Genomic DNA, 61,763 nt, shown 5'->3' with positions numbered 1-61,763 from the left:
AGGATGCTACTTATGCAGCAACTTTTGTAATATGGTCAGTTTGTTTCTTGTGGGAAAATATGGGTTGGAGCTATTTTACTTTTTTTTATTTTTATGAATAACATTGCCTTAAAATACCATCGCATACACTTACATACACTTAATTCAACTGTCAAACAACTATTTAAAGTGTCCATAATGTAATTATTGAAATCACTGAATGTGGATGGTATCAGCGGTAAATTTAAGAGTGTAGCGGTTGGTTAGCTGATAATATTTTTATTCTTATTTTTATTTTTATAAACATGAGGTATGCAAAAATACTAATAAATAAAATTAAAAGAGTAATAAATACAATTTTTATTTTTATTTTTTATAAACATGAGGTATGCAGAAACTACTATAAATAAAATTAAAATACTAATAAATAAAATAAAAAAATAATGAATAAAATAAAACAAAGTAATTTTATATATTAGTATTTTTTGCATATCTCATGTTTATGGTAATGGCAGAATATGTCATTCATTTTAGGATGACAACAGAGTTTTATGGCACAGACGGATCGAGCTGTGACTACACAAGGAATACTTGAATCAATTCAAGTATGAATTAATAAGTGGTTGTATGGGATTTACTGGTTACAATAAATGGATGGATAACACCAGTGCTACTTTGCAAATCCCCTGAGAACATATGGAAATAGGTTCTTGTCTATCAGTATCTTTGTCTTCCACTGAGCCATGAAAGAGACACTCATGATTTCCCTTTAATCTAAAGGACAAAAGACCCAGCCCTACCCCCTCTACTCCCCTGGCTGAAAATCTCATAATAAACCCCTTCGCACCACCAACCAAACAGCTGTTTCCCCGTCTTGAATCACCACCGCCTGATCATTTCATTGCTGCTTCTGTCTCCTTTCAGACCGACACAGAATACCAAAAGACAACTCAGGCTTTCTCGGGCTAGGGGGAAAAAAAGCTTCTTGTCTCAACACATTTTCACTACAAATACATCTTGAGAGCTGGAGGCTTCACAGGCTCCTTTGCAAATTAGTGAGGGGTTACAATATTTGAAAATTTTTTTTCCTATAATTATAATCCAATAACAAGGTGGAGAGAAAATGCTGCGTGGAATCTTCTTTGTAATGAGTTTTCAGAGGGTCATCGCAGCGAAACACGCAGCAGTTTGTGACAGGGGTGTCACTGACAGCTTTGTTAGCTCAGGGATGGAAAACATCGGCAAATTAAAGGAAAAAAGATCACATCGTCCATTAGAGGAGGTGGGAAATATGTTACTTCCATTCTGAGTTTAGACCCATAGACCATATAAAGATGGACGGCGGAACAGCTCCTCAAAAGTGAAGCCAAGGCAAGTAGAGCTCCCCCTGGTGACAGGCTGCAGTATAGGTCATAGGCTCCACCCCATCCATGTTAATGGATGGGACTTGGGCCAACACTAAAACACTAAGAAACACATCAAATATTTTTTAGGTAGTTAATATAATGTTCATACATGTTCAAGTTCAATTTTTTGGATGAGTTTTGTTTTATGTATATGTATCCCCGGGAAAATAGCGTCAGTTTGGCCAATGCAAAGAAGCAGTGACGCTTTGTCCATATTTATATACAGTCTATGGTTTAGACCTATATTTTGGGGAAAAACAAGGCCACTTTTAGCCATTTTTTTTTATTATTATTATAACATAGCTTATATCTTATTACAATGATCCTTATAAAAAGCAAAGTATGTGGATTAATTGGGGGACACCTCTAAATCCCAGGATTTATTTACCCTTGTACAGGGCGAAGTTAGCTGTAATCTACCCAGCTGCTAGCTCAACCCATAGTTGAAGTTAAAGTATAAGGGCAGCATCAATCAGCATGAAACAGCATGAAAGTCTATTTCCCAGAATGCTTAACTATTTTGTAAAGGTTAGAAAATGCATTATGTCAATGTCAGTAAGTTATTCTGTCGGTAAAGGTCCTCACATGTACAGTAGATATGGCTAAATATGTCTAAAAATCCATTTCATTTGTCATTTGTCATTTCAGCCTGTTTTTAGTACACGTCCTAGAGAGAGAACCCTAAACGGCTACGATGCTACAAAACACTGATTTAGCTTTGTTTTGATTTACCTAAAGGCCATTGTCATGGCGATGAAGATGGAAGCTGAAGGTTATTCCGGGCTCTCTGAGGACAGGAGGAAGAAGAAGACATTTAAGGCCGTAATTGTGTGTGTGTGTGTGTGTGTTTGTGTGTGGAAGGAGGTGTCTATTCTCCATCTATCTCAGCAACAATAGGGGTTAACAACGGGCCGTTTAACCTGATCTCCTGTTCCGCCCACTGCCATGCTGTCAGGATTTCACTACAGAGGACTAAGGACAAGCAGTCACATCTCAGAGTGTAATGTTGTTTTGACATCACATTCATAATTCATAATGTCGAGTGTTGACCACATACTAGGTTTGCTATGTATAAATAATAATTTGGTCTGCATCACAAATGAGATGTAACTGTTACTTTGCAACATACACCAATCAGCCATAACACTGAAACCACTGACAGGAGAAGTAAATAACATTGACCATCTTGTGACAATACAATGTTCTTCTGGGAAACTTTTGGACCTGGCATTCATTGGTGTGGATGTTACTTAGACATGTAGCACCCACCTAGACCAGACCAGGCACCCCCACCCCGTAGCAATGACACTCCTTGATGGCTGCAACCATCCCCAGCAGGATGCAGCCTGACACAGGCACACACACACAAAAATGCTTCAGTAAGTTTTAAGAGAAATCAAACAAATATCTTTTACAGAGTACTTGAAGGCTTAGAAATTCAGATAGCAGACCCCTAACTTTTTAATTCAGCGTTCAATTTAGGTATTTTGCTGCCCATCATCATTTCAACATTTACATTATAGAAGGAAAGGGAAATTCATAGCATGGTCATAGTTCATGTTGTTTCAGACAGTCATATTGAGAACTGAAAATGTGACATCTGACTCAATGAAGCTCACTGGTACAGTAAAATCTATTTTATTGATTACTGGTAAAAAATCAAATGTGATTTTATGTATGTTACACACGGACTGTTCAAAATGTCACCACGGACAGAGAAAAATCAAAGCTGTTTAGTCAGTCTGCTCACAAATTAGTTCATTTCTGTGTTTATGTTGTTCTCAGAAACGCTCGTCCGCAATCAATCTGCCGTCCCCGGGTAAACGGCACAGACACCATTACACCGCGATGGAAGTGTTGTTGGAGGAGGGGATGATGAGGAAGATTAAGATGTCCATCTGTTGCGCGGCTCAGATCAGCACGTGGACCGACTGATTGTTATGACGCTGAAATAACTGGAAAATAACTGGAGCTACATGTGGCTTGAATAACAAGTAATAATAAAAAAAGATGACTGATTAAAATACAGATATACAGTGTATGTATCAGAGCACAGGGTGATAGATGTGAAGCGGTCAACGGCAGCAGAGCATCCTGCAGAGAGGAGGAGATGGGTCACTGTGGCGCTTCCCCTGACTGAATTAATAAGTGAAATGACTAGCGTTTGAAGCAATGAATGAATCAGTGTACAAAAGGGTCACGCCAAAGAACATCCAGGTCCTTTGCATCTAAAAAGACTTTAAGAAACGGAATGATTCCCACTGTTTTGATAACACGGGCCTGACATCGAACCTGCAGGTTTATTTTATTTTAATGCATTTGACACATGTGATCCTATGAACTAATGAATGAACGGATTTTGCATCAGAGGTGGGAATAACCAGAGGCCCCTTGATACGATATTATTACAATTTTAAGTCCATATTACACAATGGCAGCTCATAAAGAGGGACAAGCACATAACGGCACCCATGGGATTGCTGAAGAGCCGGCAGTCGCATCTTGGCAGCACATTACTCAACACTAAATGCCTAGGTAGACAGCTGGCAACCTGTGGAGGCATCCACCTGTCATTCAGCGCAACCATTCCCTTAATCATGCATACGTTTTATGCATGATTTCTCACCTCTTGATATTGTGATATATTCTCATTTAGATTATTTTTTTTTTTAAAATTGCAAATTATATCTCCAAAGTAAATCTTTGTCAACATCTGTGGGGAGTTAGCCTCATGTTCGTAGTATCCCTACAGTATTTTATTTCCATGCCACAGTCCTTTTAAAAGTCCTTTTAAAATCCCTACATTCTGTTACGATATCCAAGACAGTTAATTTAAGATGCCCTGTCACATATGAGCACGATTGTTGCTTTATATTGTATTTGAGGCTTACAGTAAGATCTTAAAAACTTGTCTCTAACAAGCAAAGTTGTTGTTGCGTGTGACCAAAGTTTGATTTTAGTGAGAACGTTTTCTACATCTATACTGGAGATTATCTGATACATGGGCTCACAAAAGTATTAAAGGTCCAGCATGCAAGATTTAATGACACCTAGTGGTGAGACAGCAGATTGCAACTAACTGAATACACCGTTGCTCCTCCTCCTTCCAGTTATCAACCAAATAGGACTACTATTATTATATGATCAGACACTAATTAAAACAGAATTTTGAATATTAAATACCCCAGAAAATCCTACACACCGGACCAAAAAGTGTTATATAGTGAGCGACTACGGGTCACCTGTCTTCGTACTTCACTTGAGTTTGCGAAGGGATTGAGTACAGTAAATTATTTGCATATTCACCTGAATCTGATTATTTTATCACACCCTTGGTTTTATTCATTCTTTACATAACTACTTGTAAAGTCTCTTATCCACGTTTAGCTGTTGGACGAGTATCTGTGATTACTGCACACTTGCAGCAGCACTGACCTCTTCAGAGGCTTCAAACCCTTCATGTCTGAATCTCATCCCTTAATCCTGCTCCTTCAGTTCTTTTCATATCCATCTCCGTGTCCTTTTAAGATCCAAATTCTTCTTCCCTCTACTGTTCTGAGCTTTATCCTTACTTTTTGTCTTCCTTCTCAATCTCTCCAAGCAAATCCTTCATTTTATACCCGCGCTCTTTCAGCCAGTCCCCTTCATACATTTCACATTATTGCAGACCAGTTTCATCGGAAACTCACAGACGTTAAGAAATTGATAATATAACAGGATCTGGTAGTAACAACCAAATCTGGTCAGCTTTCTTTATAAAATGATTCTTTTGGAAAGAAAATGTAGAGACATCCGGTCAAGATGTTCTGCAGAGCTGCATCCACTGTAAAGTCGTGGTGTTTCTAAACAAACAAGACTTTTGTGGATCACAGAAAAAAAAATGAGGTTAGGCAAACTATTAAGAACAGGGGGATAATTCCAGTCTAAATTTAGCCGTCATAATCTGAAACCGAACAAAACGCCTGACAGGCACTCATGATAGGGGTAATAACATAATCTCACTGGATGGTTTAACTTCCAAGGAAAATGACAGATGACCTAAATAGTTTTTATCTGAGAGTTAATACTTCTATTATACTCATTTTCCCTATGAGGTTAATAACTTGTGTGATCTTTTCAGGAATGCTGCAATAATTGCCATAAAATGTAAAGAACTACAAGGCTCAAGAGACAGAAAACGTAGCAGACTATATTACTGACTGGTTGCCCACTGCATAATCTTTACAAGTAATGCATTTAATGGATATAACTTTAACTAAGTTTCTTAATAATTTCAATTTTGTGTACTCACTGTTAGTTTCAACCCTTGCATGCTTGTTGGGTTATTTTTATTTTTGTTGAAACCCTGTTTTTCTGATGCATTTAAAGGTTTTGGTTGCACGGGTGACAACCAAGTGCTGATTTCATCCTTAAAACACAACCTTCCAGCAACAAAGAGTCAACCTTCTTCTTCAGATCTTGTCATTTTTAGATGCATTTTGAAGCTAGTAAGCTCTGTTACATGCAGAGAAGTCAGGAGTACACAGGAGAGATTTCAGATGGAGGCTAGAGCTATTCTGGTTATTATAATTAGTGCTTCGTGCATTGATTGGAATTGGTAGATTTCTAATTAACCGGCTGCGTTTACATGAACACTAGTATTCCACTACGCTGTAAAACATTTCAGGTCAGTAAAACTGCCTTGAGTTCTAACTAATAATCATTTCCATTGAAGAAAACTCATTTTATCTTGTCAAATGAACTCACAGTTCCTCACTATTTCAGCTCAAGATCAATTTGACTAAATTCATATCAGCTGCCATTTTAAGTTGAGAGCACTGTTTTTGTTTCTACTTAGATTTCTCATCTTGACGACTAATGGCAAGTCCACCAATCCATTACGCTTATGGTGGCGTTTGTAATGCTCTTTTGTAGAGCCTTGTTTCAAAGGTATCACCATTTTATAGCAATAGTTCTGTCTAATTAAAATCACGGCAACCTCTATATTTCCCAGTATTCAAATCATATCAACCTTTCTCCTCCCCCATCAATTTATTCAACTTAAAACTTAAATACATTAAATGAACACTGATGTCACAGACAAAACTCACAAGAAGTTGAGACAGTGGATTACTTTACGTTTAAGTTTAGAAAACTTATTAAAGTTCAATATCAAAAAAAAGAAATGCAATCACATAACTTAATGGTGCTGTAATGTTTTACAGTGTAGTAATCTGAATAAAAGCCCAATCAGAACATAAACGCCACATGTAACATACCTCAGCTGGAACAGATGGGATTTTTTCCTGTCAAGAGGAATTTTAATCAGACTGAGAGGGCTGGTATGAACCTTTGATCAGTTGAATAGTAAAATATTAGCACCTAACAATAACAGCTGATTTGATAGCTCCTACAGCATCATTTTCTGCAAGTGTTCACCCCTGGTGGGATAAACAACAGGCAACGTGACGAGCTTCCAGGAGGGACGGAAACATGGAGGGGGAAAAACGACAAGCTGTTCGAACAAGTGTTTTGAAAAGTTGAGCAAAGCCGGAAATCTTGAAATGGGTGGACGGGGCATTTCTTTTGTTTGATTTCCAGTAGATCTGACACTTCATGTATGAAAAAGTTTATATCTTATTGGATCATTTAAATAATATAAGGAAAATGCCAACGTGAACATGGCCCAGTCAGTTTTTTTTTTTAAAGGGAAATCTTCTTTCACGTCACCAGTAGGTGGCGTCAAAGTAAGACGTTATCAAGTCTTTCCTATTATTTTACATTCAGTGACTTCTACCTGACATCAAGTAAATGTTGACACAGTGTATTAGCAGAAGTCTTCATGCAGCGCATATTTTCTACAGATGACAACCAAACCACATTTTTTTTTTAAATAATTAATGTTTTTATTCAGTTTTTAAATCGTAGATTCGTGGGCCTCTATTTTTAAGGCTTCTGTTTGCTGTAGCATAAATCATGGTGAATGGTAAATGACTTCCAGGTCAGTACTCTAACAGCGGCCACAGGCTGAAGTGACTCTACCTTACCTCCTCATTAAAGTCTCTAAAATGCCTTTCGTGTACGTGGTCGTAAATAGGACTAAAAAATAAGGAAAACAGCTGAAATAAATATACCATTTACATTTTCATAAAGCTGAAAACAAATGTGAGGCATGCCAGGGGCTCACCCAACAGACTAAAGGTTTTATAGAGAGCTGGCTCCTTTTGTGTTTTTATAGAGCCACTTTTTTTTTACAGTGTGTACTTTTAAAGCTTCAGCGGTTCAGTTCGATGTCAGAGTTGATCTGTTAGCAGTGGCGCCTTTATTTTGACCTTGATCTGCGATTTATTTATGCATGCTACCATTTTATTTTTTCTTGTCCTATTTTTAAGACGTTTTTAATATACTTTGTTTTATGTGTTTTTACAAGTATTTCAAGGCCTGACAGCTATTTCCTTTGGGACAGTAACGCTAAAGTTTAAGTTGGGGGCTCCACACAGATCAGGAAGACAAAAATGATTGTAGACTATTTTAAAAACCGACACGGGAAAGCGGAACGAAAGAAGGGCAAGTCCAACTGGGAGATGAGATCAGACTTCCCCCAGCATTTACCCAAATCTCACGGACAGGGAGAGCCATTTTCCCGTTCCTCTTATCAGCTCATCCTATTAGCTATAGTTTCCCCACATTAGTGAGACAAAGCAGCGCTTAGCAGCACTTAACCTGCCTGTGTGGAGCTGGATTAGATTTAATGGGAGGGGAAGATGGAGACATTTAGTCATTTAGTGCCAAACGTCCAGACAGTCTTACATCACAACAGCCAACCTAGTGGATTCAAACACTCAAAAAAGGAGGGCGAGCTGGGGGTGCCCCTGTTGCTCACGGCAGTGGCGCAGGTACTTCCTGTCTCTCTCCACTATCGACTATCCAATAAAGGCACCGAAGGCCAGAAAAAAAAAAAAAAAAAAAGACAATAGTAAAGACGGTAACAGATCTCGAAGGATAAATTCCAAAGACTTCTATGTTTTTGCATCATGGTTTCCAGTGAAATGTCTCAATAAATATATAATAGTGAATGTTACAGCCTCACAGAGGTGCAAACTGAGCTCATGTGACACATCTTGCAGTGTACATCACCTAAATGCCACCCAGATCAACAAAATAGTTATTTTGCAAATATGTAGGTTTCTGGAAAATGACAGAAAAATGCTGATGACTCATCGTGCACTTTGGGGCGTATGCTAATGTTGCATCCAATCAAACGCATTCTGAGGATTTAGTATGCAGGATTTTGTATGTAGGTCGAACCGCCCGTCTGAAATTAATTTAGAAATTTATTCATTCATTCATTTTCTGTAACTGCTTGTCCTCTGGAGGCTCACATAGGGGCGGGAGCCTATCCCAGCTGTCATTGGGCGAGAGGCGGGGTACACTGGCCCTGGACAGGTCTCTAGTCTATCGCAGGGCTAACACAGAGAGACAGACAACCATATCACACTCACACCTACGGCCAATTTAGAATCACCAATGTACCTAACAACCATGTCTTTGGACGGTGGGAGGAAGCTGGAGAGAACCCACACAGACACAGGGAGAACATGCAAACTCCACACAGAAAGGCCGGTGGATTAGAACCCAGAACCTTCTTGCTGCGACTACGCGTCAGTGCCAGTCCTGATATAAACGCATACATTTAAATCAAATGTAATAAGGCACAATTAACACAACAGGCTACATTACTTTGACATGAATGTTTAAGCACAAAGAAATGACATTTCAGGTTGATTTGTAATTACCATATTCAGTTTTTTAATATGTTGAAGACTTAACCTCACGCTGCATAACTTCCTACTTTTCTTGTGCCAAATTAAAACTACAAGTCTCCACTATTACAAGTTACAAGGTTAAGTTTCGGACCAACTCTAGGATGGCATTTCCCTGCAGGCATTAGAGCAATGTTAATGGAAAAGGCTGACTGGGAGTCCTTTCTGTGACTCCCTAAACAATAGCACACAACGCCCCCGAAAGGATAAAACGATAAAGCCGCTGCTGTAACCTCAAAGCAAAACCTGGCTTTATAGAAAATGCACATGATTAGCATAAACCTGCCCTTAAAGGTCAGCTATTTAAAAGGCCACCGTGATTCTGAAGTATGCAGCACTGAAGCAATCAGCCTTGACGTGATGATTAGAAAAGCATCCTTGGCACGGGGTCAAGCACTCACATGCCTGCTGAAGTGCCCTACAGCAAGACACTAGACTTTGATCCAGCTCCAGGTCCGCTGGCATATTTTTGACCTTGGGCAATGTGCAAAATGATAATTGCTGATAAACAGCCCCCTCTTCTGGCAATTATTCAGTAATGCAATAGCTCATTAGTAGCTTTAAGAGTATTATTTTAATAAGAGCTTCTTTGTCACACACTTGTACAAAAATCCAATCATGAAATATGTATTTTTCTGAAAGATGAACCAGGGAGATGGTGAGATTGTCTCGACATGAGAGGACAGGGCTGATAAGATCACCTCTGAAGTCACGCCATCAGTGGGGGAGGAACAGATCTAATTTGAAAGTCATCCACTCTCCGAAAGCAAGGATATAAAATGAATTTGCTGTATACTCCCTTGAGATTTACTGATATCGGAATATCGTTTTTGTTTTGTTTTTTCTTCTTCCTCCTTACTTTTGACAGGACAATTTATTGTTTATCATTACTTCAGCTCAAGGGCATCTGATAGAGGAGAACTGTTGAAAAGAAGCACCGCCGGAGACCTGTGGTTTTGGTTTCACTGTATGTTGCTGCTCGTACCAGTTTAGCATATAAACTACTTTTATAAAATGAAAAAAAAATAAAAAATAAGAGCCAATTACGAGAAAAACCTGTAACAAAAGTCCCAGCAGTATTGGCCTTTAATAACAACAATAAAAACAGTCCAGAAACCGTTGTGGTTTTCAAACCAAAGCGAGCGCTTACAGCAGTGGGCCAGGTAAAAGGTACAATACATAGAAGTGAATACAACAACGAAAATCCTGGTTGGACAGAAGAAACCATCAAATTCTACCGAGGTCATTCGCCACGCTGCGTTAATGCATCCATATGAATATTAAGGAGGAGAAACGGCTCGGTGTGGTCCTTACATCAGCAGATAGGTGTACACTTAAAATGTACTAACCAGCAAATGCTATGGTTGGAAAATAATGGAATTTTTTAAAGAAATTATTTTTAGTTAGGCGTCAAAAACCTGATACTTTAAACAAGAAAATAATAATAATAATAATAATAATTGCCTTGAAAAAATACTCTCCCCGTTCCAGGCCGTCAGCCCGCATGGTGCCAAGAAGAAAAACAAGTACATTCGATCGATATTCACGACTTCAACGAATGGCCTCTGACCCGTGCAAACAGTCCAAAAGAACGAACCCTTCAAGTTTTAAGTGAACAGCTGGTCCACCGCATCGCATACGCTAGCCTTATTAGCATGTTAAAAAAAAGACATGCACAAAACTGTTAAGTATGATGCTGCTGAATAAAATTAACTTAAAAATGTCATTCAGTTTAAAATGGCCGTCTAGAGGGGGAGGCATGGGAGGGGTAAGGCCACTCCATATGGGGATGGATGGTCCATCGTATTGGTCCAGGTTGGTCCTTAAAGGGGCTTATTTGGCCATTTGCTTGAAATCCTCTCAGGATGGTAAATGTAGAAAGCAAAAGCAACCTGAAGTGTTACAGGTCCAGCATGACTGAGTCAGTAGGGGGTCCACGTCAGTAGTTCTTTGCAAGTTTTGCATTTTAAAAAAAAAATCTGCTCAGCTACAGACCGTTATTGAACTCCAGGAGTCACCCGGAGTCCCGGTGGCCACTCTGCCGTCAGTCAGTCAGTCCGACTGGCAGATGGGCGGTTAGGGGCTCCCTGGAATACAGATGGCCAAGGTTGTGTTAGCTTATGTAACCAGCTGTCAGTGAAACAGGCCATCTGACAGACTCGGACAGACGGTCTCATGTGGTTCAGTCGTTGAGACGGTAGTCACACAGCTCCTTGTAGATTCTCTTGCGAATGTGAGGCATGTCCTCCTGACTGAACAGCAGAGGCTGCTTCACCGAGAGACGACGGCAGTACTGGCAGACAGAAAAACAGACAGACAGAGGTGTAAAATAATCCAAGTCACAACTGACAGGAGCTTTATTTCTGTTTTTTTGCCCTCTGTAAGAATGAGCAAATCAAATACAGGCATGTCTGACATGTTGCCTCCAAACTAATTGGAAGGGGAGGATGAGCCACGGTGTATTCACTTAGCTGCAATCTGCTGTCTCACCACTAGGTGTCACTAAGTCCTACACACTGGACCTTTAAGACTTTTGTGAGCCCTCAAATACGACAAAACAACAAAATATGTACCATTACTCAAATTGTTTTAATCATTATCATACACCGATCAGGCATAACATTATGACCACCTTCCTAATATTGCGTAGGTCTCCCTTGTGCCTCCAAAGAGAATGGACATGGACCCTCTGAGGGTGTCCTGTGGTGTCTGGCAACAGACTGTTGTTAGTGGGGGACTGCTGGGTCCTATGGGTTGAGAGGAGGGGCCAGACATTTGATCAGTTTGGGATCTAGTGAATCTGGAGGCCAGGTCAACACCTTGTGCTGTCCTTCATGTTTTTTTTAGTTGTTCCTAAAGCATTTTTGTGTGTGTGTGTCTGTGTCAGGCTGCATCCTGCTGTGGATGGCTGCTGCTATCAAGGAGTGTCATTGCTATGGGATGGGGGTGCCTGGTCTGGTCTAGGTGGGTGCTACATGTCTAAGTAACATCCACACGAATGCCAGGTCCAAAAAGTTTCCCAGCAGAACATTGTATTGTCACAAGATGGTCAGTGTTATTCACTTCTCCTGTCGGTTGTTTCAATGTTGTGTCTGATCGGTGTGCTTTATTTTTCCTTCTTCCAGGAAACGAGACAGAAGATAAAGAGAAGGGGAAAACCAAGGACAGGGAGAAAGGAGAAAATAATGTCTCACCTCAAGGACAAAAACTCCACAATCGCTGTCGTTTCTCTGCTGAGGAATACCCTGAGGAGATACAGGTCACAGTCAAGCAGCGAAACAGACACAAGATGTCTCTGTACATATCCGTTTACATGCTTTCGACTTTATAATTGGTTTGACTCTTGCTTCCCAAGAAAGAGGTAATAACTGATATACAGCTCATGGAAATAAAGAATGTTGTAGAAAAGCAGCTCCTAAATCCAGCAAAAGCAATAAGTCTAAGTTAAATATGATGTAATTATTAAATATGTGGAAAAATGAATAGGTGTGTAAATGTTTACTTATTATAGCAACATCAACAAGTCATTTAAATGCTACTAATTCAGGCAGAATAGTCTTGTTTATCTGAGCTCAAGAGATGAAGCTTCCCCTTTCCGACTTTGCCAAAAAGCAACTGTGACCAGATGGTGCTCCTGTGTTTCGGGGCACAAGGTGAACACGGTACAATGATTACAGCCAGGGCTCAGGGGTTACCTTGATGATGGTAATCTTCCACCCCTTCTGGAAAGCTATCTGTTTCTTCTCTCTTGCTTCAGACTGAAGGTACTTCATAATGTTCTGATGGGAGGCCACCCAGGGACAGAGGACAGAGGACAGAGTTAGAGGTCTAGCACTGAGCCAGCTGCAAGCACTTGGAACACTTCCACGCTTTCTCCGAGTTCATAACAGTCATCAAACTTTTTCACTGCGAGAGTACGAGCAAAACTTAAACAGGAAATGTGACGGCTTCACCTGCACCCGAAGCCTGAAATGCAAAACCATTCAATTTACAAAAGGTTACCACAATAGCACCTTAAAATCTGCTCGTGTAAATTGCAGTAACACCCTACTTGATGGTGCCTAGTTGTAGATGATCACGTCCTAGATTTTGGTACCCAATCAACTGATTGTCTGACAGACCGGACGACTGATTGCTGGTTTCAAGCCATCTCTCCACAAAACCATGCTCAATTTCAAGATTTATATTATATATTCAATAAACATCATCTTCCTGAATTGGAAGACCAGCATCCATTTGTCCTGAAAGTCAGGAACCGTTAAGTAAGAGCCCCGGAGGCATCGACATGCACGGAGGCACTCACATCCGTGGTGTGTCTGAAGACGATGCCCTGGCTGTCGTAGTAGCTGATGGTTTTGGTTGCCATGGTGACCGTGACAAGCGACCAGTGGATTTCGAGGTGGATGGGAATTAGCAGGAGCCACTTGGAGAACAGGTCGACCTGAAATCAGCACACAAGTCGACACAGAGACACTGATATTTATTCGGGGAACAATCACCTAGACGAAAAAAAAAATAAAAAAATCGGGTCATTCTCGGGTTACTTCATGTGACACAGAAAGCTCAAATACAGTAAATTACAGGAACAACAGGTTCATCAGCGCTCCTGTTTGAAACCAGATCACTTTGCGGCTTCCTTTACGTGCAAGATCTCACGGTTTCAGGTTTCAATATACTGTGACTTTGATCTAGATTCTAGTCACTGTGAGGGGCAACCAAGCCACACAGACATGTTACACCAATCTAAATCTGCTCTCCTACAGCAACCCTCATAAAGTATATAGTGCTGCAAAGTCGCTATATGCAAGTCAGGGAAGGCCGTCATGACTTCCAACTGCAACTATCAGTATCAGATGCATTGAAATGGGCGCTTGTGTTCCACGAATAATTGGACAAACAGCCCAGTCAGAACAGAAATACCTCATGCAACCATTTAGAACCCTTGATTATGCATTCAATAGGACAATATTAGCACCTAATAACCATGTAAACACTTAAACATATAGTGGAATGGAATCTTTCTGCATGTTTTTACCACATGGGGTAAGCATCACACGACAAGAGGAGCTTCTAGGAGGGACGGTAGCAAAATGACGAGTAGATCTGACAAGTGAAAAGATGAGCAAAGCCAGAACACGGAACCATATTCTTCATCTTCTTCAACTGAATGAATTCAGGCTTGTCAGTAAAGTTAAAAACAAAACAAAAAAAAAAAGTGGTTCTGGCCAAAAGTATTCGATCCTCTGCCTTTCCACGCATATGAACTTAAGTGACATCTCACTCTTAATCCATAGGGTTTAACGTGATGTCAGCCCACCCGTATTCATGGGAATTTTTGACAGAAGTGCATTTGTGAGGTCAGACAGTGATGTTGGGCGAGAAGGCCTGGCTCGCAGTCTTCGCTCTAATTCATCCCAAAGGTGTTCTATCAGGACTCTGTGCAGGCCAGTCAAGTTCTTCCATACCAAACTCGCTCATCCACGTCTTTATGGACCTTGCATTTGGTGCACAGTCATGCTGGAACAAGAAGGGGCCATCACCAAACTGTTCCCACAAAGTTGGGAGCATGGAATTGTCCAAAATCTCTTGGTATGCTGAAGCACTCAGAGTTCCCACACCATAATCCCCCCTCCACCAAACTTCACCCTTGGCACAATGCACTCAGTCAAGCACCGTTCTCCTGGCAACCGCCAAACCCAGATTCATTCAAAAGATTGCCAGATGGAGAAGCGTGATTCGTCACTCCAGAGAACGCGTCTCCACTGCTCTAGAGTCCAGTGGCGGCGTGCTTTACACCACTGCATTCAACGATTTGTATTGCATGGCTTGGATGCAGCTGCTCGGCCATGGAAACCCATTCCACGAAGCTCTCTACGCACTGTTCTTGAGCTAATCCGAAGGCCACATGAAGTTTGGAGGTCTGCAGCGATCGACTCTGCAGAAAGTTGTTATAATACCACTGACTGTGGAATATTTAGTAGAGAGGAAATTTCATGACTGGACTTGTTGCACAGGTGGCATCCTATCACAGTACCACGCTGGAATTCACTGAGCTCCTGAGAGCCACCCATTCTTTCACAAATGTTTGTAGACGCCGTCTGCATGCCTAGGTGCTTGATTTTACACACCTGTGGCCTGAATTCAACTATTTGGATGGGTGAGTGAATACTTTTGGCAACATACTGTATTTCACCTGATCATTTCATTGAGCGTCCATATAAACAGTTAAGTTGGGATCTCTAGTCTGAATTATTTCAGTCAGGTTAAAGAAATATCATGTGGGTAAAGCAGCAAGATACTGATCCTGTGAAAAACTCCTTACTTTTTTAGTCCATCTCTTCACGCCATCGTAACCTTTGGCGACGAGCTGCTTGTGGAAGAAGCTGTTGAAAAAATGAACCTAAGAGAAAGAAATTAAAAAGGTTTTTTACAATGAGTATCATTTCTAAAATCCCAATCCCTCAGTCATTTTTATTAGGACATGTGCGTCATAAAGCCTAGAAACACACACTGGCTTACCTTTTGTTCTGTTGCCTCCATAATAAGTTCTCCATACATGTTGATGATCTGATCAGACAAGAAAAAAAAACCCCAACACAAATGAGAAGTGAAGATATGATTCAGAGATGGAATTAACTTTTATTTCTACGATGCAACTACGTTTGAACATAAACCAAGAGAGCTGTGACAGCAGTGAGAGGGTCTCTGCATAGCTGCGAACCCTTCTCACCTCTGCTTTACCTGGTCATTGAGCCAGTTCTGCTCCTCCAGCGTGCCGAGGTCGTCCAGGCTCAGCGTGTGTTTATTGTACGTGACCATGAAGCCCGCAACAGGAGCGGAGGCGAGCCCCCGCCTGTACCGAGCCATCTCCCTTCTGACGTCCAGTCCGCTAAAACAGACGCGCCGAGAGGAAAGAGGTAAAATTCACTTAGAATTTTAAATAGGAACCTCAGTCTGTTTATTATACCTGAAATGGCACATCACACATGCCATCAAGCCAGAGAAGCTTCTTCTTTTTACTGATGAATGTACACAGCAGTGATATTAACCTTTACCTGCAGGGTTTATGGTATGTTTTATAGGTGTGACACAGCAAGTCTCAGGGTCAGCCACGAGTCAAGTCTTGTTTATTGACGCTTCCACAGTATGTTCATGAAACCATAAAACACTGTTTTTCCTAGCCCCACTGAGCTACATATACACCGATCAGCCACAAGATTAAAACCACCTTCCTGATATTGTGTGCCTCCTAAACAGTTGTGACTCATCAGAGAACGGACATGGGCCTTCTGAGGGTGTCCTGTGGTGGTGTTAGTGGGGGGCCTTTGGGTTCTGTGGGTTAAGGGGAGGGTCCTCTGTGGATCATCTCACAGATACTTGATCAGTTTGGGATCTAGTGAATTTGGAGGCCAGGTCAACACCTTGTGCTGTGTTTTTTTAGTTGTTCCTAAAGCGTTTTTGTGTGTGTGCCTGTGTCAGGCTGCATCCTGCTGGGGATGGCTGCTTGCTATGGGGTGGGGGGTGCCTGGTCTGGTCTAGGTGGGTGCTACATGTCTAAGTAACATCCACACCAACGAATGCCAGGTCCAAAAGTTTCCCAGCAGAACATTGTATTGTGACAAGATGGTCAATGTCATTCACTTCTCCTGTCAGTGGTCATAATGTTGTGGCTGGTCGGTGTATATACCAACAAGGCAATAACTACTGCAACTACTATCACTCTACTTTCACTACTTCTGCTCCACTGACCTGTCACACACGTCAGAGACGCCTTTCTTCTTAAGGTGCTCCAGGACATCAGTCTCAGTGAGAGGAATGAAACTTCCATATTTTATATAGAAGCTCTCCAGAAAATCTAAAACAGAAAAGGTGATTATCACTACAGCTTGACTATATGAACCACTGGAGGAGAAACGATTATGGATTCATTCAACTGTTGCTGATAATCACAGAATCCTAATTTTTTTTAAATGCCAGCAGTGCAACTTTAATTATTATCTTGTTGCTGTCTATTTGTACAGTGTTTCTACTGTCCCTGAGCAAAAAGACAAAACTTAATTTCATGAAAATGTTGCTTATTTTTATGTTAATAAAATCAAGTTTTACAAGACAAATACGAAATGTGAAAATAATTTCATGCATAATTAATACTAAATAGAGGGGGGTTGGATTATTCCCAACAAAACTACTTTTGCAAAGTCTCAACAACACATCTTTTCTATTTATGCATGCACAAACATTTAGCTTAAGTCAGTTTGTATTTACGTAACACGGATGATGATGTTTATGGATGTCATGTGACAGAAAAGAATGTCCTTAGTGGTTAAGTCTACATGTTTCATTTGTCCAAACAACAAGGAGGATGAATTCATTCCTGGAACGCATCTTACCGTGGATCATGTCAGTCAGCTGCTCCAGTCTTTCTTTATTCTGCGTCTTTACGTCCTTGTCCGTTTCCTCTGACTGACCCGACATTTCTCCTACATCGTTTTTCTCCCAGGTTCCAGGCTGACAATATAGCCTGTGGTCTCTTAATGCCCAGCCGAACTGCTCGCTGTCCACCGTAATGGGGCCGAGGTTTGGACAGGAAGCCTTGGCTGCATGAGGAGCGTCCACTTCCATACGGTCGTGATCCACCGGTGTGGTGATGTTTCCGTTGTACAGTGTCGCTGATACAGAAACCTGGTCTGAACCGTCAGGGCTTTGGTCCACCTTCATCTCAGAGTCTAGATCGTGGGGAGTTCCTGATCTTGAAGCAGAACTTGGCAGCAGTGAGATAGACATAGGTCCATTTCCTGGTTCAGTCACAATCATGTCGTCCTCCTCCAGGTCTCTTTCGGTGTCGGAAAGGTTAACCGTGTCTCCGTTTCCAAACGTACACTTATGCGAGCCAGGATCATTCTGGTCTCCGTGGTGCATCTGTGCATTCTGGATTTCCACCTGCCCCTCCTGCACCAACAACGGCTGAACTAAGGCCTCTGGTTTAGAATTGAGAACGATACTACCTCTACCTCCCCTTTTTATTTGAAAATTAACTTCCATTTTCGACGCGATCATGCCTCTCATCGTTCCCCTCCCTCGTCCTCTAACCACTAGCGCTCCCCTGTCTGCCATTCCTAACAGTCTCATCTCCACATCCCTGCTGCCTGCACCTCCTTTCGCTGCTGCACTCGCAGCTCCCGACGCCTCTGTCAACAAGCCTTCCTTTTTCTGCGCATCCTCTTTCTCTGGAACAAAACAGTTTGTTATTGGTCCATCCTGCGAGGAGACAGTGACAGGCATACCGAGAGAGGTTTGCGACTGAGCGTCAGCCGCTGCTACAGACATGTGCACATCATCATGTGCGTCTGCTTCCTCTCCTTCCTCTATAGTCAAATCAAAGCTTCGGATACGTGTCAGCTGGTCCACATTTCTTTTTGGGGTGTCCCAAAGGTCTTTACCAGACCCCCTACCTCTCCCTCTCCCCCTCCCCCTTCCTCTGCCCGACGCTCTGACATTGTGCCCGGTGCTGTTGGGTCCACAGCAGTCACAGGCCTTAGGCGTCCTCTTCCTGCCTGATGTACGGCCATTGGCGAGGCCCTGAGCAGGGGTTGGCGTCTGTGTGCAAGACTGAGCTGACGCCGGGCTTGAATGAATGTCTAGTGCTTTTGTGAGGGTTACACCGAGGTGCTCTGCATCAGCAGGCGTTGGAGTAGAGGGCCGAGTTAAATCTGATTTGGAAGCAGGGTCTCTGGCAACGGAGGTCTGGGCTAGGTCCTGTTCTGTACTACCTCCAGGGGGAGGCACTAGAAGAGGCGCTGTAGCAGGAACAGTTAAATGAGGTGATGCTGATTGCGTTGTTTTCATTGGGGAAGCAGAGCCACTGTGAACCATGACGTCCTCCTTTGGCTCTTCAACCCCATCCCCAACACCTCCTCTCTGCTCTCCTGTCCTCTCCTCTAGTTTGGTTTGCAACTACTGCGGTGTGTTCGTCCTCAGTTTTTGTCCTCTAGGTATTCATCTGCAAAGCACCTTCGCTGTGTAGAAAACTAGTCGTTCTCAAGTTACTGAAGACGGCGGGCTAGATCATGGCAGGATGCATGTGTTCCTCAGAGATAGAATGACACCAGCGTGGTCTCCTTGTTGGAGTGAGAGAGAAGAAAAGTGAAAACATGTAAGGGGATCTGCAGCTCAAGTGCACCAAAAATGGGAATGCAGATCAGGGCAGGCAAGATGTTCAAAATGACTGCATCCTAGATCAGGAAGCGAGTAAAACATCTCTACTGGAGGGAAGATTTTAACGCTGGCAGATGATATAAAGCCAACATCCTACGGTCTGTCTTGACTAGTGTCACTCTGAATGTTTTATCTGAAAGTGTACACGTAAATCATAAAATATCTGAACACATAAACATAACAGAAGGTCTCGGATTTGCCTCGATGACACTTTCCTGCTGTTTAATATGAGGAAATCATAAGACCATGTGTTCAACTTATCCAATTCCTCTTTCTGCTTGCAGCCATTTGTTAAAAACACTGGAGCATCTAACAGCGATCAATTAACAGGTGGTCCACAGTTCGGATCGGACTCATTGTTGTTTCATTTTGCACGCATAAATCGCGGCGACACATTAATAAATAATCACTCGACTGTAACTTTTAGCATCGCTTTTCTTTGAATAAACACAAGCGCTGACTTTAACCTGGTTTAACAGCTAACATTAGCAACTTAGCAGCGAGACTTTACGATTCCCGAACTGAAAGATTTGAATCTATCATCCTAAATCAGTCATTGGCATCTTTACCAAAGACCGCTAAAACTCCCACGTTCAATTAAGTTGCAAAGTTAATTGAAAACTGCATCGCTGCTGGCGGCGACAATCTCAGAGAATCGGCATCGGGGAAATGGAGCATGCAACGCACATCGTTCACGATTATCTCGCAGCATCAGGCAACACAAAGTCTAACATTGCATCGCACGTAGTTTCACACAAGTTAGTCATTGCCAAAAGTTAGCTATAGCTGCAACCACAACACAGGCGAATAACACAAAGCAGCGACAACACATATTTCCTCCATTTTCAGAAGGAAGTTCGAGGCGACTAAAGACAAAGAGCGGGCCTGAGGTCAGTACTGTGGCAAATACGGACTCAAATTTGCCGGAGCGATAGCAAAAACGCGAAAGCCGCAACAACATACAGTACCTTATCTGTGAACTAACAAACTGACTTTCGTCTGGCCACGATATGAAGAAACAACAATCCGAGCTGTCGTCGCTCATTGATTGCGTCACGACGTCGGGCTCAGCTTCGGCCGCGTCCGGAACCTCTCGGGAAGTTACGTCCAAATTCAATTTTCTCGTCTTTTTACTTCCCCCAAAATTAAACATGACATTTCTAAGATGTGGATTTTCAAGAGACGTCGATAAAAATCGGCGTCCATTTTTCTCCCTGACTCGATTTTTCAATTTCAAAGCACTTTTATTGGCTTATCACGTGAATGCATTTGTGTTGCCATGGTAAAGTCAGCTTTTTATTTCTGAAAGACGACACAACACTACACACACTGTGTCTTGATAAAATTTAATTACAAAACAGAACTAAGACGGGAAAATAAAAATAAATAAAACTAACAATCACAAAGTAAAGGAATAAACTACAAAAATATTAACAGTACAAGGGGGTTACATAAAGAGAATATTAACATGGTTTTATGACCGTTGCTTCCAAACGCTTCAAAGCAGTGATACCACAGATATTTCTTTACTGACTGTGTGAAAGTGTCGCATATCATTTAGTGAAACTGGCGGATGCGCTGTACGTTAATTCTTCAGACGAGCAAATTCAGACATATTCGAGTAGAAAGGGTTTTAAACATATGAACAAAATATTAAAAAAATACAAAAATATTTGAGCTTACATCAAGACTTCTAGTCACACCCACTCACTTCAAAGATAACGCAGTAGATTGAAATGAACACAGTCAGTCTGTTGTTATACAATACTATTTGTACATAAGGTCAGTGCTATATTATTCTCTACTAGCTTTATCAAAAAAAAACAACAGGCATATAAAGTCTCTTTACAAGTGTCATTTGGCTCAAATGATGTAAGGTGATTAGATTTAACTACTGAACATGTACAGATGCAGTCATGCAAGAAGTCTCACTTTTCACAAACAGGTATTATCTGGGAAATGACGAGATTTGAAGGAAACATAGAGACATGTTTTTTATTGCCAAGACTCGTTGTAAGTCTTCAGCACTCTTTAAACTGGAACCATGTGCATGTACGGTTCATTTTCCCCATTTTTACAAAACAATCTTGACTAAGGCTGTTACCCTCTCTTTCCATCAGAGTAAGTTGTGGTTATTGGAAACTGATTCCTAGGGACAAAAATAACACAATCAAATATGAAATTCATTTTCTATGAGCACAATCTACTTCACAGGGAGGAGCTCTCTTTATTTTACATTTTCTGCGCTTGACCTGCAGTGAAACCATGCAACACGGTGGAAGACAGTAGAAAAGTGGACGATAAACTGGTAAAGATGACTGAGGTGCAGCAGACGGTGGCAGATTTTGGTGCTGTGGGGTCTGGAAAAAAAGATTAGGTTTGATTAGGTAGACATGAAGGGATAAACATATGCTATAAATAGAAATGCACTGTGTCTGTAAGAGAGTGTAACTACCTATAGAAGTGGGGAGTTGATAGCTGGAGTGCGTATGATCTTGGAGACTGCAGCCGCACTGCTGCCCCCTGCTGTTAGCAGCTGGAGCTGTAGCTGGTAAACACTGCCAGGCTGAAGACCGTGAACTGTCACTGAGCGCTGAGACTGTGGAGGGTGAATGAGAGATAACAGTTAATTACGTAAAATATATACTTCTGCGTCTACTCTAGTCTAAAACGCTAGCTTTATGCAAACATTACTCAAACAGGACTGTTTTGAATGTTGTGCTTTCCGCTATGTATAAGTTGCTCTACCAATAATGAAGTAACTCAGTGAAATTGTGTGATAGCAATGCTATGATCATATTGCACTTTAGAATAGAATAGAATAGAATAGAATAGAATGTCTTTATTGTCATTATACAAGTACAAAATGTAAAAACTAGAATAAAAATGCACGAAATATAAAACACTAACATGACATAACAATCCCATTCACACAAAATAATAAGCCAACTGTCAATTGCACTTGTTTGTGTTGCACATTGTTGTGAGAAATTATTGCACACGTTTGCACATATGGAGTGATTACACATTTGCACATAAGACATTATTGCACACTGCTAAATGCACATTATTGGTTTTATTCTATTTTTACAAATAAAGCTTTTATATGCTGTTACTGTAAAACTGTAAACTTTTTTTTTTCTTTGCCTCACCGGCGCGATTGTCTGCGTCTGGGAGATGAGCGTGTCCTCCCGTCCTTCTGTTGCCGTGGTGAGCTCAGACTGCAGCGTCCAGGTGAACTGGAACCCCTCGACAGCCGCCGGGTCCAAGGCGTGCTGGGACATCCTCCAGCGAAAGGTAGTGAGCAGGGTGCCGTTGACTTGTTGGAAGTCTGCAGTCAGTCGTTCTGGACGCAGTACCACCTTTCTGCCTGCCAGGAGGCGCTCTGTCACAAACAAAGGAACAATGTTTTTCTTCACCTATCGCAGATGGCAGCACTAGTCTAAGTAACTTCTCATCAGGTTCGTGGTGACACGTTTTAAAAGTTTGAGCATATGGCAATTATTAAAAGTCTACTAGAGAACTGTATATATAACAAACTACTTGAATTTTGTAATAATATACTGCATTGTGTTTCAGTGTGTGTGTGTAAAGGTGCATTCAGTGGCTGCATTGTCTGTTGAGGTGAGATTGCGAAAACTACTCTTTAAAAGTATTTTTTCATCAAAAAGAATCAATGCACGGTGCCTTTACATCTGTGTTTAGTTACTCCTACCCTCAGTGTTGCAGGGCAAAGCTTTGCCTCCTCTGACCCTGATGGAGGAGCAAGTCGGGGTCGTAACCCAGGCAACAGCCTCTGACCCCGGGTCAGCCTTCATTGCCACGGCGACCCGGTACTTGCAGGCAAACAGCAGGCCTGTAATGGTGTGATGAGTGCCCTGCAGAGAGGGAAAATTAAGTCAAGTCGTGGATAAAGAAAGTGTTTAAAGACACATTACGTGTATTGTAAACTGTACACGACCGGTTGTTAAAACAAACCTATAACAAGGTCCCTTAAAATATACACATTACCTCTACTTTTTGTCTCAACACCTGTCTCGTATAAGCAGCTTGTTAGCTCCAAGTTAAAATAAACACCACACTTTGGCCGCTTCGCCGGTTTGGCAGCTTTAAATGGCGAGAAATGCTGTAACTGTTTAAAAAAAGCTTGAACTTCAATGAACAGAAAATCATGTTCTGTGACCTCAGCAAATTGCACGCAGCACTTTGATATTCATCAGCCCACTGCGTCTGTAATCACTGTGGACAAGAGGTTTCCACTGGGACAACTCTGGCTAAAGATCTAATTTAGGTGAGTCCAGTATTCTCTTGATGTAATGAGCAACAACATTTGCACAATAAAGGTTAGAACAGTTTATCTTTTGAAACTTTTTTTTATTCCGCTGCAGCTCCAATTTGTAATTTGGACTTAGAACAGTTTTTTTTTTTTTTTTTTTTTTTTTTATTTAGAAAGAGCATTTACAAATGACAATGCCACAGTCTATTACAAACAGCCTCAAGCACATGTATGTATACAATGACATTATCGTTTAAATAGTCACAAATTACCTGCGTATGCGTATTACTATGTAGCTCTTTCAGATGTTTTTAACATTTTATGTAACATTGTTAAAAACTATTAACAAGAAGGAACATGGGAGGCTTCCACATTGGAGAGGTATAGAAAACAAAATGCTAGTGTAGCTATATAGCAAAATAAATAGGTTCAGGTTAAAAAAATAAATAAAGAAAGGAAAAAGAAAAACCTAGGTCACTAGAACAGTTTTCCTGACCTTTCTTCAGTAATTTAGGAGAAGTCCATTCTTATAGGTTTGATATACTCAGTCCATTTACTCCAGATTATGTAAAATCTATCTTTCTGGACTTTAAGGGAATATGACAGCCGCTCCATTACATAAATTTCATAAATCATGTCTATCCATTCATCTATAGTGGGTTGATGGGGTTTCAGCCAGTTTCTTGTAATAAGTTTTTTGCTTCCAGCTAGGAGAATCTGAACCAACTTTTTATCGGTATTTCTCCATCCGTCAAATTGAATGTCTCCCATATAAATTGCATCAATTGTAAAAGGGATATTGACTCCAAATACATTGTTAATATGTTTATGGATTTCCTGCCAATAAGGAACAATGACTGGACAACTCCAGAAAACATGGAAATGATTGGCGTTGTCCATCCCACATTGTCTCCAGCAGCTGGAACCCCCTCCCCCGTATCTTTTTTGTAAAGGTGTAATAAAAAACCTAATTACACTCTTCCAACAGAATTCACGCCAAATAGTCGAGCAGGATGAAGTCCATTGTACGAGACACATTCTTTTCCAAGCATCCTCTGTTATAATCAAATTGCCTTCTCTTTCCCACTTTTCTTTTATATACCAGGTATTTCCTGATTTGTGATGGAGTATAGCTTTATATAGTCTAGAGATAATCTTAGTACAGGGAGACTCTGATACCAACAAGAGAATTTTCAGAATTCCTGTTTCTATTTTACCTAAGTTTGGTCTCAGATTCTGGTTAAAGTAATTTCTAACTTGAAGATATCTATAGAAATCCTTTTGCTCAAGATTGTATCTTTTCTTTAGGTACTCAAAACTATGGAATGTCCCCTCCTTCGTAAATGAGAAATAATTTGTTAGACCTCTGGCAGCCCATTTTTTAAATTTACCATCAGATCTGTTTGGAATGAATTCGGTGTCATAAGCACACCATCTCAGTAGTTTAATTGAATCATTTATATTACAAGTTTTCGCAGTTTCCTGCCAAGTTCTCAATAGTATGTTTAACCAAGGGTTGCCTATGTTCAGCTGTTTATTCAACAGTTCGTTATCTGCAATAGTAGCTTCAATAGGCATCCCTTCTAGTAGCTCAAGTTCAACTTCCTTCCAACGTGCAGAATAAGCTGGGGTACATAAGCAAACCAGAGGCCTCAACTGTGCTGCTAAGTAATACTCTCTTAAGGAGGGGAGACCCATACCCCCACTCTCTTTGCTTAGTTGTAAGGTCTTAAACTTAATCCTGGGTTTTTTCCCCTGCCATAAATACCTGGATATCATCACATCCCATTCTATGAATTGCTTGGTTGGTATTGATACTGGAAGATTCTGGAAAAGGTAAAGCAATCTCGGCAATACGTTCATTTTAATGGACTCCACCCTGGAGCTTAGACTCAAGAAAGGGATAATATTCCACCGCGAAATGTCAGATTTCAACTGGGAATTTAAGGGGTTATAATTCGAATCAAATAATTTTGTGATATCCTTTGTTAAGTTTACCCCTAAGTATCTAATTGATTCTGCATCCCATTTCATTTTGTATTTGCTTCTGATGTGGTTAGGTGGGTTATAGTTGAAGGTGATTACCTGTGTTTTTTGTATATTAAGTTTATATCCTGAATACACCCCATATTGTTCTAGCAGGTTCATAAGCTTTGGAAGTGACTGTGTGGGTTGTGATAAATATATCAATACATCGTCCGCAAATAAGGCCAATTTATTTTCTCCTGATGGCATATTTATTCCTTTGATGTCTGTACTTTGTCTGATCCATTGGGCCAAGGGCTCAATAAATAGAGAGAAGAGGAGAGGTGAGGCGCAACAGCCTTGTCTCGTTCCTCTTTCAAGGATGAATGGATTAGATAAGTGACCATTAATTTTTATTTTTGCAGAAGGTTTATCGTATAGGGCTTCAAATACTTCGATAATAGATTTATGAAAGCCAAATTTTTCTAATACTTTATACAAAAAAGACCACCTGACTGAATCAAAAGCCTTTTCGGCATCTAGACTAATAATGGCTGTTTCTATTCCTTGTTCGATAATCCAATCTATTATGTGCAAAGTTCTCCTAGTATTATCCTGTGTTTGTCTTTGTTTTACAAAGCCAGTTTGGTCCAAGTGGATCAGTTCTGGTAATATATTTTCAATTCTTTTGGACAGGACAGTTGTAAATAATTTATAATCTATATTCAGTACACTAATCGGTCGGTAATTGCTGCACTCCAATTTGTCTTTTCCATCCTTTGGTAACACAGAAATAATAGCATATCTCCATGAGGCCGGGGTCTCTTTCCTCTTCAACACCCAATTAAAAGTTCTCAATAGTACTGGAGCCAGTGCTTCTTTCATAGTCCTGTACCATTCAGAAGTGAAACCATCTGCACCCGGCGACTTTCCTGTTTTCAATTTACTTATTGCTGCATTTAATTCTTCTATTTTTATTTCAGACAATAGTTTATCATTTTGTTCATTTGTAATGGTAGGTAAATTAAGAGTGGCTAAAAATGATTCAATCTGAAAGTCATTATTCATTCTTGGTTGGGAGTACAGCGATTTATAATACATTTCAAAACTTTGCTGAATTCTCTCTGTTTTTGTTTCAATGTTCCCCGAATAAGGATTTCTTATTTTATATATTGAATTGTCTGCTTGTTGTTTGCGTAATCTGTAAGATAGGAGTTTAAGAGATTTTCCACCAGCTTCATAATAACGTTGTTTTGTAAATAACAGCATTTTCTGTATTTCTAAAGTAGTGATTTCATCTATTTCTTTTTTGATTTTATTCATTTTTAATCTAGTTTCCTTATTTAGAGTCTCTACATGGTCTCTTTGTAATTCCTTTAATTTCTCTTCCAAATTAATGAGCCTTTCTTTTCTGAGTTTCTTTTCGTACGACGAGATAGCTATTATTTTCCCTCTGAGGACTGCTTTGAGCGCATCCCAGAGCACAGATGGCGTCACCTCCCCATTGTCATTCAGCTCCAGATATATTTTAATTTCTTTCCTAATTTTTTCCTTAATTTGTGAGTTGTTTAGAAGATTCGAATTCAGGCGCCAAGGTAAAGATCTTGGTTCATTGTCTAAATGTATTGACATGTATATGGGGCTATGGTCAGATAAAGTAATCGGACCAATATTACATTGTCTTATTCTGTGAAAGTCTTTGCCAAAAGTGAAAAAATAATCTAATCTGGAATAAACTGCATGAGGTGAGGAGAAGTGGGTAAAATCTCGGCCAGACGGATACAACTCTCTCCAAACATCGATAATTCCCACTTCTTTCATCAAAGCATTCACTTTCTTACTGATAGCTTTTAAGTCTGACTTTTTATTGGAGGAGTCCAATCTAGGATTCAAACGAATATTAAAGTCTCCTCCACAGATTAAAGTGCCCTGGCTTTTTGTAGTCATTATTTCAAATATTTTCTTGTAAAATAGCCAGTCACTACCAGGGGGGATATAGACATTCAGGAGGGTTATTAAGGCTCCGTTAATTTTCCCAATAACCAGAACAAATCTTCCTTCCTTGTCCCTAATTTCTGACACGTGTTCATATTTAACTTGACCCGATATCAATACAGCGACTCCTCTGCGGCGTCCTGATTTGTGAGAAGATGAATATATGTATTTGAAGCCCATTTTGTTTAGCTTGTCATGTTCTATATCACTCAAATGCGTTTCCTGTAGAAAAGCGATTTGAATCTTTTCTTTTTTTAATTTGGACAAAATTTTTCCTCTTTTGATTGGACTATGTATACCATTTACATTATAAGAAGCTACTTTTAGAGTTTTACCCTGCATACATGTGAACAGAAATCAGTCTCCATATACTTCCTAGGGAAGCCTCCCCTCCCTGAAAGAACTGACAGGGAATGAACATAGAAAAAGAATGCAAAACCAAAAATACAAAACAAATGCACATGAAATATAACAAAGCTGTGTATGACTTCCACTCCAGAGGTCTTTGATGTGACCCTACTGTAGTCTCTAGGGAAAGTCCCTCCCTGAGTCCAGAAGAGGGGGCCCTACTGAAGATAGCTGCACCAACAAGACCCCCCCTGCACCCTGTAGTCTTGCATTTAGTAACTTAACATCATTGATCGGAGTGACCAGGCAATAGTGACAGTTCCCCCGTTTAGATTTAGGTTTTTATATCCCCGTCTACCTGACTTTGAAGGGGGAAAAAAAAAAAAAAAAAAAAAAAAAGGAAAATGAAGGGGGGCTCATTTACCAGACAAACATGACCAGTCTTAACTTGAAGTTGTTGGAGGTGAGGCCCGCCTGAAAGATTGTAGTCTCTCCTTGAAGTTGGACTCTCGTCTGGAGTGGGATGCGCGTCTCCCCCTCCGCTGGCTGTTCCTCTCCCACGTCAGCTGTCGCAGTTTGTCCATCAGCGTCTCTGGAGGTTTGACGATCTCTACCGGGTATCCTCTGTCTGACATGTCAGTTGCCGCTTCCTCGGCGCTCTCGTAGATCTGGGTTTCGTCGTTATATTTGACTTTGAGCCGCGCTGGATACAAAGTTTGGAACGGGATCTGGCGCTCCTTCAGGATCTTGCGTATTTCTGTATATGCCCTTCTTTTCTGAAGAGTACGCGGCGCATAATCGTTGTCCAGGTTTATTCGCCTCCCTTGCCAGGTAAAGCCCTTTTTCTGCCAAGCTAAGCGGAGAACATTTTCTTTTGTTTTGGAGCTGAGGAATCTCACCAGGATGGATCTCGGCGCTGCGTCCTCAGGTGGCTGTGGACCGAGCGCGCGGTGTGCTCTTTCCAGGTGCAAGGGCATGTCGTCGGGTATGTCGAGGTTTTCGCGGAGTAACTTTTCCACGAACGAAGTCATGGATTGGGACTGCTTTTCGGCTCCCTCGGTGACTCCATAGAGCCGTATGTTTTCACGTCTCGACCGGTTCTCCTGATCGGTTATCTTGGCATCCAGCGAGTTGTGTAGCTTAAGCATTTCTGCTAAGATATCCTCTGTGTTTTGGACTCGTTCCTCGACTTTCATTATTCGCTCTTCCGCCTCGTCTAGTCTTACGTTGGTCTTTGAAATTTCCCCCTTAATGTCCTCCAACTGTTGCTTGTTGTCCTGGCGAAAGCCCCTCAGCTCCCGAAGGATCAAGTCCAGATCAACTTTCTCTTCGCCTGGCATTGCGTTAGCCTGTTTGCTAGCAGTGGTCTGCGTGTCGCCAAATGGTCTTTCGCCGTCATTTATTTCTGGCTGCTGAGTCCCCCTCTTGCCTTTTAGCCTGGTATCCATCGTTGCCCCCGCTTAACAGAGTATATAAAAGTGATATTTCGCTTTTTGGGGGGCTAATTCAATGACTTTGTAGAGGGTGCAGGCGGGAGCTCCCTAACTAAGCTGCCATCTTGTCCGTGTCCCACCCGGAAGTCCGGACTTAGAACAGTTTTATTTTATATACGGTTATAATGTCAATTTAAATAAGATTTGTCTCTGTTAGTTTTGGCTACATATTTGATGCCTTGCGGTTATTGCTGAGGCGGTACTGCAAAGAACTTTACCACAAGCTCCTTTTTTTTTTATTTTTTATTGTAATTAAACCTGTACAAACTCCAACATTACAGTACTCCAGTTTGTGTAAGTATAAGCTTGTTTTCTGTATAGATTACACAACTTTACCCAGAGAGACACGACCCGAAACACATTAAATAGTGAATGCAAACCATTCTTTAAGAAACACACAGACACAGAGGCGTGACAGAGACAAAGTTACACACAGACAGAATGACAGCGATGAAATCTGATCTCTCATGCACACATACAAACCATCTTTATAAAACCCAGCCAGCATACCTGCACTGTTGCTGTTCTCTCTGTGCTTGTAGCATTACTGCTGCAAGTATATGGACGCCACCTCAAAGTGTACGGACCAGGGTGTCTCTGTCTGGCTGTAATAATAAAATAAAAGAGGAATCAGACACAAAATACATAACCTGTGTTTGTTTCTACAGGTGTAGAGATAAATTATGAGGTTTGAAACCTAAGAAAAATATGTCATGATATACACCGAAGAGGCATAACATTATGACCACCTTCCTAATATTGTGTAGGTTTCCCTTGTGCCTCCAAAACAGTTGTGGATCATCAGAGAATGGACATGGGCCTTCTGAGGGTGTCCTGTGGTGTCTGGTAACAGAATGTTAGTGGGGGCCTTTGAGGGGAGGGTCCTCTGTGGATTATCCCACAGATGCTTGATCAGTTTGGGATCTAGTGAATTTGGAGGCCAGGTCAACACCTTGTGCTGTTCTTCATGTTTTGTTTTGTTTTTTGAGTTTTTTGTGTGCGTGTGGCTGCATCCTGCTGGGGGTAGCTGCTGCCATCAAGGAGTGTCATTGCTATGGCGTGGGGGTGACTGGTCTGGTCTAGGTGGGTGCTACATGTCTAAGTAACATCCACATGAATGAATGCCAGGTCCAAGAGTTTCCCAGCAGAACATTGACTTGTCACAAGATGGTCAATGTTATTTACTTCTCCCGTCAGTGGTTTTAATGTTGTGGCTGATCTATCTGATCTGATTTAATTGAGTTGTCGACTTAAGAGTTTGATCCACAGTTCTTTCTGTGCATATAGTTAATAATTGTTTGCTACCTTCCTTGCTGCTAACAGCATAGTTTATTGTGTAAATGAGAGTGTGATTTTAAAAGTAATGTCACATTATCAGCTGTTTAGTGTTCTGGCACCAACTCACCGTGGTAAGCCCACTTCCAGAACGCCTTCACCTGCAGCTGGTTGTCATGGTAATGAGGGGCAGCGACCTCGAGTCGCAGGTTTCCAGGGTTGACAGGGTTCGCGGGGGATTCAGGGTGAGGCAGAGAGGAGGAGGCGGGGAGGTCAGGGGAAGAAGACAAGGATGATGATTGGGAAGGAGAGGAAGGTAGAGATGATGAGGACGAAGAAGAAGAGGAAGAGGGGAGCTCGTTGGAGAAGTCTTCACCTTTGGTGGATTCAGATTAAGAGGAGAAGAGAGGAAACAATGATTTGACGGCCTTAAACAGCACACGGGACGTTATTTTAAGCAAAATCCGAATCTCCACCATCAGAATATAAGCATACAGCACAATCATTGAAACGTTGTTCACTGTTATATATGTGTGTTGCGTATATGGAGCTTGTTACCTCGCACATGGAAATCATAAATATATTGGGCCAGATATATAAGAAAACAACAGGAGTGCAGCTGGAAGCTAACTTTCCAGTTATTTCATTAACACAGAAACACTAACGGCCTATGTGACCCTCATTAGCACCGAGTGACAGGCCAACGCACAGACTGTGTCAAATATTAATACTCCTGAATTGTAAATTGCAATATGTTCCATATAAAATTGTTGGTCTGTGGTTTGGTAATTGAGCTGCAGCTGGCTATAATCCTCAGCTGGGCTGACCGACGGGTCACCTATAAATACCTCCGTTGCCTGGACGACCATTAACATCGCCACTTTCCACTGTACGTCGTGTTTAAACAGCGCAGCTGTAGGTGGACAGAATATGCTGACAGTCAGCAAACACAGCAGCTCTTACCCATACAGGAAAATCATTAGCTCAATAATATATGGCTCTGCTAACTAATAGGTGGTGCGGGCTGCGCTGTATAAACAGTATTCATTAATGTCATGACAAGTTAATGAAATGTTCAAAATCAGTACGTAAGAAGTACAATTTGAGTTCTTTGGCTGTTAGAGGAGCTGTCTGGTTGAATCACATCAACACAGACTGAACTCAGAGACCTGAGTTTCCAGAGCATCTTTTATCATATGTTGTAATCTATAATGTTTATTTCTACAAGATAGATCTGCATAAACTCTATAAACTATGATTGTTGCTTCAGTATTTAATGTTTTACGCCAGTCTCATCTTTGTACCAGATCAGCTGAATTGCTAAGCGTTGAGAGAGATGGCTTTATATTCTTAACCCGTGTAATATTAAATCACAAACATTACACCTAGAAATAATTACTTAAAGTGGACCGCGTGGGGAGAGAAAGTGGCGCAAAGTGCAGCAATGCACCGTCACCTGAGTTTAAACTCTGCCCCCACTGTTCCTGGAAGGCATACTGCTTATGCTCGTGTAAAAACTGGACGTGTTGGGAAATGTGTTCTCTGCTAACTTTATAAAAGCAAACCTCTCTGTAATGTGTTTTTACACTTGGTTTACAGTGCAAATTAAATTAACAGGATATAACGTGAGTCGGACTAATCTAATCATACTATTAGAAGTGAGCTGTGATATCGATCTTCCCATCTAACCGAATTACTGACCAAGAGTACAGCGTTTTTATTTTGGACTGTTATGTCAAATACCCAAAATAAGAAAGTAACAGTATATCACCTAGTCCTGTGTGGAAGATGCTTTGTTTTCTTTACCTGTATGAGTGATAGTAGAAAAAACGAGCTGGGCTTTAGGACTCTTCAGCCTCTTCTGACCCCAGTAGGCCACTGTTTGGACAGACAGGAAGTAGGAAGTAGCCGGCAGCAGGCCCTGAAGCCACAGCTCACACTGCGCCTATAACACGTCAAAGAACAGGAACATGGATTACTTTGTTGACTCTGCGCTACAACAAACTAGTTTCCAAAACAACTCCTTTGAGGTTTCTTGCGAACGTCCTCAAATTCAATCATCAACTGTTCGGCCTGCATCAAAGTCCAAGAAAAACTTGATGCATCGTCAGGATCACCGCCACCGTAGAAACCGCAGCTTCTGCCACCATCTCCATCATCCCTACCGTCGCTACGATCCCCGCCGTCGTCTACCTGAGCGCTGTGCATGCCCTGACAGTCCAGACCTGTTCTGCATTAGCCCACTATTTGACTGACAGCTCATTAACAGGCTCTTAGTGGAATCAGCTCTGTCTGTCCGCGTGGATTCGGACTAGTCACAACAAAGAGATGCTTGGATGATAACAAGCGTGTGTGTGTGTGTGTGTGTGTGCGTGGTTCTGTAAGTGTGTACACTTAAGACAGAATATGAGAAAAGTGAGTTAAAAACAGTTTTTAGCGACCTACAGACAAAATGGGGTAAAAGTATTTCCATTACCCTCAAGATAGACAAAACATATGGCCTGTACAGCTGTATGTGTGTGTGTATATGTATGTGTGTGAAATGGAGAGAGCTCGAGAAGCCTGGATTTCTATTTTGGTGAATAATGTCAGTGGACATTATATGAAAAACGCTGATGTATATTTAAAAGCACTGACTCAGCTGAGTTTGTTTTTTTTTTTATTCACATGCGAACACTTCCCGTGAAATCCCCCTTTTTGCCATCACATTTAATGCTAACCCTCTGCAGTCCTGCATAAATTCCTGATTGACAGGATATGACTTTTACACACGACTGGGGAATATGTCATGTTGTGCTAATGGAGAGCAATAAAAATATCAATGCCTTCTGTGACGCGAAAGCCGTTTCACAACTGTTTAGCTCCGTTGTTCGAGTTTCCAACTACCTGTTGTGATGCTGCTGCTGCTGCTGTTGTGTTTTTTGTTTTTTTTTGAGTGCGTCTGGATGCAGCTGCAAGTAGGAAACACTAGTTACGAGGAGGGGGGGCTCATTTAAATTCCAGACCTCCCAGCCAAGCAGAACAGAGGACCAGACTACAGATAAATGGCTCCACCAGGCTCGGTCTGGGATCGCCATCACTACTTAGGATAGCTAGGTCCATATGAGCGTGCCTTTGGTTAACCTTGATGTTTATGCTTTGTGTAAATAAAGTAAAGGTTAACATTATACTTAGAGACAGAAGGTCTACAAGTGGAGAATTCTTTGCAAAAAGCGCTTTTATCATTCATTATTTTGTATAGTTTTTAATTTGCACAGACAATGTTCAGTAAGTGAGCAAAACTGTAATATCTATTTGTGTTGTTTACTGTGATTATGGGTATATATATATATTACTATATATTATTTAAATTTGCACATAAAGATTTCTAGAATTTAGACGTTATCAGACAGGTTGATCTGACAGCAATGGTGGCTGCTGCATCAACAACTAAATATCTCTCATATAACGCTTCCCTCGTGCAGATCCAGTCCCGATAACCGATACCCCCTCATGCTACAGTGAGTGGCATGTTGTCCGCACATTCCCAGATGCTTTGACTTGAGTAAAACATATCCCCCGTTGTCGGTGCGATCTCCACGGCTGAGTCGTCGTGTTATTCCAGCGCCGCAGAGCCGGGCCCACATGTTGCCACTGCGCTCTAACAAAGTTACGTCCCGTGAAGATAATGCCGTATTTGTCTGAGCATTTTTAGATCCATGAGGAACAGATGCGAGACGTCCTGGTGCCAAGCGACAATTTCAGTGAGTGAATATATCAAAACAAGATCTAAAATACTGCAAAGGTTATTTAGTTGAAGTCCACACCACACCAAAAAAGACTCAACATGTTTTTCCAACGCTTTCTTATTTTTGCTCATTGTTTAAATTCACATCCTGAATCAAGATTTACTCGCACCCCTGTGTCTCCACCTAATTTGTAGGATTTACTATTGGCCTCAGGGTGGTCCGGGAGGTCACTGTTCAACTGGAAGGATTATTTAATGTATAATATAAGCAGTGCAAAAACGAGAGTTCCTTCCGTTCCCGCGGCGTGTTACTGTTAACCTTCACAGCTCAAACATAACACGGTTTGTGTATATACATTTTAAATGAGCAAATTCCAGCTTGCACTACCACTTAAACGCAGTAGCTGTTCACGGGACGTGTCCTATTTGGGCCTGTAAGATCACCATGGTAATCACAAGCAGAATGCAACAAGGAAAGTATGTGTGGGTGTGTTTGTGTGTGTGAGGTGCATGTGTTTATGGGCCTAATAAAACCTCTCAGGTGCAGCTATAGATCCTGTGTATTTGACATATGTGTGCTGTTCTAGATTGTGTTAGGAAGGAGTGTGACTGAGGAGTTTCCACATTTTACGATGCTTCTGACAGCTGAGAATACACTGCGACACCAGAAAAAAACACCAGAAAATAGACAGGCTAACTAAGAAAATGTCTTTAACACATTCCTGAAAAAAAAGATACTGCTGATGTAATCTCCGTAAACAGATATCTGAAATGTCATCAGACAAAAGTCTATTTCGAGTCGGGTTTCGAGATTGCAACTCCTGTAGCTGTATCTTCACATTAAGAAACAAATATATAAGAATTAAACCATGTGTTAAATATACACCGATCAGGCATAACATTAGGACCACTGACAGCAGAAGTAAATAACATTGAGCATCTTGTGACAATTCAATATTCTGCTGGGGAACGTTTGGACCTGGCATTAGTGTGGATGTTACTTAGACATGTAGCACCCACCTAGACCAGACCAGGCACCCCACCCCATAGCAATGACACTCCTTGATGGCAGCAGCCATCCCCAGCAGGATGCAGCCTGACAAAGGTACAACTCAAAAAACATGAAGAACAGCACAAGGTGTTGACCTGGCCTCCAAATTCACTAGATCCTGAACTGATCAAGTATCTGTGGGATGATCCACAGCGGCCCCTCCCCTCAAAGGCCCCCCCCCCCCAACAACATTCTGTTACCAGACACCACAGGACACCCTCAGAAGGCCCATGTCCATTCTCTGATGAGTCACAACTGTTCTGGAGACCTACACAATATTAGGAATGTGGTCGTAATGTTATGCCTGATGTGTTATTACAGTAAGAATGAGTGCAACATCACATTCACTCATTCAGTGTAAATTAAGTATGCAGAAAGCTTCCTTACCCCCTGAGTCACTCTGCTGTTGCTCTCCTTTTTGCCCACTTCTGTTGTGCGGGAGTGTGTAGGTCGTGTGTGCATGCTGTTGTGCACTGTGTGCGCTTGTGGCGCGTGTCTGTGCGCCGTCTGCGTATGTCGAGACATCCAGGTGATTCGGTAGTTGTGGACGGGCAGGTCTCCCTCCTTGGGGGGTTCCCACTGCACCAAGACTGAAACTGTGAGCCCTCTTCCGCTTGACCTAAGAAGAGAAAATGACACGGGATGTGAAAAAACAAAAACAGAACATGTAAAGAGTAAAAAGTGTAAAATCTGCATAAGTAACGGTTTTTGAACAGATGAACGGCAGTAAAACAGATTTGCTACATGTTTGTCAGCTGCTCTCAGTGTTGGCTTTACAATCTCCTATTTACTATATATATGTACGTAAAGTAGAGGCTCAGACACTCTATATCATGTTGAACAGAAGCTGCAATTTAAGCGATCACCTCTGTTATTAAATGCTATTAAAATATCCCTGTTCATCCGGGACATGGTCTGAACTTCGCGTGACCTCGTTTTTCGAGGGCCACTGCAGTATGTAATTGAACAAAGATGTAATTTGCATGCAGATATACGCAATCAGATGGGACATGTTTATCCACCTGACCACAGCTTATGAGTCATTTTCCGGCATGCCGTGCATTCCTGAAAGGGAGCATAGTGACTGTTTTAACAAAGGACTTTTTCAGATACGAAGGTATTTAAATACCTCTCCGCGAGCTGGAACACTGATTGCGAACCTGTCCAGTCTAGAGTCTGATTGCTCACTCTGATATTTATTGGTGGCTCTGGAGGCGAAGGGTCTGCAGAGAGAGAGAGAGAGGGGGGAAAAAAATCAGACATAATATTTGTGTACTTACTCTCAGGTAGTGCAGTATTGCATTCATGTGGAGACCTGTTGATAAGATTTAATGATGCTTACTTAATAACAATCAACTTTTAAAGTCGCTGAACAATGCTGCGGTTATGTTTTAAAGTGTAATATTCAATAAATTAAACCAAAACCTTGCAACCTAATAAGAAGTCTTGATTAGCGCTGTTACTAATTTGTTATGCTTCTACATAACTGCACACAACCATCTTTCTTTACAATCTTTGACATGGGTGCTTGAGGTTTCCCCATCATGCATTGGACTGTTCCATGTCATATAGAGCTAAAAACCAACATCCTGTAGTTTATTTGATGCCAACACATGAAATATCGAGTATTTCCTTGCATATTAACAGGCAATAGCTGTAACTTGGTCCCGTCTTCTGCTTCTTCGTTGTGCAACTTATGACTCAGCATGAGGTCTGTGGGTTAGAGTTAAGGTGAAGGTGAGGTCAAAATCCTGATTTCAACATAAAATTTTCAGCGGAACAGAGCAGTGATTGGCGTTGAGATCTTTGCTCCATCAGATCTTCCACCAGCTTGACTGAATTGTCTCCTAACTCGATATTTAACGTGCTGCAGCGGAGAGAAATAAAGAAGCCATTCTGAGGGGGAAAAGGCTAATTTCCTCTTGGTCCTAGTCGAGTCTACAAAGCCAATTAGATTTACAGCATCAAAGGTGGGCGATACTGGAGAAGCCTGAAGCCCTTTTCAGTAGCTGCCACAACACAGACCAAAAGCGACCACCACTAGTCCTTGTTTGCCTCCAAAATGAAATCCTGAGGTCGCCGGTCTTTCAACACTGCCTCTGTATCTCATTAGAGCCTCAAACCCTGATGCTGTATCTGATTAAAACTACAAAATGTATCTGATTAGGACTACATCGCCCATGGCAAGCCTCCCACAGGCCTCCTTGGCAGAGCCAGATGCAAAGATCAAAGTTGGGGCAACATATTGGGAGATGCAAAAACCTGGCCCGTTTCTGCATTGATGTGTGCGCTCTTTACGTCTCTCGGTGCCAATAGTAATTGCCAGATCGGAACCAAAACACACGTTACTCTCTGGGGCCTTTTCGCTCTCAGTGTGTGTCTCTCATCAAGCTTGTTTTTTTTTTTTTGTCCATTGTTTCACGACATGAAGACATCAAGATGAGTTTTCCGATCCAGACATTCCCTCGTAATTGCTCCTGGCAGGTCCTGAGCAACTCTAATGTCTCTATGAGCAGGAAGAATGGGTTTTCAAACTGAGATTCTCGCTCTGGTTAGCATCAGGTCACAGTGGAGGAGCTACAACCGTCTTGACATCTGCCAGCTTCCTGATTTGTGACCCCTGACCTCCAGCCCTTGACTAATCAGACTAATGAACTGGAAACACAAGAGCTCTGACTGCGATCAGATGGTATTTGGAATGTTTAAGTGTGTCTTTAACCTTTAACCCCGGACCACAAAATACATTCATACATATACTTAAAAGAACAATTCAACATTTCGGCGTATTATTTGTTTGCTTGCAGGGAGTTCTTTCTGTCTGTTGTGTACTAGACAATTACCAGAATCTGGTTAGCTTGACTTAGCATTAAATATTTTGTGGGAGGCAGGGATTGTGTGTGCACAGTAACTTGCTGTCTCAGAGCCAGTTAGCTTAGCATTGGATGCATAACAGAGGGAAACAGCTAGCCTGGCTCTGTCTGAGGAACAAACAGTCCGTACAAGAGCAAGCAATCAGCAGAGAATTCGAGACGGTAACGCACCCAGCCAATAGCCCCGCACATAAACCCCGTAAAAACACAACGCAGACTGCTGAGCCTAGCTAGCTGGCTGGCTGGCTGGGAGTAGCTTTAAGATGGAGTTATGCTTCTGCTTCACCTATGCACAGGAGGGTATCGTGGCACACAGATCTCAGCTGTGTGCAGACCTTCGTGTCAAGCAAACCGACGAGTAAATTCAACACCCTGCTGGAAGGTTCCTGCTCATTTTTTGCGTTTGGGCATGGGCACAAGACAGGAAAAGGAAAAATAAACCTCAAGTAAATAGAAATCCAACACCGTCCCATGCATACTCGATAAATCCAAATTATTTCCTGTTTGCTTCCTGGATGCAGTGGTTTGTTTACGCCGTCAGTAAGACTTCTTCGACGGTTCCTTTGCGTTTTGCTGAAAGTGTGCAACATTGTGCAGTCTTTGCCAAAAGCAGCCAAAATCGCTTTCAGGATTCCATCGTGGTAGTGTTTACAAAACTCTGTTGCAGGCATGAAGAGGGTCATCATTTGGTGCGGTGGAAAATGCTATCTCAAGGCACCTTGTCATAATCTCTTGTAAGTGTTCAGCTGATAAAGAACCTTTTTTCCAAAGATCGGTCCAACCTGAAGTCATTATTCACATTCAAACATGTTCTAGCCAATCCTGGCAGGGGATTCGTATCACACGCCAATCCTGGCGTAAAACGCATATGACCTAAGTCTGCTAAGCATTAGAGCTACGACCTCCTACAGTGTGTGTGCGTGTAAAAGTGTGTGTATGTGTTACTCTCACTTTCACTCTATCTCTGACCCACATGAGGGATTTCACTCTGGCACAAAACCAACCGAATGAGTATGTATGTGTGTTTTTACAGTGCAGTGTTCATGCGCAGTTGTGTGTATTCTCTGTTTCCTGTCTGTGTTTTATAGACTGCCTGACAGCTTTTGTGCTGCGAGTGTACCTTATCCATCAAGTGTGAGTGAAGGAGAGAGAAAGAACAGAAAAAGGAGAGGAAGGGAAATGTTCCCAAGTTTCTTTCTTTTCCTCGGGGAGGTGTAATATCTCTCATAAAATGACACAAAATGAACACAAGTATCTGTGTTTTGCTGAGCGTTTCGTGACGGAGTATCAACAGGTTATGGAAACACGCAGTGGGGAAGCGTCGCTCTCTCTGTGGGACGCTCATAGAAGTAAAACCGAACCAAAGAATGCGTTCAGGGCGTGCTTGTATTACCTTTACTCGAGATGTGGTGTTTGCTGGGTGTGGTGAAACCTCTGCTGCCGTGGCTGTTGATGGCGGCCACTCTGAACTGGTACCAGCGCTGAGGTCTCAGGTCCGACAGAACAGCATCTTCGGAGAGGGTCTAGAAGCACATCACACGAGACAATGAGCGGGCGACAGCGAAGGATTTTGTTCGAGATTTACAGGGCGGTACGAAGTTTTAAGCACGACAGCTCTCTTCAGATCCATCACACAACGCCACGGAGGAGGCGTCTGGTCTTCGCCAAGATTTTTCTGCAGCATGACAACGAGCCCAAACACAGAGTCATACAGAGCTCTCTTCGGGGACAAGGGGAGCGAGAGACCTGATCTCAACATCGAGGAGTCATTCTGGGATGAAGAGACAGATTTAGGGTGTATTCATGAAAGCATCCTCACTTTAATTATAAGAGTCCATTATACTGTGTATTGTACACGATTAATTCAAAAGCAAGTTTTGTTATCTCATTTTAAGACCTCTCTATCACCTTTCTACACAACTTGCAATGGTGTATTATTGTAATCTGTTGAGGATAAGACCGAGAACATAGTGATCCTAACTTTGGCAGACCTTTAAATCTTCATGCAACTTGTGTGGTGTTTCACAAAGAGCATGTTAAATCTCAATATTTAAAGTATAAGATTGACATTTTGAAATATAAGCGGTGTTGCTTTATTACTAGGAGTTATGAGAAGATTTATAACAAACTCCAGTCTCTTTGTATCTGGCTCCAAGCAGCAGCTTACGGTAAAGATAGGAAAACAGCAAGCCTGGTCCATTGGATTATTTCTTACAAATGCATCATGTTAAATCGTGCCAGTAGAGGCATCTTATCACCTCATTCATATCAATGAGGGTAGGCTAACAGACTGAAACACATCTCTTTATAATCTAATAACAGCGCCGCAAACTGACATCCTCCAAAACGATCACACGTGAATCAACACCTCTCTGGAAACTGAACACGATCTGCTGCACGGAGGTAGGGTTTCCTGCACGGCTGCTGCGTTCGCTTACATTAGTTATAGCTTTGTTTATCTAATATACTTGCAACTGTCAATTACTGCGCAGCGCACTGAGCAGGATGTCAGAAGAAGTCAGATGAACACAGTCAGACTGGAATTCCATCAGATAACAGTGAAATTAAATGATGGGGCTAAATTATAGCTAAAATTGCCAAAGATTCACATGTTTTGTCTCCCTGACAGTGTAAATGTAATCACTGCTTAAAATCGACTCATCCACAGTCACCCACTCACACACACATACACACAGACACGAGCTGCCATCTATTTAAGTCCATAATGAGCGTTCAGTCATTCAGAGTCAGCCGGTGGAACGACTGTGGCTGCCTGTGGTCCCTTTTTAAGCTCTGCTTATTTACCTAACCTCACACAGGCACACACACACACACACACACACGGGATGTACAGTGCGCGCACACACACACGTTCGTATCCACACACGTACACACACATTGGGTTTACCCTGGCAGAATGGGAGACTGGCTGGGGTGGAGAGGTTTAGACAGCAAGGCAGCAGACTGATGAGGTGGAAACAGAGTCTAACATCCATCTCCATAGCTGAGAAGTTTCATCATTCGAGGCAAATTGAGAGTTATGAGGTAAAGATATGTTAGAAACTCTTTGCGGTGCCGCTCCACTGTTAAAGGTACAGTGAGCCGTTTTTATAGCAGCAGCTCCTGTCAGTGTTAGAAGGAATCAACTACATGACCTGCTGTTAAATTGATTGTAAAACATTTTTTGGCTGATAACTTGAATAGTATTATCTCTCCTTCTAACAACAGTCCGTAATGAAATGAGAAATTATTAATAGACAGAAAAATCCCTATAGTCTATAATCTTATCAGCTTCATAGTCAATGATTAGTTTCTTCAATAACGACACAGGGAGAGGATGGTAATTATTCACCATGGCAGCAGTAGCCCACTGAGAGGCATGGTCCTCACTGGGGTGTATGCCAGCGTTCCAGCGGGACTGAAGCATGTAAATGACCGGCTCCACGCTGACATTGAACTTTGACACCCACACCACCTTCACGCGGCCCTCTGAATCCTCCACGAAGCTCATCTCCCTGCGAGGCTTCAGAGGAACACCTGCAAGGGACACGGAGAGGCATTCGAGACAAAGGCATAGGTGTGAAGGCAAAAATAGCGTCCACATGATCAGACAGACATCAGACAAGACTAATGACTCAACCGCCGCACGCTATTTTGACTGTTGTCACAACAGTATCGAACACAGACGTAGAAAAAAAAAACTGAAGCGAAACTGCTGAAGGAAAAATGTAAACGTCACTCAAACTGTTTTGTTTGTGCTGAATTATTACGGCAGCCAAAACCTGACCGCATCTGAAGCAGTGGACGCTGACTAGCGCCGCACACACTCAACATAGAGATGCTAGCCACGACGGGACTGCTTGAGATGCAGTCAAGCAGGCAGGCAGTATGCTGTGATCTGTTATTACATTAAATTATGTTTAATTCATTTGCCAGACAAGTTTGATCACAGCGATTCATATTAAGTATACTTAAGCACCGCAGTCACGAGAGCTAGGTGTCGTCACAAATACTGCACGTGCGTACTTCTCAAACAAATAGTATGTTGAGTGCCGTTCGCTCTTCAGCTAGTGAGGGCATATCTAATTAATCTTAATCAGAACCACCACTGCGCACTTGATGGGACAATCAGCAAGTTTTCTGCCTCATGTCCTGAAGCCTGAATCGTGCTGCACGCAGGCCCCAAACAGCTGCCATTTACCTTTATATAGATTGGCCGGGGCTTGGCAAGTGTGTCCGCAGCCATTGGGGCAGCACTTCCTGGGGGACGGACAGTGCTGGTCCGACGAGCAGCTCTCCACGCAGGCTGCAGCGAATCCCGTGGCTCGCTGAGGCGGAGGGCAGTCTCCCTGACGAGACGACCTCAGGGAGGTCAGAAACTCTCTGCTCGTCACACACTCCGTCTGCTTCTGAGAGAGAAAGCGAGCGAGAGCACAGGGGGTATTATTATCATTATTATTATTATTATTACTATTACAGTTGACACGTAGCGGAAATAACACGCAACGTATAAGATGACGGCGCATAAAAACACACACCAGAGGCGAAAGTGTTTCCTTTGGTTAACTCCTGCTGACTCTTTGAAGGGAGCCCTTGAGATTTGGTCTGAAAGTTGTGTGCGTTTCTGTGCCTGTGCACATGGCTGCAGACCGGCAAAATGTAAACACAAGCTTCAGCTAATAGTCCTGAATTACCCTGTGTTCCTAAGCAGCCAGCCAGTCAGCCATCCAGCCGGTAACATGCTTCAGCTATTGTGATGAAAAACTAATCTATCTGAAAACCACAGCAACTCGCTCCACAAATAATCATTTAGGGGCCACACACACGTGCACCAAACACACATGAAAGCGTTGCGCGCCCTCTTCTTCTCGTGTATACAGTACATACACAACAGCTCAGAAATGTTTTTCATAACACGCATACAGAGGCTTGCATGACAACACGCAGAAATGCTCGTCCGTGGCACGCAATCAAAACAGCCTCGTGGTGCCAATGAAAGCACGTTCCTGGTGGAGGAGCGACACTGCCACCAAGGCCGCTGCGACCTACACAAACAAACACACCACGCACTTTCTATCTTACCTCACAGGACTTTGGAGACAGCACCTTCCTGGTTTCCCACAATTCTTTGCACGGTTGGAGGCACTAGACATAAACAAACAGAGCAAAAAATATGGTCATAAATTACAGGTTTTAAACTTTACAATTTAGGTCTTACTTAAAAATAACAAAATGTTGACATTACTGAATTCCTAAATCAGAGGTATTACATCAATGTGCTAGTCAATATCACTCTCATACACCAATCAGCCACAACATTAAGACCACTGACAGGAAAAGTGAATAACATTGACCATTTTGTGACAATTCAGTGTTCTGCTGGGAACCTTTTGGACCTGGCATTCATTCATGTGGATGTTACTTAGACATGTAGCACCCACCTAGACCAGACCAGGCACCCCCACCCCATAGCAATGACACTCCTTGATGGCAGCAACCATCCCCGGCAGGATGCAACCACACACACAAAAACAGTTTAGGAACAATTAAAAAAAAAACATGAAGAACAGCACAAGGTGTTGACCTGGCCTCCAAATTCACTAGATCCCAAGCTGATCAAGTATCTGTGGGATGATCCACAGAGGCCCCTCCCCTCAAAGGCCCCCACAGGACACCACAGGACACCACAGGACACCCTCAGAAGGCCCATGTCCATTCTCTGATGAGTCACAACTATTTTGGAGGAACAAGCGAAGAGGTACACAATATCATAATGTTATGCCTGATCGGTGTAAAAGCCCATCCTATGTGAAGCTACAACCTGCAGCTTGTTACCTTAACTTAGTACAAAGAATGGAAGCAATGGAAACAGCTAGCCCTGCTCCATCTTAATCTTGCGTTAAATCAACACAATTTCCTAATATTTTCTCAGCTGATAGCAGCAAATTTCTTTTCATGTGCTATACGACGACTCATTAAATGGTCAAGATTAAACAAACAAGATATAAAAGGCCAATAAACAATCAGTTGTATTGAGCCTCCTGGTGAGTATAAAGCCACATCCTGCAAGTTTCAACGGAAGCCGGTGATATTAAGCTACAAAACTGTCGCCCAACCCTTGATACACTCACCCACGATACACAAAAACAGCGCTGCAATTATGCAGTGAAGCATTAGCCAGTTATAATGCATGTATGTGTTTCATCACGACGTCTTGAGCAACACAGAAACTCAGTGAAAATGCAGCTGGCCACGCTATGTTTGTGGTGCTTGTAGTTTGCACATAGCATTTAAGGCGTTAGCAGCCACATTGTGTTACTTTAATACTATATCAGCCTGGCTGTTTCCTGTGTCTGTGCTGAGGTAACACAACCTTCTATCTGCCTTATATTAAATAATACTCAGGAGAGTTGTTGATCTTCTCATCTAACTCTGTGCCAAAATAGTGAATAGGTAGCCTACATTCCAAAAAACTAGTCTTCCAAAGTAGCTGAGCGCTAAAGAAATATGAGCTAGAAAAAGTGAAATAACGAGAATAAATAAATAAGTGTCAGATGGTCTTAAGATTTGCAGAGACAGATTTTTAGACCCGGTAGAAAGCACAAAAGAAACACACACTCCAGAAGCACACACTCATCTGGTTTGCCACCTCAGTGAACTGGTGAATGATGGCTCTTACCAAATTAAAACCAGACAACATATAAAAACTGCGGTTTCACCCTCAACCTTCTCCCCCCCGCCCCCCTCTCTTCTTTCTCTCTGTCTGTCTGTCTTCCTCAGCTCCCCACTGTGCCTGGCTTCAATCATTCCCCCCAATTTATTCCATCTCGCTGATTCCAGGAGAAGAAACACAATGGTACAAAAACTTTGTCTTTGCGCAAATAAATGTCTGCTGTTGGATAAAACATCTTCTCCAGAACCTGAGCTTTCCAGGATTTGTTTTAAACAGGCTCAGCTGCAGACTGATGGTTAAGGACCGTGTGGATTAAAGACAACGTTAAACTGTGAGCGTTTAATTTTACGTACGACACGAAGGCCAAATATCACATGTTGATTTGAAAGTGCAGTTCCTACGGTATCTGTAAACCAAAGCCAATGAAGACACATGTTCCTGGTTTTCTTAACCTGCAGGACATGAAAGGGAAGTGTCAGCGTGAAGCACGATAGCCGTTGAATGTTACACAGTCGGTTCACTTCATTTAAGTCATGGAAGAAAGGCTTTGGTGATGCTCCACCCTAAATCTCTCCATTGAGAGTGAAGCACGTCTGTCTCGGGCTTGAAATGTGGCTGTAAGTTCGTAGTTGGCTTCTCCACAGGGAGTGACTCCTGCAGTTAGCTTAGATACACAGTTTACAATGAAATCACACAGGGATTATAAAATATAAAACCCAAAAGACTCTTTCCATTCATTTGAAAGTTCATAAAATTCAAACTTCCATTTTGTCTACCAAAACATGCATTATTGAATAGTCTGCAGCTTTTGTCCTCCCAATACATCTAAATTAATTAGCAGATGCATGCACTGGTTTGAATACATTTGAAAATGAGATAACAGGGTTTTCCATACAATTTCAACACTATGACGGCCTGCCAGAGTCTAATTTACTCTGCCGTGGACTCATAACGACATATTTTTGCATGTCTTAAACAAGGCTGTGCTTGCATTGCTTGCGTGTTTCCTATTGATCCTGCCCCGAAAGCATCTCTATTAACCCAGTATAACTCAATCAGAAAAATGGACTAGATGCTTACAAGTCTTTTGTTTGTTAGAAATAAAATTCATTCATTCATCTTCTGTAACCGCTTGTCCTGTGAAGGGTCACGGGGGGCTGGAGCCTATCCCAACTGTCATTGGGCAAAATCAGGGAGGGGTACACCCTGGACAGGTCTCCAGTCTATCACAGGGCTAACACAGAGAGACAGACAAGCATTCACACTCACACCTACGGCCAATTTAGAATCACCAATGCACCTAATGAGCATGTCTTTGGATGGTGGGAGGAAGCTGGAGTACCTGGACAGAACCCACGCAGACACAGGGAGCATGCAAACATGCAAACTCCACACAGAAAGGCCCCAGTAAAAATAGTGCGCAGTACACAGTGATTCCACAAGTACGTGCTTCCACAGATGCTGCTGCTGCTTCTTCTTCTGGTATCTAAAATGAGTTTACGCGCTTTGCTTTCAAACAGTAACTAAAAATTAGCCATTCCAAATAAATATACCAGCAGAAGCTACTCTAAGCTACACGTCAGACTGCAGATTTGTCCTTTTATAAACATACACATTTGAGAAAAGTCCTATTTTTGTGTTTTAAAAAGCTATGAACTCTGAATGCACTGAATGATGCAATGCTACCCTTCATAGGTTTGTACAGACATTTGGATATTTCCCTCGACCGTGAAAACCTTGACGACATTGAAAACACGACGACCACAAACAACCGCAGACCAAGAATCAAACCAGAAACTTTTTTCACGGCCACGTTGAAGCTTTTAGCCACAAAATAAAAAAAATTAAATAAAATAACTTTGGCGAGCAGTATGCCTTTATATTGTTTTTTCCTTTTTCACATCTGCAAATTGATGATGCATTCCTGAAGGAGTCTGAGGACAGGATACACAAAGGTAATTCAACACACACACACACACACCAACATACGCGCACAGTTGTAACCAGATCCTGAAGTTTGATATGTTTCTTCATAGAGTTCCCAGGGGTCTCTTCATTCGAACACATGCTGCTCGGAGCTTATGGTTGTCAAGATCTCCCCAAAAACACCTCTCACACACACCCACCACTGCTGCAACTAAACAGTTACAGAAATGTAATTTTTCATTCCCATCCTCTTGTTACCCTCCTCCTGTGATTCTTATTTTTCTAATCCTTTCTTTTCCTTTTGTTATTTTCTCTTGTCCACACATTATCAACAATTTAGTTTTCTCATTTGCCTCCAACTCGGTACATCTGCTCCCCTTCTTCTGTTCTCCCTGACTGACCCTCCTCCTCTCTACCGATTGCAATTCATTGTTGGGCATTTACACAGTGTGAACATATTGTACGTAGGCATAATGTAAATGTAATATCTGGTGCATCTTAATTGTAATCATAAAAACAAGTGCTAATCTGTTAAAAGCTGAGATGTATTTTAATATGAAGCAAGTAGGACGCTGTGAAGCGAGCGGTTCGGGATTCTGACCATGTAAATATAACATATACATCCTATCCATAACAGTTTGAAACAATGAATAACTCTTGCAAACATCAATAAAGACTGTTTATCTTCTACGATGAGTGAATTTCAGAACTTTTTGAGCACCAAACACGTGGAGTTACACTCAAAAGGATCGATGCGGCTTCATGACGCTGCGTGATTGTTTTCACTCACTGTGCATTTCTTTGTGTCTTGACATCCGCGGCTTAAACAGAGGTATTTGCAGTCGTTTGCACAGACTCCAATAGTGCACAATTGTCACTTTAAATTCTGCTGTATATTGTTCTGCTGTATATTGTTGCGTTTTCTATATTTTCTATATTCATATTACTTGCGTATCTTGCCTATTTTTTTTTTTATACTTATTTAGCTAATTTTATTCTACTTTTATAATTTACTGTTTCTGCTATTCGGCTTGCACCAGGACCAGAGTAACTAATTTCGTTCCAGCTCATGTACCAACATGAAATGACAATAAAACTCCTTGAATCCTTGAATTAATTTGAATTTAACTGAATTCAACTGACTTCCATTTGCAAAAAGTATATCCCCCTACTGCAAAATGACTTTTACATAGTACTTTTTTACATCCTGTACACAGTAAACAGTGGTAGTTTAGGTGGACCCCTTTAGGTGGACCCCTCAATGTTCTTTATCTAATCTTAAATGTATTAAAAGCATTTTTTGTAACAGTGTATCGATGAAGTTCAATACAACTTTATTCCATGTTGAATATGAAAGCATTTCACTGAACTGTACCATCGTATCAGCGGTATAAAATGGAGTAAACCAAGCAAGGATACGCAATTTTATTCCACTTTATACCAACTTCTTCATTTCAGTGAAAAATGCTTACAAGACGTAAGATCAGTGTTTGAAGTATGATGCATTACTTTATTTTAATGTATCAGCAAAGGTAATATACCAATATAACTCTGACGGAGGCCACTCTGCATTAGGATTTTTTATAAATATACTATAATTAACACTGTCATTTAAAAAAATGTAGTAGCTTTACTTTAGATAAACAGTAAAGGTGAGTATCCATTACTTTTTGTTGATATAATGGGGAGTCAAAGGCAAGAGGGAGAGAGAAGACAGTCGAGGCTAATGGATTTAAGTTGAAAGCATTTGTGGTATGAAGGATGTACACACCTTACGCGCTCAAATATCACTAGGATGTTATAAATCACTGAAGTACATACACAGTATTTGTGTAAGAGGAGCTGAAAGACAAACAGGAACTTCTGGACATGAAGGCGACAGGATGAGTTATGTGTGCGACAGAGAGCGCAGTAGACACGGCTCAGGTCAGAGGTCGGAGATGTTACTGTTTAGTACACCAACACACTGTAACACCAGAGCCCCGCATTAATAACGGCCCCTGTGCCCGTGTACGTGCACCGTTTGCAGAAGAGCTCCTCGGATATCTCTGTAATAATTAATCACGCATACGCACACACCTTGCCTTACCGGGCCCTCCTCCGGCCTCCCCTGCTGTTTTATGGCCTCACCTGCCACAAGAGAGGGATGACAGCCACACTCGGCAAAAAGGGAGGAGAGGAAATGGGAGAGGGAGGGGAAGGGAGATGTGGTTTCAGAGTGGATGGAGAGGAGGGGTTGGTGGGGGTGAGTGTGAGTTGAAAAGGAGAGAGGAGATGAAAGACAAACAGTGAAACAGGTCCAGAGAAAAGGAAAAGAGAGAGAGAGACGGACAAAGAAAGACAGCCACCAGATGTGTGCACAGTCACCAGCTCAGTGGAAACCTTGTGAAAACCATTTCTGTTTATTTATGAGATCAACTTGTCGTCGGTTGCTCACAGTTTATTTCAATATTAAGCAAAGCTTCAGTGATTGAATAGTTTAGATTACTAAATCAAAAACAAAACATTTCAATATTTATTTTTATCAGTCATTTGACAAAAAATACTTAACAGCTTCTCAATGTAAAATGTCGACAATACGCACGAAGCTTTCTGTACCAGTACATGTTTTGGTTCAGAATCAGCTGTAACTGCAAGACTCATTATAATGAGATCAAATTTATAAAATAAAATCTGCTGCATTCTTCTTTAGGGAAAGATTTCTCTTCTCAACAGAATTTTTTTGACCCACATTGTCATATTGTGGTAGATACTGACCTGGTAATGTTGTAATGTCACCTTCTGACTTGAGGTTAAAGGTGTAAAGAGGAAAGTTCAAAGCCACTTAAACAACAGACTGTAACTGTAATGAAACAGTATCTACATTCAACAATTGATCATTCTGGGACTAAACAACTGTGAACATAGTCGTGAGACTACTACCGTATACCCGGATGCATCTAAATGCCTGTGAAGTTAACCATAAGATTCTCGAAGAGTGCTTTTTAAGATGTAGCTATGGTCATTGCCATTTTGGCAGTGATCCAGTAGCTCCGGGGGATTTTAAACAAGGGCAAAGAGGTGGAGCATGACTAGTGATGAGGCGGGCAGGCGACGGAAAGGCAGAAAAGCAAGCAACCTGGCCGCGTGCCCTCCTGTAACTCAATGTGGCCTCGGGTTGCACGACGTCAGACTGTTATGAGATTCTATCTCTGAAGCCTTCTACGTGTTCTGTAGCTAAAGGTCTAATAACTCTGACAATGAAATTCACCAGTAAATTGTTGATTAGCAGTCTCCTTCACTCTGTTACGACAGGGCGTTTGGTGACGTTGTTCAATGACTGCTGTCAAGAGGATTTGTTGTGTTTCAGGACTGACTTACATATTTTACATGTGAGGCTAACATGGGCTGCAACGATCCACTGGGCTCCTCACTTTTCTTCTCAGAGGCGTCTATGTGATCAGTGACTAGCCAACATGATGCTTAAAGCGTCATGGCACAGCAGTGAAGTCAACAAACTGACTAGTCAAGTAGTCTGTACAACCCCTAGTGTGACCTCATCTAATTTATGCATAACTTAAAGTGTGGTTATAATTTAAACTAGTTAATTACATAAATAATTGCACTCCCATAAAGTTGCGTATCTACCAAGCTGCAGACATCTTCATTTTTGCTGAAAAATTGGGCATTTTAACATGGTTTGCTATTGGAGCCTGCCTCAAGTGGCCACTCAAGGAACTGCAGTTTTTGGCACTCCACCATCGGCTCCATATTTCAACTCCAAAAGTTGTTGCTTCTGTTCAACAGACCATTTCAGAAGGTCCAAGAATGCTTACTTTACATTCTGAATATGTCTCCATGCATTCAGGCTTTGTGGTACTTAAGCGAAAAGTGGCGGAACAAATTTCAAAAAATCCCATTGAGAAGCATGGCATACCTTTGCCAAACCTTTGGAAAAACATGTAACACAAGTGGCGCTAATTTGAGTCGTCAGCCTGCGGGATGAGTGGAAAGGCTGGAGGAAAGACGGTAGAAGAAAATAAATACTATGGAAGGAAGGGTCAAAAAAAGACAAATGCTTGAAGATGGTTCAGTGGTTAACTTCTTCACCTCTCAAACCACATGTGCCCACAATTTCCAGTACTTTCTCCCTCCGTTTTCCTAAATCATTTTCTTCCTCCCAGTCTGAAATAAAACAGCTACAAAAAAGATCCTGGGCTGACTAATCTATTTTGGACAGAGAAAGGAAGGAAGTATGGCCAGGTGGTGGTTAAAATGTTCCACCTGTCTGAGGTTAAGACTGAAAACTATATTTTGTCAGAATTTAAAACTTATGGCCAAGCGAATGTTACATATATGAAGCGTAAATTATGTTAAACTCGCCTGATTGTGGGAAAAGTAGAAGAAAGCTGCGTACTGAAACTATGATATGCAGGCTTATATAAGCAGTTGTTTGCAGCTGTCTGGTGCAAATCAGACAATAGTGACTGACCAGCTCTAAAACCTAAGGAGGAGTGTAAGAGACAAAGTCAGAAAGGCCGATGGGGATGACCGCCTGATATCTTTTCCATATCTATCTTTTCCTTCTTTGTCACTGTGACTATGAGACCTAAACGAGAAACGCGAGAAAACTAAGGGATTATCTTCAGCAAATTTGTCAAGACATGAGCAACATTTTGGAAAGAAATGCTGCCAGGTGACTAGCAAATAGTGAAAATGGAGGCACCGACTCTCCGACCAGGGGGGTTGCTTTAGGAGTACGCGGCTAGGACATAAGGATGACTCTGCTTTGTCTTACAGGTGCTGATCCTCTTGTCAGAATTGCATGAATAATGAAGTTGATCATGCCAGCCAAGTGAAGGCTGACTTTAAGGAAGGGTAATCTCTACAAGTGTATGCGAATATGCAGAATTTGGTACCAGAAACTTTTTCTGGTTTCCATTTGCAGCCAATCAGGTTTGGATGAGCTTCTGTTACATGCAGTTATCGGTCAGTGCGTAAAGCAAAAGAGGCAAAACATCCTCTTGTATCCAGTCTATAAGCAAGCTAACACGTCAAGTTTATATCAAAAGCATCTTAAACAAAAACTGTTGAGTGTAAACTTGTGAAACAATCGTGTTGCGCATGCCGTCTCTCTTTCAACTCCATTCTTGAAAATCAAGTTGCTAGTCAGACATTTGACAATAACCAGCAAATGGAGCAGGATGTGTTGGAGTGGACGTCTTTAGACTTAGACTTCCACAAGGGAAATAGCTTGGTCACAGTTATAATAATAATAATAATAATAATAATAATACATTTTATTTGTGGGCGCCAGTAGCTCAGTTGCACAAAAAAAAACACTCTTGAGGACCGCTAGTTAAAAGAACAACAGGTGGAGATAGTTAAAATAAAAATCTAATAAAATAGTAAAAGCACAAAAAAATTGTACAAAAAAATTAAGACATGAATAAATATATATTATAAACATAGGAAGGATTAATAAGGTACTATAATGTGCATTAATATTAATAACATGGAGTTATGTTGATTGAGTATGGTTACTACACCAGATATAACCCTAAAAGGCTTAGGCATCATTCGATAGCTGATGGTGTGCTAGATTAAAGTTTAGTTCATATACAATAGCCTCAGAGATCTTACAAATAATATGATGTGCATATAAGTATTCCATTTGGTATTGCTAGTATTTCTTAAGAGTAAGTTTGGAGGAAAGAGCAACGGTGATTCGATACCTCCGTTTAGCTCCGCACTAGACATGTTTGTTATTGGGCAACTGCCCTTTTAAACACCTGGTACACATTACTATGCATGTGTGTGTGTGTGTGTGTGATCTGTAAGTGTATGAGAGGGACAAAGAGATAAAAGAAGGAGGTAGATGGACAGATGGAGGAACTGAGCGAGGGCTGTAGTTCAGTGTTTTTTGCCAACTCCCATGTGTGTTTCCATGAGAGAGAGCGCGCTGATGATGTGACACAAACCATATGTGTTAGGGTAAAGTGCCTGGTGTATTTGTGTCTGCAGCAGAAGAGACTCGGCTCTGATGTAACAGAAGAACGCATAGATATATATATATACAATGCACCACCGTTGTGCATACTTTTACTCTTCACTTTAGAGAAATATACAGTAACGCTCAACAGTTTCAGGCTCTGCAAGTAACGTGGCAATGCTTCCAAAAGTAATAAAATGAAGAATGTGTAACTCCATTCAAAGGAATAACCAGAAAAATATAAATCATATCTTTATCAGTCTGAATGCACCCCTGAAACTTAAAATATATATTTGTTCTCAACAATGAACAAAATAATGAATTATTGCACATCACGGCTTTAAGCTTCTTAAGTGAAATAAATGACATGGGAAATTAAATTCAAGCCTTAGTTTCACAGTACATCATTTGTGTGTGGGTGTGTGAATGGGACTGATTAGACTGACTATGTGTTAGACACGTTAAAAGTCAGTGAGAACAACCCGGTCGAGCTCGGCTCCAAGTTTGCATAAGGACCGAAGAGGAGTTGAGGGAAAACTAATACGAGTCCCCAAATTATTCTGTAAAAGTCTCTGTCAAAAGTTATTGAGCGTGTTACACTGCCAAAAAGGCTTTATGAGATCCTGCAGTGGAACGTAAGTTCAGACCAAGTCATATTTTGTTAGATTTGCCTTCCTAATAGCTCTAAAATTGGGTTTATAAACATACGAAAAATGTAGCTCCCCAGAGAAAAAGCCTGAAAATTCGAAATGTGAAGAGGCCCTTTTTCCTTCAACAGATCAACAGCTAAATATCAGAGGACTCCCTGCTACTTCCTCCCCTCTGACTCCCTCATTCTCCTTCTTTCTCTATGAAGAAAACATCCCAGGCCGGGGCTGAGTACTGCAATGTGTCCACTTTGACTTTAACAATTCAATATGTATCTGGGTCAAAATTAAAAACACAATCTAAGGATGTAGCAAGGCTGCTCACCTATGTTCATGTTTTTAAATCCGGCATTGAATCATGTTATACACCGATCGGGCATAACATTATGACCAGCTTCCTAATATTGTGCAGGTCTCCAAAACAGTTGTGACTCATCAGAGAATGGACATGGGCCTTCTGAGGGTGTCCTGTGGTGTCTGGTAACAGATTGTTGGGGGCTTTTGGGGAGGGGGGGGCTCTGTGGATCATCCCACAGATACTTGATCTGTTTGGGATCTAGCGAATTTGGAGGTTTTTCGTTTTTTTTTTTTAGGTGTTCCTAAACCTTTTTTTTTGTGCGAATGCCCGTGTCAGGCTGCATCCTGCTGGGGATGGTTGCTGCCATCAAGGAGTGTCATTGCTATTGGGTGGGGTGTCTTGTCTGGTCTGGTCTAGGTGGGTGCTACACGCCCACATGAATGCCAGAATTCCCAGCAGAACACTGAATTGTCACATGATGGTCAATGTTATTCACTTCTCCTGTCAGTGGTCATAATGTTATGCCTGATCAGTGTACAGTTCATTTGCTTGTGTCTGTGAGGCTGCATGCAAACCTTCGTGTCCAGAGTTTGTGTTTTATTTATCTGTTCTGGGCTCCTATAGAAACATGGATAATAATTGTCTACAGCCATGCTATGAATTCTAACTCTAAGCTAAATGCTAACTAGCATGATTGCATGGCAATGTTAAGCAGGTATAATGTTATGTCTACTGTGAACATGTTAACATTTGCTAATTTGAACAAATAACACACAAAAAAAAGAAATATGGCTGAGGCTGGTGGGAATGTCACCAACTCTGCGAGCATAATTCATCCTGAAAGAGACACGGATGTTTCTACAACATTTCCTCATAGCTCACACAAAAACCTCAGATGTCAAACTCAACTTGCTACCAGAGGCGAAGTCTAAATATCTGTAAGATCCACTGAACGTTGTTGAGACTGACTGACTGACATTACCCTGTCTGGAGCCGCTAGCGTGACCAAAACATTTCAAACAACATCATTGTCTTTCTCTTTATAGTTCACTATAACCTGTTGTGGGGATCTGTGGTTAAACAACTGCAAAACAGAGCAGAGCAGCAAGGGAGCCAGGTCACTTTTAAAATATAGTACACCGTATAATAATATAATAAAACGGACTGTGCCGAGTACGTAATGCTGCCAAGGTGTATAATCAATAAAAAAACAGCAAGCTCTAAACATCTCCCATATATCCTGTCAACAAATACACACACCTTGAGAGCATTAAACAGTGTTGGACTTCCTCCCCTGTATAATTCATTATTTTGATTAATCTTGGCAATTATAGCCGAGGACGAGGATATGCGCTTTTCTCTTCTAATTTATTGTACTTGGCTTGCCACGGTGACTTTTACAAATTGGGCTGTATCCACTTTCAACAGACCGTAAAACAGTAAGAATTAATAACTTTGCAAATCAAACAAGCAAGAAGAGACACTGTGCATGTCTGTGCAGTATCAGGCTGTGTGAGGGGAAAGTTGTGGTTTACACAGCGTCAGCCTCCACGGGCCGGTTTGACGGACTGTGTAGTTGGACCTTAGCTGCAGAAAAGTGGCACGCTGTTTTTTCTTTTTTTTTTTGCACGTAGCCAGGGTGAGAAAGCTTAGACATGGTAATAAACTAGAAAATATTTTCAGTGGAAACAATGGATGAGGTTTGGTTTAGGTAAGGTCAAAGGAGCTTTGCGTGTTTGTGTTTTTTTGTTTGGCGGTGGGGGTGAGCACAGCTGAGCGCTGACGTCTGATGTTTCGCTCAGTGTGGTATCCCCTGCAACGGCCTGTCGGGTGAAGGTCCTTGGGAGAGTGCGCTCTTGGCTGCTGTTGACATTAACCCCTGCTGACCTCATTATAAATGCATACACACACACACTACTGAAACGCACACTATTCAGAGAACATTTTTTAAAGAAGGAGTTCCCGCTGCGGGTGTTTCCACCTTTTCCCTCATCCAACTGTCATGTGAATTTGTAGCAAAGCTCGGAAATTTTGCAAGAAGTAAAATACGACTGAGGTGTGCTTCCAGCTGGGTCGAAGCTCTTAGATACGTCTGAACCTGAACGCGGAGTTCAGAAAACACATCAATTAGAGGCCAGACAGAATCTTTCAAGACGTCGTTAATAATGAGTGAGTTGAGGTCAGTGAGTAAAAGGTCGCAGGTAGTGAACTGATATCTAACAGACGTCTTATTGGCTACAGATAATGCCAAATCATTATATTTCTGACACCAATAACATCCTCTGGTAACATCATAAAATGCATGAAAACACAAGGAGATGTGCATATGTCTGCTACGGAACCATTAGTCTAAATCACCCACATTAATATCCAGAAAGCTGCTACAAGCTGGAACTGCTGCAGAGCGAGGAGACTGTCAGCTAAAAATACTCGGCGTGGAAACTCCTCCTGAATCGAACAATGACTTAGCACCAACACACACACACAGGCACCCTGGAGCCTCCTGGCAGCCGGTGTTAAGTGAATAAACAGGGGCTAATTTTTGCTCCGTGGAGGAAGGATAATGGGGGATATAGAGGAGACCTTTTTTTATTTTTTTTTTAAATAAAAACACAACCTTTGCTATTACGGAAGCAATGTGGTTGGCTTTAAACGCTCCACGGAGAAGTGAAGGGAGGGACTCGCTGCTTCTTGAGCAGGTCATGTGTGGACTTACGTTCTATGTGTTCTCTTTAGTAGTTATGTTCTTGTGGCATCAAATATTTTAGTTTCCAATGGCAAAAAGAACAATGTGTCTGGGTGTTTGTAGGCAGGAATCTATTGTCCGTAGCTGGTAAAACAAAACCAGCATTAGCTAACTTAAGTTTGTTACGTACTCCGCAAGAAGTGAGAAATTTGTTCTCGCTCCTAGGGCTGCCTGAACAAGAACAACGTCATTTATACTTCACGAGAAGCTCAAGTGTCGAACTATGTCCTCATATGGCCCTCACACTGCAGCATACGTCACACGCGCTAAGCATTGTGGGAGATGGGGGAGACAGACGACGAGAGGCACTTTTCTTTTTATGTTCGCATGTCGGCCAGTCGTTTTGACGGCCGTGTCCGTCGGATTACGTCGTTGATTCAGCACGCACCCACACACGGTATGCCGATCTCTACTCAGGAGAGACTAGCGGTCACGCTAGCACTTCCGCTTTTCCACATTAACCACGCCCACTTCCAATTTCTGACCAATCACAGAATAGTTGCCAGACACTACACGAGAAAAACGTTCTGCCTGGTTCACGTGTCGAGAACAAGCTGCAAGAGTACGTAACAGCCATTATCTAGCACCAAATGTATTTAATGAAGCGGGCGCAGACTTTTTTATTGCTTACTTTGCATCCTTCTTATTTCGTTGTATTGTGATTATGTTTTGGTGAAGGTTCGGTTAAATCATCGAGTCAAGTATCAGATCCTGATCTTCATGGAATCAGTGTTTTTATATTGATATATGGAGCTGCCGATAAGGTTTGTTTTCGGGTCGTCTTTCTAGGTTTTAGCTCTGCTCTAAGAAGGTTTTGAAATGCCCAAGAAGATTCTCGGCCACCCGGGTCACTGTACATCTAAAAACAGAGCTAAAACAAAGGCATTCGGACTTGTTTGAGTTTCTTGAAGACGTCAAGTCCAGTTGAATTTGCTTTAGATGTAAACTCCACTGATTTTTAGGGGGCTTTTCTTTGCAGAGCTACCTTAACCAGGCAGACCACAAGGATGACAACCTTTGCCAGCTTCTCTCCCAAGAACAAGACCGACTCTGTTGGTTCAAATGCACAAACTGGTTGGCACTGCTACCCGGATTTGGGCATTGGTCTTTACTCCTGCATCACAGACTTTTAGTGAGAAAGGTACTATTAGATTTATAACTTGACTGAGATGAGGATTAGGGTAAGGAGTGTGGTTACATACATAAGAGCGTTAGTAAAGGCATATTTATGGATCCACGTTGGTGATTAATTGAGTAGCTCTCCATCTACGCAGAGTAAAGGATTGTGGGAATTCAGCCAACACCGTCCGTAAGACTACAAACAACCGAGGTGCACAGACAGTGGCTACAAATTAAGTGGTTTCAATCATCAACAGAAGAAGTTCTTTGTCCAGTCTTTTCTACAGGAAGACTACAGTAGCTTACAACATCTGCAAAGCTCCGTGCACCACCAATGCAATATAGCACCAATGCAATGCCATCCTTGAGCCATTAAGTCTTGTGCAACCCTTAAGCTAAGGAATGCAAATTAGTAAGATGTACTCATAGATGGAGGAGTTTGTGGGTTTGTCTTTACCTGAGCGCAGCGTCTGTGGTTTTCACACCAAACCAGGACTTGGTCACTCTGAAAGAGACAGAAAGTACGAGGAAAAATGAAAACACACACACACACACACACAAATAAATAAATCTTTCACGGACAAACCCTGCGTTTGACATATTTTTCCCACATTTAACCTTTGCACATGAAAGAAGGCAGAAACCAAAATATTGTTCATAAAAGGTCACTGACAAAAATGACATAACCGCAGCCAACCTGCAGACACGCAGACAGACACACACTCAACCTTTCTCCTATTTACGTAATTATCTCCTGGGTGAAAAAAGACTTAACACACTATGTTTGTGGCCACAGAGCCAGACGGAGGCCACGTCACTCGGTGAGATATATGTTTATGTGTGTATCTTTGAGCGCATGCGAGTGTATGTGTGTGCTGTTAACTGGTACTGAGTCAAGACCACCGGTAAACACGGCTGCTATAACCACCGTGACAGAGGGAGACGTCATCTCGCGACCACAGGGACATAAACACAGATGAATCAAAGCAACATCCCGAAAGTCTCTTTAGATTTAAACTCCATAAAACTAATTAACACCCAGTCATGCTTTAATTAATTTTTGATTAACTGATTTATTTGCTCTTTAACCTACAAATGACTAAGCTTATTACGTCTCCCGTTATCACATAGAAATTGTTCCCTTATCTAAACTTTTGCAAACTTTATGACGCAGAATAACTAAAAAATCTTAAAATAATCTAAATAACAAGTTTAGATTATTTTCACTGGTAATTAAACTATTGACTGCAGTATGACTGATATGTTAGCCGGTACCTTCAGTTGCAGTGTTTTATCAAACTAACAGTACAGAAAGATGTTCCATTTGCTATGTATTATACACCGATCAGGCATAACATTATGACCACCTTCCTAATATTGTGTAGGCTTCCCTTGCGCCTCCACAACAGTTGTGACTCATCAGAGAATGGACATGGGCCTTCTGAGGGTGTCCTGCGGTGTCTGGCAACAGGATGTTGTTAGTGGGGGGCCTTTGGGTCCTGTGGGTTGAGGGAAGGGGCCTCTGTGGATCATCCCAGACTTGATCAGTTTGGGATCTAGTGAATTTGGAGGTTTTTCGTGTTTTTTGAGGTGTTCCTAAACCTTTTTTGTGTGTGTGTGCCTGTGTCAGGCTGCATCCTGCTGGGGATGGCTATATATCATTGCTATGGGGTGGGGGTGTCTGGTCTGGTCTAGGTGGGTTGTACATGTCTAAGTAACATCCACACGAATGCCAGGTCCAAAAGTTTCCAAGCAGAACATTGCATTGCCACAAGACGGTCAATGTCTTCACTTTTCCTGTCAGTGGTTTTAATGTTGTGGCTGATCAGTGTATACAAAAGTACAGCCACATAACTGAACAGTTTATAAAGACGAACACTTTACCACCCATGGTAGGATGGTCCTACTCCTGAGGAGTGGTTTTGAAGCTCTGTGTGGTTCTGGCTGCAACCATCTTGGCAGCTAACTCCCAACTAATTCAAAAATGGGCAAAGCAACCTATTTAATATAGAAAACAATAATACAAAAGTTTTTTGTTCTTCTAATTCATTAATCAATAACTTAATGGGTTTAGGACTACAGTGAATTAGACTGTGCTGGTTTCGCAGTGTGGATGCTAATGGTTGTTTCTTATAGCCTCTATTAGCGCTCGTACCCTACCTATGAATAAACCATTACGTTTTAATTAGATTTAAGGATTGCGAATCATTTAACGCTTTGAAACGCTAACCCTAAAAACCTGCCAGCATTTGCACGGCGAGACAATCAGTGAGTCGTGGGGCAACAGAGCTGCTCTTCCCTCTGAAATACTTTGTCGCAGTCAGCAAAATCACAATGCCACAATGCAACATCAAAACAGCTATTAGAATACTTGTGTGTGTGCACAGTCGTGTATCTGCCTGGGTGTGCGCCTTCAGAGAGCGTGAGCCTCCAGTGTGTGTGCATGTGTGTGTGAGTGCAGGATAAGCCCCTTTAACGACTCTTAAAACCCTCTCCCGAGTGAGCTGTATTTAGCCTGAACCAAGCTCATCCCTCTCCGTGCACACACACCCTTTTCAGGGCTTCTCCTCCCTAAGTAGCCTTTGTGCTTCTGGTATGACGGGGGTTACGGGGTTAGTGTTGGGGTAACAGTTCTGGGGTTAAAGGTTGGAGATTAGGAGTTGGGGGATTTCACAGTACAGAAGATGCTGAATTGAGTCACTTTTACACATTTGGTGAAATAGCTGCAGCCAAATTGGACTTTGAGGCATGGAGTGTGACTTGTGTAGCTTCCAAGTTTTATAATTAAGATATTAAGCGTCACTGGCCAAAGTAAAAAGGAATTACGCCTGTGACATACTTTTAAAGAAGGCTTCAGACGGATCAGTTAATACAGCCTTAAGCTCCTTCCTGACGATAAGATGGGGAACTTTGGCCCTCCGGATTCTTCTTTCACATTTCCAAAACCAACAAACCAACAGTCACACCAGATTTCCGCGTATGTGTGAAAATGATCAGAGCTCCAAGTTTTCCTACAAATTTAGCTCGCCTTGTCCCCGTCAGGCGCGCACTCCCGTCCGCCCGCGCGCTGCTACAGCTGCTTACCATTGCCTCGGTTGTCCAGCTGTTGGCAGCAATGAAGAATTGGTCCGCTTTCAAAAGAGAGAGACACAGCGAGTGAGACCGAAATGGAGATTTTGACCAAGAAGGTCACGGCAAATATGCTCATGTTCCCAACGCGTAAACGTCCAAAGAAATAAAGATTACCGGATAAACCTAGGAGAAATAAAATGGCATTTCTTGCCCACGCCTGTATGCCTTTAAGACTAAACAAGTATTGAAGGGGCAGACACCCTTGGCTTAACAGTAATCTGCGCTAGATGTTAAATGAGGATAATGCTGTAGCTAAACCAGCCTCCTACAGGGATAGACATGAGGGAAAAGAAGAATAAGAAGAAAGCAGTGGAGCATTAAAGTAATGGTTTAACCCCTGATGAATAGATTAGTAACAAGTCCGTGGGGGCGGCTGAATGGAAAGAGGAATAGATGAGAGGAGGAACAGAGGAGCCGGTGTCATGGCATCACTACAGAGACAAGAGAAACACTTTCCTCCTCTGCCCACATCGCAAATTTCCTCTTGTCTTCACGGGACTCTTATTAGAAAAAACAAACACGGTCACGGCGCTAACGGCGTCACCCAGTCGCCACGGCTACACATCTTACAGCAGCAGTGGAGTAGAGAAGGAGAAGCTTCCCAACTCTCTCGAGCATTAAAATATTTCTAAGCAGTGCATTTAGGTGAGAGGCGCCCTCTCTTCTGGTCCTGGATCCTTGATTAGAGAGGGTTAAACATTTGGACACCACCACCACACACACACACACACACACACACAAAATTCACATTCCTTCTTCCTCCTGCTGCTACTCATCCCGATTAGCCCTCTTTTGGTCACTCTGTCGCTCCTTCTGTCTTTCATTTGGACCCTCTAACTCTCCACATAT

At 41.8% G+C, this 61,763-nt stretch overlaps 2 protein-coding genes across 3 annotated transcripts; both read right to left on the bottom strand.

Moving 5' to 3' along the window:
- Nucleotides 1–10,255: 10,255 nt before the first annotated feature.
- LOC311490962 (uncharacterized protein) lies at nucleotides 10,256–20,440 on the bottom strand. 2 transcript variants are annotated; one of them, XM_084548763.1, is made up of 10 exons: nucleotides 20,371–20,440; nucleotides 17,578–19,305; nucleotides 16,937–17,042; nucleotides 15,929–16,076; nucleotides 15,707–15,754; nucleotides 15,510–15,587; nucleotides 13,491–13,628; nucleotides 12,883–12,966; nucleotides 12,382–12,432; nucleotides 10,256–11,480 (listed from the first exon to the last, which is right to left on the bottom strand). In XM_084548763.1, exons 2-10 carry the CDS (start codon nucleotides 19,058–19,060, stop codon nucleotides 11,370–11,372), a joined length of 2,247 nt encoding a protein of 748 aa, XP_084404889.1. In that variant the 5' UTR covers nucleotides 19,061–19,305; nucleotides 20,371–20,440; the 3' UTR covers nucleotides 10,256–11,369. The 2 variants fall into 2 exon arrangements, with proteins under 2 accessions (XP_084404889.1, XP_084404890.1); XM_084548764.1 differs by lacking the exon at nucleotides 20,371–20,440 and having other exon boundaries at nucleotides 17,578–20,370.
- Nucleotides 20,441–22,222: 1,782 nt separating this feature from the next.
- Nucleotides 22,223–43,044, bottom strand: LOC311490904 (anosmin-1-like). The gene is made up of 10 exons (XM_084548662.1): nucleotides 42,604–43,044; nucleotides 41,755–41,939; nucleotides 39,796–39,925; nucleotides 36,662–36,755; nucleotides 35,920–36,151; nucleotides 32,561–32,699; nucleotides 30,885–31,130; nucleotides 29,990–30,084; nucleotides 23,118–23,280; nucleotides 22,223–22,787 (listed from the first exon to the last, which is right to left on the bottom strand). The coding sequence occupies exons 1-10, from the start codon at nucleotides 42,926–42,928 to the stop codon at nucleotides 22,459–22,461; spliced, it is 1,938 nt and encodes a 645-aa protein (XP_084404788.1). The 5' UTR covers nucleotides 42,929–43,044; the 3' UTR covers nucleotides 22,223–22,458.
- Between the last annotated feature and the right edge of the window lie 18,719 nt (nucleotides 43,045–61,763).

This window comes from Chelon labrosus, assembly GCF_963514085.1.
Source record: "Chelon labrosus genome assembly, chromosome: 7".
In the NCBI taxonomy this organism is placed as follows: Eukaryota; Metazoa; Chordata; class Actinopteri; order Mugiliformes; family Mugilidae; genus Chelon; species Chelon labrosus.
Note: the sequence above shows the minus strand (reverse complement) of the source record. Positions and strands in the feature narration are given on the sequence as shown.

Bases quoted from the DNA above. Each gene is read 5' to 3' on its own strand.
- LOC311490904 (XM_084548662.1), bottom strand. From the start codon at position 42,928: ATGCGCCGTCATCTTATACGTTGCGTGTTATTTCCGCTACGTGTCAAC. The intron at 41,940-42,603 runs GTAAATGGCAGC...TGTCCCTTGCAG, and splicing joins CCCGGCCAATCTATATAAAG to GTGTTCCTCTGAAGCCTCGC. The intron at 32,700-35,919 runs GTAAGGAAGCTT...GACGTGTTATAG, and splicing joins ACAGCAGAGTGACTCAGGGG to GCGCAGTGTGAGCTGTGGCT.
- LOC311490962 (XM_084548763.1), bottom strand. From the start codon at position 19,060: ATGGTTCACAGTGGCTCTGCTTCCCCAATGAAAACAACGCAATCAGCA. The intron at 17,043-17,577 runs GTAAGATGCGTT...TTTCTGTTTTAG, and splicing joins GCTGACTGACATGATCCACG to ATTTTCTGGAGAGCTTCTAT. The intron at 12,967-13,490 runs GTGAGTGCCTCC...GCCTCCCATCAG, and splicing joins TCTTCAGACACACCACGGAT to AACATTATGAAGTACCTTCA.